The 70,975-nt window shown below is 41.7% G+C and overlaps 5 protein-coding genes across 5 annotated transcripts in view; 3 read left to right on the top strand and 2 right to left on the bottom strand.

Annotated features, from left to right (window-relative positions):
• The first annotated feature begins 6,749 nt into the window (after positions 1-6,749).
• LOC311107858 (very long chain fatty acid elongase 5-like) lies at positions 6,750-16,939 on the top strand. Its single transcript, XM_084150427.1, has 8 exons — positions 6,750-6,956; positions 8,124-8,188; positions 8,620-8,807; positions 12,749-12,826; positions 14,204-14,375; positions 15,095-15,219; positions 15,547-15,681; positions 15,895-16,939. The coding sequence occupies exons 2-8, from the start codon at positions 8,131-8,133 to the stop codon at positions 16,024-16,026; spliced, it is 888 nt and encodes a 295-aa protein (XP_084006553.1). The 5' UTR covers positions 6,750-6,956; positions 8,124-8,130; the 3' UTR covers positions 16,027-16,939.
• An 8,941-nt stretch (positions 16,940-25,880) lies between these two features.
• Positions 25,881-33,311, bottom strand: LOC311135680 (F-box only protein 9-like). The gene is made up of 13 exons (XM_084169703.1): positions 33,075-33,311; positions 32,023-32,103; positions 31,263-31,397; positions 29,783-29,840; positions 29,179-29,266; positions 28,934-29,061; positions 28,308-28,422; positions 27,987-28,105; positions 27,673-27,763; positions 27,171-27,266; positions 26,951-27,044; positions 26,533-26,693; positions 25,881-26,378 (listed from the first exon to the last, which is right to left on the bottom strand). Exons 1-13 carry the CDS (start codon positions 33,075-33,077, stop codon positions 26,270-26,272), a joined length of 1,278 nt encoding a protein of 425 aa, XP_084025829.1. The 5' UTR covers positions 33,078-33,311; the 3' UTR covers positions 25,881-26,269.
• Positions 33,312-39,816: 6,505 nt separating this feature from the next.
• Positions 39,817-52,125, top strand: LOC311130854 (serine/threonine-protein kinase ICK-like). Its single transcript, XM_084163660.1, has 14 exons — positions 39,817-39,949; positions 42,401-42,685; positions 44,354-44,408; positions 45,270-45,391; positions 45,524-45,603; positions 45,748-45,880; positions 48,808-48,979; positions 49,223-49,390; positions 49,517-49,879; positions 50,102-50,295; positions 50,375-50,535; positions 50,941-51,057; positions 51,217-51,324; positions 51,418-52,125. Exons 2-14 carry the CDS (start codon positions 42,585-42,587, stop codon positions 51,570-51,572), a joined length of 1,929 nt encoding a protein of 642 aa, XP_084019786.1. The 5' UTR covers positions 39,817-39,949; positions 42,401-42,584; the 3' UTR covers positions 51,573-52,125.
• Positions 52,126-60,012: 7,887 nt separating this feature from the next.
• On the top strand, positions 60,013-63,323 carry LOC311133450 (glutathione S-transferase 3-like). The gene is made up of 7 exons (XM_084166932.1): positions 60,013-60,529; positions 61,098-61,201; positions 61,378-61,429; positions 61,513-61,645; positions 62,029-62,170; positions 62,357-62,482; positions 62,986-63,323. The coding sequence occupies exons 2-7, from the start codon at positions 61,115-61,117 to the stop codon at positions 63,112-63,114; spliced, it is 669 nt and encodes a 222-aa protein (XP_084023058.1). The 5' UTR covers positions 60,013-60,529; positions 61,098-61,114; the 3' UTR covers positions 63,115-63,323.
• The window catches only part of LOC311133536 (transmembrane protein 14A-like), a 12,319-nt gene continuing 3,880 nt past the window's right edge, over positions 62,537-70,975 (bottom strand). The window contains exons 2-5 of the mRNA XM_084167041.1: positions 64,266-64,348; positions 64,068-64,169; positions 63,849-63,936; positions 62,537-63,649 (exon numbers count right to left, since the gene is read on the bottom strand). Coding sequence (XP_084023167.1) covers positions 63,601-63,649; positions 63,849-63,936; positions 64,068-64,169; positions 64,266-64,341 — 315 coding nt within the window. The 5' untranslated portion in view covers positions 64,342-64,348 and the 3' untranslated portion in view covers positions 62,537-63,600. The remainder of the gene's footprint in view (positions 63,650-63,848; positions 63,937-64,067; positions 64,170-64,265; positions 64,349-70,975) is intronic.

Genomic DNA, 70,975 nt, shown 5'->3' with positions numbered 1-70,975 from the left:
ATAGAGAGCAATGGTAATGGCATCTTTTTGTAGGCACTAACTCCTGAGTTCTCTTTAAGGTTTTTGTATAAACACCCAAAATAAGGTCTGTGGTAAACACAGGTTTAGGAGATCTGATATGTTTTGTTCTATGAGATCATCTTCATCAGCTAACGTGTTAATTTTTTTAAAGCATTTACGTAATCAAAAAGCACATAAAGGCTTCATAATTCATAAAGGTCATATTAACTGACTGATATTATCTCATAGAACAAAACGTATATGATCTGCTAAGCCTGTGTTAAACTCAGACCTTATTTTCGGCATTTATCCCAAAACCCTATTCTTTCCCAATAGGAATAGTTAAACAAACCAGAGGTGACTCATTTTATGGGTTTTAGCACTACAAGCTGGCGAGCACTATAGCAGCTGTGACAACATAGTCCATTTTCTTCTTCACGATTGGCTGATCCCTCCTGATGACCCCGTTGGACATGACTCCAACGGGGTCATCAGGAGGGATCAGCCAATGAAGTTGGAAGTCCCACCCAGTTGACTAAATTAAAGTGGTTGAAGCCCTCAATCGCGTAGAGGTCTCTATCGTTCTCTATGGCCAGACCCTATTGCCATACCAGCTGCTACTTAGCTCGGCTCTGCATAGCCATGATGCAGTGATTTGATTGGTTTCCAATGACGAGTTATGAATGGGGTGACATCTCCGCACATGATCAGCCAATGCCTTGGGGCAGAGGCTATTGGGCACATTTTGTCATTACTTTTTATAAATCCAGGATTTTATAAAACCCCACGAGTAACCGTTTCCTGACTATGCACACCCCGGGTAAAAAATGGAATCATAGGACAATTCCCTGGATTCTGCATAATAAAATGTCGTGCAAGCGTCATTGTCAAATAAAGTTACATGTTAAAGTTTCACGTAAAAGAGTGCACAAATATTATTAAACAAACAAATGATCTAAAAGAGAATAGGTCTCTGGCATGTGTAAATGTGCATTTAGGCATTTATATTTGACACGTCTCTCTGTGGGACGCCAACATCAGCAGACGGTCAAATCACCTTCTGGTTAATCTCTCGTGGCCAGATTCTCGTAGACAGATGAAATGGTGAGAATCTGTCGTGGCTAATGTAGAATAATGTGGGATTTTCGTCATTGATTATTTGGAAGAATCAGGATTGGGCGGTGTTTAAACTGGTGCGATGATTTTCAAACCCATGTGCAGATGATAAATGGTTTCCTCTAGATTCCACAGCCACAAAGTCAAAATTGGCTGTATTGTAAAAATTAATTAAAGCAAAAATGTGCTTTTGGGCCCTTATAAACACGGGTGAAATTCGCGGAAGGGGGTGGTTTGGCCGAGAGTTTCTGTTTGTGAGTTTCACTTCCTTATTTTGCACAAATGTAATGGGCTCGTTTGAGTAAGGCGAAAGCAACAGACTGCAGACGAAAATCGAGGATTGAAATCGGGGCAGGTGCATCTGCTACAGCCGAAAGTCGGACACCGATGTGGATTTCCAACAGCAAGGTTCAGTGCATCATGGCAGCAATGTTCCCTCTAAACTGCGCACAGCTCCCACTGGACTATGTGCAGAAGAAATATCAACCCGTGCAGAGAAGCATGAGATTGAACTTCACTCAACTTTCTAGAGTTTTCCCCCTTAGTTAACATTATCAACGTTTCCCTTTACTGTGGGAATTGTGATTGAATCAACGCAATATTAGCCACTTTCAATACAACATACCGAAACAAAATGAACTATGAAAGATTTAGTTTGCAAGACTAACTATGCAAGAGATGTTGTAGGCAGAATGCATCGGAGTAGGACTCTATTGAATAGACGCACACGACTCTACCTAGACAGGTGCGGCATAACCAATCAGAGCTGTAGCAAGCCTGTATGCAAATAGATCATTGCCATAAATCGATCTGTGCCATTCACTTTGAACTGTACTGCCTTTACAGCATGAGCGGTCGTGAGTAGATGGCTTGTTTTGAGATCAAAGTTAGAGCTGCATGTAGCCATGTGTGCACATTTGTTCATATCCTTTGCTAGTTGGTGAGTTATTACTCCAGTTATAGATCATTTGTAGTCAGCAATGGGGTAGTGATTGCTTCCTACAAGAGCGCAAAACGTGTACATTTCTAGACATCTTTGAAAGAGTTGGGTAAATAGCTTTTTTTGTCTTAAAGGGACAGTGTTGTATTTTGAGACAGGCTTGAATAAGCTAAGTAGCCAATTGGCAGAGGGTAGCATAATTTGTCTGATAATAGTATGGCAATAATAATACATTTTATTTTGTAAAGTGGTTTCTTGTATCAAACAACACAACAACATTTTCAGTCACCTCCTTGTCTGGAGGACAAGTGGATAAACAGGTTAATGTTAAGCCCTGCATGTTTTTTTTCCCAAAAGTCTCATGGAATGTAGGCCTACATTGAACACCACACATTGGCTGCTACTGTAGGATGAATGATAGAACAGCTATTTCAATGTTAAAATGTTATGAGATGCATTTTCTCCATAGTTTTTGATGGTAGGCCACTCTGGTAGGTCTACATTATGATCAAATAGCCACAGTAGCCTACTTGACCACTGTTTGAAACTGTACGAAGGCCAACAAAAATGCAGAAATGTCCATCCCCAACTACAACATTTTCCGTCTAGATAGAACTGCCAAAGGGGGCGGAGTTGCAATCTACTGTAGAGATAGCCTGCAGAGCGCTATCATACTATCCAGGTCTGTGCCCAAACAGTTTGAGCTTCTACTTCTAAAAATCCACCTTTCCAGAAATAAGTCTCTCACTGTTGCCGCTTGCTACAGACCCCCCTTAGCCCCCAGCTCTGCCCTGGACACCATATGTGAATTGATTGCCCCCCATCTATCCTCAGAGTTCGTACTGCTTGGTGACCTAAACTGGGATATGCTTAACACCCCGGCTGTCCTACAATCTAAACTAGATGCCCTCAATCTCACACAAATTATCAAGGAACCTAGCAGGTACAACCCTACATCCGTAAACATGGGCACCCTCATAGATATCATCCTGACTAATTTACCCTCTAAATACACCTCCGAGGTCTTCAACCAGGATCTCAGCGATCACTGCCTCATTGCCTGCGTCCGTAATGGGTCCGTGGTCAAACGACCACCCCTCATCACTGTCAAACGCTCCCTAAAACACTTTAGCGAGCAGGCCTTTCTAATTTACTTGGCACGGGTATCCTGGATGGATATTGACCTCATTCCGTCAGTAGAGGATGCCTGGTTGTTCTTTAAATGTGCTTTCCTCTCCATCTTAAATAAGCATGCCCCATTCAAAAAATTCAGAACTAAGAAACGATATAGCCCCTGGTTCACCTCAGACTTGACTGCCCTTGACCAGCACAAAAACATCTTGTGGCGTACTGATTTAGCATCGAATAGCCCCGGCGATATGCTACTTTTCAGGGAAGTCAGGAACCAATGTACACAATCAATTTCAAGCAGAAATTTGCATCCTGTAGCACTAACTCCAAAAAGTTTTGGGACACTGTAAAGTCCATGGAGAATAATAGCACCTCCTCCCAGCTGCCCACTGCACTGAGGCTAAGAAACACTGTCACCACCGATAAATCTACAATAATCGAGAATTTCAACAAGCATTTTGCTACGGCTGGCCATGCTTTCCACCTGGCTACCACTACCTCGGCCACCAGCTCTGCAACTTTCCCATGCCCCCCCCCCCGCTTCTCCTTCACCCAAATTCAGACAGCTGATGTTCTGAAAGAGCTACAAAATCTGGACCCCTACAAATCAGATGGGCTAGACAACCTGGACCTGTTCTTTCTAAAAATTAGCTGCCGAAATTGTCGGAACCCCTATTACTAACCTGTTCAACCTCACTTTCGTTTCGTCTGAGATCCCCAGAGATTGGAAAACTGCCGCGGTCATCCCCTTCTTCAAAGAGGGTGACACTCTAGATCCAAACTGTTACAGACCTATATCCATCCTGCCCTACCTTTCGAAAGTATTTGAAAGCCAAGTTAACAAAAAGATCACAGACCATTTCGAATCCCACCGTACCTTCTCCGCTATGCAATCTGGTTTCCGAGCTGGTCATGGGTGCACCTCAGCCACGCTCAAAGTCCTAAACGATATTATAACCGCGATCGATAAAAGACAGGACTGTGCAGCCGTCTTCATTGACCTGGCCAAGGCTTTTGACTCTGTCAATCACCGCATTCTTATTGGCAGACTAAATAGCCTTGGTTTCTCAAATGACTGTCTCGCCTGTTTCACCAACTACTTCTCAGATAGAGTTCAATGGGTCAATTCGGAGGGCCTGTTGTCTGGACCTCTGGCAGTCTCTATGGGGGTGCCACAGGGTTCAATTCTCGGGCCGACTCTATTCTCTGTGTATATCAATGATGTCGCTCTTGCTGCTGGTGACTCTCAGATCCACCTCTACGCAGACGACACCATTTTGTATACATCTGGCCCTTCATTGGACACTGTGTTAACAAACCTCCAAACGAGCTTCAATGCCATACAACACTCCTTCGGTAACCTCCAACTGCTCTTAAACGCTAGTAAAACTAAATGCATGCTCTTCAATCGAACGCTGCTTGCACCCGCCCGCCCGACTAGAATCACTACTCTCGGCGGGTCTGACTTAGAATATGTGGACAACTACAAATACCTAGGTTTCTGTTTAGACCGTAAACTCTCCTTCCAGACTCACATTAAGCATCTCCAATCCAAAGTTACATCTATAATCTGCTTCCTATTTCACAACAAAGCCTCCTTCACTCATGCTGCTAAACATGCCCTCGTAAAACTGCCTATCCTACCGATCCTTGACTTCGCCGATGTCATTTACAAAATAGCCTCCAACACTCTACTCAGCAAATATGATGTAGTCTATCACAGTGCCATCCGTTTTATCACCAAAGCCCCATATACTACCCACCATTGTGACCTGTACGCTCTCGTTGGCTGGCCCTCACTACATATTCGTCGCCAAACCCACTGGCTCCAGGTCATCTATAAATCACTGCTAGGCAAATCCCCGCCTTATCTTAGCTCATTGGTCACCGTAGCAACACCCACCCGTAGTATGCGCTCCAGCAGGTATATCTCACTGGTCATCCCCAAAGCCAACACCTCCTTTGGCCGCCATTCCTTCCAGTTCTCTGCTGCCAATGACTGGAACGAACTGCAAAAATCTCTGAAGCTGGAGACTCTTATCTCCCTCACTGTCTTTAAGCATCAGTTGTCAGAGCAGCTTACCGATCACTGCACCAGTACACAGCCCATCTGTAATTTGCCCACCCAACTACCTCATCCCCATATTGTTGTTTATTTTGCTCATTTGCACCCCAATATCTCTATTTGCACATAATCTTTTGCACATCTATCACTCCAGTGTTAATACTAAATTGTAATTATTTTGCACTATGGCCAATTGATTTCCTTACCTCCATAACTTACTACATTTGCACACACTGTATATAGATTTTCTATTGTGATTTTCACTGTACGTTTTGTTTATCCCATATGTAACTCTGTGTTGTTGTTGTTTTTATCACACTGCTTTGCTTTATCTTGGCCAGGTCGCATTTGTAAATGAAAACTTGTTCTCAACTGGCTTACCTGGTTAAATAAAGGTGAAATAAAATAAAAACGTGCGCTGGAAGTTGCACAGAATTTTCACAATGTTCACAGCCCGTTCCATCTCATCCCAAAGATGGGTTGAGGTCTGGGGACTGAGCAGGCCACTCAAATTAACTAAATTCGCTGTCATGTTCCAGGCAATGTTTTTACACTCCTCAATTGTCCAGTGTTGGTGATCACGTGCCCACTGGAGCCGCTTCTTCTTGTTTTTAGCTGATAGGAGTAGAACCGGTGTGGTCGTCTGCTGCAATAGCCCATCCGTGACAAGGATCGACGAGTTGTGCGTTCTGAGATGCCGTTCTGCACACCACTGTTATACTGCGCCGTTAATCGTCTGTTTGTGGCCCGCCTGTTAGCTTGCACGATTCTTGTCATTCTCTTTTGACCTCTCTCATCAAAAAGCTGTTTTAGCTCACAGGACAGCCACTGACTGGATGTTTTTTTGTTTGTTGCACCAATCTCGGTAAACCCTTGACACTGTCGTGAAAATCCCAGGAGGGCGGCTGTTTCTGAGATACACGCCTGGCACCGACGATCATACCACGCTCAAAGTTGCTTAGGTCACTAGTTTTGCCCATTTTGACGTTCAATCAAACAGTAACTGAATGCCTTGATGCCTGTCTGCCCGCTTTATATAGCAAGCCATGGCCATGTGACTCACTGTCTGTAGGAGCGATACATTTTCGTGAAATTGGTGGTGTACCTAATAAACTGGTGTGTACATTGTACTATTAATTGGTGAGAGAGAGAGCCTGAGAGTCTGTCTATTTATTTTCCCTTTCGTACTTCAACTATTTGCCAGTAATATAACATTTGAAATGTCTCTATTCTTTTAAAACTTTTGTGAGTGTAATGTTTACTGTTTATTTCAGATTGTTTATTTCACTTTTGTTTATTGTCGATTCCACTTGCTTTGGCAATGTAAACATGTTTCCCATGCCAATAAAGCCCCTGGAATTGAATTGAGCGTCAAATATCACATTCCATTGTACATACCCACTCTATTCATGAATTGCGGCAAAGTTAGTTCCTGTTTCAGTCACGTCTTTGGTCACGTTTGCTTGGATCAAACCAGAATGATTGGTTGACAATAGAGCCTCCCACAATACAGGTGATGGCTGCATGATGAAGTAATATAGTCGCAAATCGGAACATTTTATTCCCATAATGCAACACCGCGGTGACCTGACAAAAGTGATCCACTCGACGCGCCCTATGTATTACCCTCGCTGTTTCCGCTGACTGACGAGACTTCAAATTTGTGCTTTGGGACTGTCATCCAAGGCTACGCATCTTTCAGGGGTACGTTTTATGAGCTGAAATGTGGTTTGAAATAAGATGATCTTTTATTTTTTTTGTGTGGATATGCTAACAGTATTTACAAAATTGATATACTTGATAATAGACTTTAAGCAGTGGTTTCATGTTTCGCTAGTTAGGTCATCAAGCTAGGCTATGTAAAACAATTGATGATGAATCGGTGGCCTCTGATGCGAACGATTGCTATTTGCAATATGTGTCCGGATTTTGGCAGATGATTTAGAAATACAATTGTACTTTTAGTTAAAGACAACATTGTAATAATAATATAGGCGTTTGGCTACAAGACTAAACTTCGACAGTAGTGAGGTTATGGGAAACTACATCCTGATCCAGCACAGCAGCCATAGGCTATCCAACTTTGCTGCTATTATAAGTTGATGCGCTATTTGGCTATGATGCTCTCTTTTTTATTTACTTTTTGTTTTGTTTTTATTAGAGAACTTTAAACAAGATGTTTAGGTGCTGTTTAGATCAAAGGGCAACATTTGGAGACAAGTCAGTTATAACTACAAGTATCACTCATATTAAAGAGAGAAGTCATTAACCTCTATGTTATCTTGCAAGAATAATGTAAATGTTAATGTTTGTATTTGTGTGCGTTTGGGACTGCTTGAACAGCTACTTCAGCACCATAATAATGATGAAAAATATAAGAGTGGTCAAGAAGTAACCAGATTCTATAGCCTTTGATGAACTTGACCTTATATTCATGTGAATGGCAATGCTTTACACTTTTATCACAGTGACTGCCAATTGCATTTGGCCAATAGTCAGAATATCGCTTAAGCCTTAACCTTCTGAAATGGACCTTATAGCTTGCCTAAGAAGAAAGCAGACAGGCATCTTTGCGTTTGCTTTCAGTCTGAAGTTGGTTGTGCCAAATGATCGTTCCTATGCTACAATGAACCAAGCTTTGATTTCCCTTCAGCTGCTATGTGTAATTTAAGAGACAAACATATTTTGTCAACACAGCTAAGCTGACTCACTCAGTCACATTCCAGCAGTGCTTCTTGAATATGGTATTTTCTATACCAAAGTGGTAGTTTACCATACATTTCAGGTCTTTCAGAGTGTATAACTATGGCTCTGTGATGAGCTGTAATGTGTGACTGTAGGTACTCTCTCCTCTTTCATCTGTCTATTTAGGTCAGAAATGGAGGCTTTTAATTATAAACTAAACACATACATAGACTCCTGGATGGGTCCCAGAGGTAAGTGTTATTACTGTTTCATTACTGTATTTTAAATTACAGTATAGGAATTATATGAATAAATGCTTAATTATTAACATACAATTATTTATCACACTATATCTCCTCACAAAATGTTTGCATTGTGTGTTAATACATGCAGTGGATTGCACCAGGTCGTTTTGCACCTCCATGATTCTAGCATAACCTTTCCTGGAGTTAAACAAACATGCTTCGTAGTCACTGCCAATTCTCCCTCCAACTTAATTGTGTCCTTTTACCCTCTCCAACCAATATGCCTGCACTGCAGTGTAACTACCGCTCTCTGTGCTCTGTGCTATCTCACTGGAAAATAAATACAGTAAATATGGGAATAACGTGCAGAAAAGAGAGAGCATCTTACTGTATACTGTCAGGTATATATCAGGTTGTTCTCTGCCCATGTATTTCAGATGAGCGGGTTCAGGGATGGCTGCTTCTGGACAACTACCCTCCAACCTTTGCACTAACAGTCATGTACCTGCTGATCGTATGGATGGGGCCCAAGTACATGAGACACAGACAGCCGGTGTCTTGCCGGGGTCTCCTGTTGGTCTACAATCTGGGCCTCACGATCTTGTCCTTCTATATGTTCTATGAGGTAGGCAGGCTACTCCTGATCTGAACTGATATAGACATCCGAAGGATGTGTTGGTATCATCGCAATGCAACACCGCGGGCGGATGAGGGGAAGTGAGAGGATCGGATGACTGATAGGCATGGCTAAATGATTTTATATGCTAATGTTGTTGAAGGATTCTGTGAGGATTAGGGAAATTGTGATTCTGATTAGACAAAAATGGTGTCTTGCACTGAAGCCACCCCAGAAGACAATGCTGTGGGGGAGTGAGTGGGGCACAGCTGGTCTCTGACGGGATCATTGTTAACACAAACAAATCTCTCACCCAACATCAACACAGCCCTCAATTGTTTTCTGAAAACCTGCTGCTATTATTAGAAAGTTGAAGTCGTGACTTCTAATTCTGAAATGGTTGACATGATATACTGATAAACTGTCTGTATCCTCTGTGGATGTCTATGCTAGTAGTTGATTGCATTATCCCTAATTCTTGTATACGGTAATGAAACAGGAGGGAGAGTGAGCTGTCAATACTTTCTGTAGTGTAATCAGCCTCAAAATGTCATGATATAGTTATACTAATAATGGACAAAGTCTGTTCTCCATGCACCTGTAAGTCTAAAGTCTTTTCCGTTCTTACCACCCTGGCCTAATTGGCTCAATTTGGTCTGCATTGCATAAAAAGATTGGCTGTGCCCATGCTGTGTAAATCATTAAACTTGCTGATGCTGACATTTCCCCTGCTTCAGGGTGAACTTTTAGTCCTCTGAAATCAATGCCACCCGATTTAAATTAAAATACAAAGCAGTTGCTTGTTGTTGTCACCTGTCCAGGGCACTTAGAAATAGCATTTTCACAATGTAATAGGTGTGGTTTGACATGTTTAAAAAACCATACTGAATAGCAAACGACCAAGGGGCTGATTCAGACTTAGGAAATGTACGCCTTTCCTACACATGCCTTTCCTATGCATTTCTCAGTATGTTTGGTATTCAGACTTACCTTATTCAGTCGTGTAACGCATTCTGCAGGTGTGGCTACTTTGCACGCTCTGAATACATTGAATTCAACTGCTGAAAACCCTCCTACTTGCTGGCCGACAGATTTTCTTGTGGAGTTTTCATTCAATAGGGTTTTCAGTACATTTATCTTAAGCCATCCCTTTAAATACGGCTTACCTTTTTAGTTAGAATTTTGTCGACAGACTCACTAGAATATATCGAGATAACGGGTTCAGAATATTAGGGATCAATGAAAGAAAGCCATCTAAATATATGCATATTCGTCTCAGTTTCAGCAACAATTGGTAGATTTAAAAATACTCTGATCTTGTAGATTATTTAGGGTTAGGAAATTATTTATGAATCATAAAGAAATGGTTAGGGAGAGCCTTTACACACGAAAGAAAGAACTGTAATTTGATTCATTCTGAAAATGGCCACAGTCAGTTCTTCAACCCATGGTAATGTTGGAAGATTAGTGTACATTGATCTGGTACTGGTACTTCCTGTATATAGCTCCACAGTGATCTGGTACTCCCTGTATATAGCTCCACATTGATCTGGAACTGGTACTTCCTGTATATAGCTCCACAGTGATCTGGTACTGGTACTCCCTGTATATAGCTCCACATTGATCTGGTACTGGTACTCCCTGTATATAGCTCCATTCTTGTGTATTTTATTCCTCTTGTGTTACTATTTTCAAACTCTGCATTGTTGGGAAAGGCTCGTAAGCAAGCATTTCACTGTAAAGTCTACACCAGTTGTATTCGGCGCATGTGACAAATAACATTTGATTTGACATAGAATTATAATAGGAAGAATAGTGTACAATAGTAGGCTATACCCTCGTCTATTGCCTGTACTAACCATGGAAAAGTGGGATGACACGAACGAGTATTGTGCCATGCGTCGGGTTCAAACTGTTATGGCTTGGTCTGCTCTCTGCTCCATAATGATTTAATTAGCCTACGTTTCATTTATGTTTTATTTTATTTACAATTCCCTTATCGAAACGGATTACTAATTTACCTAGCTCTAATCAAGTTGTAAATTACAGTGCATGGAGAATGGAGTTCTTTCTATCTAAAAAAAATTAAGTACATGCTTTTTCCACTTGGAACCGACAGGTTGCTGTACATTATTCATGGTTTCTTCGCGCATTAAGGTAGTGGAATTATTAGGGAATTAAGTCAAGGTCTGAATACTGCGAATCTGTAAACACACCTCCGCCACACCTTCATTTATTCGATCTCCACCCCAAACGAATAGTGGGTGAATAGAATGCTATTCTCATGCTTAACTTCAAGGTCAGAGTACGCAGAGAGAGAGAAGTGCATAAAAAGGGAATTACGTCACATTTAACTCGGGTCAGAATTCCCCCCCAAGGGAATAGGCCTAACAGGTTAGTAGGTTTGTTTAGTTACTGTGGATACAAGCTGGCCACAATAAAGGTTTAGGTTTAGAAACAGATCCTGCCCTCACTCTGCATTTTAGATAGTCAATATTGATTGGAATGTGGGTCTTCATAAATGTCATGAATCAGCACTGTTCCACCTAAATCTATATGAACATTTACCACATATTTCCTTCGTTTTGAATTACATAGTAAGAATAAAGAAGATTTAGTATTAGTGTAGTAGTAATAAATGATGTATTATAAATAAAGGAAAATAGCCTAGTCTATGTTGTTGTGAATAATCGTTTTGCTAACACAGTCAAAGTGGCCCTGCAGCATTACATTTAAAACAACAACAGGCATAACAATGTCATTGTTGAAGTGAATAGTCACTCTCTGTGTTGAGACTTTTGTGTTGTTATTCGATGTGTCCTCTGCATGTACGAGATTACCCAGTTGAGTAGTGGAGCACAACATCTGCCAATCCCAGGCCTGTCCTTATTCTGCTATCATCCCCATAGGCGCATGCAGGGCAATCACTCTCCTGGTGCCACAATCATCGGATAATCCCACTGTATGCCTCGAAGTCATCAACATAATTAGCTCTCTGCTTTGCCCTGCTTTTTTACCATCCTGTTCTGGAATGGGTCCTGTCTCGAGGCAAATGCACTAAAATCCTGTGGCAAAATGTAATGTTCCTCAGAAAATGTTTTATTCAGTACAACATAAAAAGGGGGGTAATTCTGGCCTTGTGTAGTGCTCTGAGTTTGAGCACATAACACAGCTAGAATAATATACTTTGGGCGGCAGGTAGCTTAGTGGTTAAGAGCGTTGTGCCAGTAACCGAAAGGTTGCTGGTTCTAAACCCTGAGCCGACTAGGTGAAAAATCTGTCGATGTGCCCTTGAGCAAGGCACTTAACCCTAATTGCTCCTGTAAGTCGCTTTGGATAAGAGCGTCTGCTAAATGACTAAAATGTAAATGTAATCTGAATCTGGGCATGTCTTTACACGTGTTACATTTAACCCTTTGTTTTTGTCAGTTATTCAAGGCAGTGGTGGATAAAGGCAGAGCCATTTCCATCCATCCCAAATGAGATGAAATGTGTGAACAAGGGCTCCATTTAGTAACTGGCATCGCTGGTCTGCTCAACAACAATAAACAATGCAGAGTCACAATGTTGCAGTGGCAACAAAAAGGGTACTGATATTCTCTCTGGTAAAGGAGACTAAAATGGAGAGGAGGAGACTCTCAAAATTACTCAGGGATATAATATTACCCACTACTTGCTCTGTCCACGCCTGCAGCAAGTATGTGAAGCTAGCATCCTAAATGCCAATGTAAATTCTAACAGGTTTACAATCAGCTTTTGTATGGGAGAAAGCAAATTGATGTCACAAGTGTTTTTTTATTTGGATCTTATGACACTTGAAATACAATAATGAAATAAATGTGATATTACAATACAAGGGCAGTGAGGTATTAAGGTGATTCAACCTGTGTGAAGATGCCTAAGACATGACAATCTAGGTTTTTCTAAATCACCTTGTTCTCTGTCCCCAGATGGTGTCTGCTGTGTGGCACGGGGATTATAACTTCTACTGCCAAGACACACACAGTGCAGGAGAAACCGATACCAAGGTAAAGCAGTCTTACTCTATATCACCCCTCTGTTCACTTATATAGAATTTAATATAAAACAATCTGTGTTAGATTCAAAATGTGTATAGTATGTGGGGAAATGCATTGTCACCAGACACCAGCTTGACTTCACCCTTTCATTCATTCTCTTTGTGATATTTCCATATCCCTTAGCTCACTGCCAGAGATGCAAATAATAGCTTGACAACTAACTTCAAAGACAAATTAATTACCAGATCAATATGTACTGCGATACTTTGTTCTTTCCAACTACTTTTATTGATATTTTCTTGTCCTGGTGGCTTCCAATTCTACTGGTACAATTTATGTCAGCCAGTACCTGCAAATTCTAACAGATAACCAACTGGGCACAGACATCAGTTCAATGTCTAGTTTTGATTTACATTTGGTTGAGTTGTCAACTAGCATGAATTCAACTTGAAATCAACAACAAATGTAACCATGTCATTGGATTTAGGTTAAAAGTTGGGTGAAAAAAATATCAAATGCCCTTACGTTGATGACTTTTTGCAAATCCAATCAGTTTTCCACATTGATTCAACATCATCACATAGATTTGTTTGGTTGAAATGACATGGAAACAAAGTTGATTCAACCATTTCCCCCCCTGTGGGAAGCCACAGTGTCAGACAGACAGTCTATTTAATCTGTGCTGCTGTCATCAGTAGTGAAATGTGTGATTGGATTGCAGTTCTACATCAGGGTTTCTTAAACTCTGGGTCGGGATCCAAAGTGGGCCCTGGGTTTGTGAGAGGTGGGTCGTGAGTTCTGAGAATACATACAGTATATAATCACACACTATTTCTTCTTAATTTGGGTCGTTGGAGGATGATTTGGGTCACGGGAGGACGGTCAATTTCTCATTTGGGTCTCGAGCTGATAAAGTTTAAGAGCCCCTGTTCTATAGTGATTACAACTTGTAAAAGTGTACCCGCCGTCACAGCAGTGGATGATCATATTTTTATTTGTGTCCTTAATAGAGATTTCAAGAGCATTTCAGTACAGATGACAATTTTTGGTCCCTCAACACAACTTTTTTGGTCAAATGATTTTCACTGGCCATTGCTCATAAGGTGAAATACAAATCTGGCAATGTATGCCTCAGGAGAAACATTGAGTATGTCCTTGCAGGAAAGTGAACTACTAGAAAAAGTATTGTATTATTTTTTAGTCATTTAGCAGACGCTCTTATCCAGAGCGACTTACAGTTAGTGAGTGCATACATTTTCATACTGGCCCCCCGTGGGAAACGAACCCACAACCCTGGCGTTGCAAGCGCCATGCTCTACCAACTGAGCTACAGGGGACTAAATCTGAAAGCTTGACTCTTATACTTAGCTTTTTTTCTCATCTCAGATCATAAATGCGCTGTGGTGGTACTACTTCTCCAAGCTCATAGAGTTCATGGACACCTTCTTCTTCATCCTACGGAAGAACAACCATCAGATCACGTTTCTGCACATCTACCACCATGCTAGCATGCTCAACATCTGGTGGTTTGTCATGAACTGGGTGCCCTGTGGTCACTGTGAGTGTTCTAACACAATATTCCCTTTCTATCCTCAACACTGTGGAATAACCAAGTCAGTTTACACAATGAATAATTCAGAACCACTAAAGTCAAATCCACTGAGCTTTAGGTGAACCTTTCTACGCAATTCCTGAAATAGGCTAGGACAGCCTATATACCTGGTATAGCTGCCTAAATACATGGTATATACTTTTTTAAAGTAGCCATACAGGAGCTTTAGAGTACATGTTTTTCTTGAATTGATTCTGTGACTGAGATACTTTCAAGTGAAGTTGATCCGTTGTTAGAATCAAGTGTGAATTGAACCTACTGTTATTTCAGGACTGCACAGCATGTTTTTTGTTCTGTGAAATACTGTACCCTCACCTCGTAATTGCTTTACCTCTCACTGTGGCACACAGTGTCCTAGAATAGGACACTCTGTCCTGTCTTACAGCTCTCTGTGTTTTACAGAGGACTCTCTGGGAATGAGAATTAACACCTCAGCTGCTTTCTACTGTATACCATTGTCACTACTATTCATGACTGTTTAATTCTCTTTTTTCTCTCATAGTAATGTATTAATCATTACATTTTACATTTACATTTACGTCATTTAGCAGACGCTCAAAGAAAGTTTTAAAACAGACATGAAATGACAATAATTGTAATTTTGTCATTCATTGATGTCTAATGTAGATTAATCATCTACCCCCTATCTTCTGTCTCTGCCTCAGCCTACTTTGGTGCCTCCCTGAACAGCTTCATCCATGTCCTGATGTACTCTTACTATGGGCTCTCTGCTGTCCCGGCCTTGCGGCCCTATCTATGGTGGAAGAAATACATCACACAAGGACAGCTGGTGAGCCTGCATTTCCACATGCATTGTTTAAAACCCTCAGAGATGGACTTTCACGTCCATAGTAATCATCCAGTGTATAGTTCATCCAATCTCAGGGTCTTCGTGAATGTGACAAAGGCCCCATGAACTGTGGGCCATTGGTACAGAGTGAAAGTGGCATGTGTGTTCTAATCCCTCTTGTCTTCTGCACTGTATTGGATGGCAATATTTACCATGGATGGAGCAGTGTTGTAAGTGCACTGAGTTACAGAAATATGTATTTTGGAGATTTGATGTTGACTTAGTTTACAAACAAGTCATTCCAGTTTTGTCTCGTTTACTCTCTAGATTCAGTTCTTTTTGACCATGTCCCAGACGATATGTGCAGTCATTTGGCCATGTGGTTTCCCCAGAGGCTGGCTGTATTTCCAGATATTCTATGTCGTCACGCTTATTGCCCTTTTCTCAAACTTCTACATTCAGGTGAGCAAATATAAAACCCTTGTATGAATTAGACATACTGTATTATTATTTCAATGAATTATGGTGTTGTGAAGTATTTTATATTGCCCTGATGGTGACAGGGTTAAATATAACAGTGCATTGCTGTCAACAGTCATTTTGGGGGGGGGGGGGGGGGGGTTTCTTTGATTTTTAGCACATTCTAATGTGTTGACTCCTTCCCTCTGTTTTTAGACTTACAAGAAACACCGTGTTTCACAAAAGAAGGAGTATCATCAGAATGGCTCTGTTGCTTCATTGAATGGCCATGCGAATGGGGTGACACCCACGGAAACCATTACACACAGGAAAGTGAGAGCGGACTGAAGCTTGAATAATGTTCCAGGCCTAACTGTATGTCATGTCGCTAGAAGAGATGGGATAATACATTTCTTCATGAGGATTACTAATGAAGAAATGTATTAAAGAGTCTAGCTAGTTTATTCACAATAGACAAGACATGTTTATCTGAAAGAGATTCCTAACATTTTGCACACCGCAACCTGTTATTATTCATATTGAATCAAAGTTAATTAGAGTTACTTAACAAGCATAGCAGAGGGAGTACAGTACAGCACAGTAGCCCCAGAGACCCACTTCCTCTTAATGCTGCACAAGATGTTCAACCTTGTCTGTCTTCAGTGTGGTGGGGACAAAGCTTTAATCAACCTTGACCCATACAGAAATAATAACTTATTTCCCATGTTTTAATTCACAACATATTCACTTGTCTACATGCTTGTCCATGAGGGGAAGAAAATCTATTTTTGGGATTCCGTTTTGTAAAAGGTACTTTATCTGTTTTTTTCTGTCAATATATTTGATTTGATCACGAGGTCATACAATCATTGATAAGTATGCAGAAGAGCTGCTTCAAAAAAATACATAAACTGTACAATATCAACATAAATAATTAGATACTAACTGATTTGTGTTCCAAAATGGCTTAGCATACAAGAAAGGAAAGAGAAAAAACAAACGTGTGGCAACATTAGTATCTAAAATACCAGTAATAGTGATCTTTTAATTTTTTACATCATGTGTCCAAATCATTCCCACCCTTCCCAATGTTCCTCAATGATTTGATTTTCTTTGTATCCTCTTATTGAGGTTCCCGTCATGATTATATACACACAAGTACAAATGTAAACTCAGGTACATTATCAATCAGACACCGGTTTCGGTTTCAACAAAAGAAAGAAAAGGTTGCCATGTCTTATAAAATAAAGTTGTGGATCCACTTCGTGTACATTTAATTTTCTCCAAAGTGAGACTTTGCAACATGCTATTAACCCACTGATTGTAAGATGGAGTGGTTGGGTTTTTCCTGTGGGTCAAAATCAGGTTTCTGGCAATCAGACAGGCATATGCCAAGGCATTTGCTTCCACCTTTGCTATTCCAGAGCTAGCATCAGTTGTCCCAGATAGATATTAGTGGGTCAGGACTTATAGATACTTGTGTTATATTGGAAATTGCATTAGAAATAGCATCCCATAGCCTTTGAGTTTTGGACACTCACACAAGCAGAACATATCTGCATGAGTTGCAGTGTTAGAACTTAGCCAGCTTGGCATTTGTGTAGTAACTTCTATGTATCACTTTAAAGTCTGTAACAACATGACTGGTACAAAATAGAAATAGAAGGGCCTTTTTAAAGTATATTTTTTTATCCCAACTGTTAATTGGGGGTTCACATCGAAGCTGTGAAGCCTATTGTTATTCTTTGAATGTTCTTTTTTCTTGACATGGCCAAATAACTCAAGCATAGATTGGGAACTTTTTTTCTAATTTGGCACACAGAAGCTAGAGGCCATCAAATCAAATGTATTTGCCACATGCGCCGAATACAACAAGTGTAGACATTACAGTGAAATGCTTACTTACAAGCCCTTAACCAACAATGCATTTTTTTTAATATTTTTTATTTTATTTTAAGTGTTAAGTAAAAAAAAAAAAAAAAGGAAATAACTAAAGAGCAGCAGTAAAATAAAATAACAGTAGGGAGGCTATATACAGGGGGGTACTGGTGCAGAGTCAATGTGCGGGGGCACCGGCTAGTCGAGGTAATTGAGGTAATATGTACATGTGGGTAGAGTTAAAGTGACTATGCATAAATAATAAACAGAGTAGCAGCAGCGTAAAAGAGGGGGGTGGGGGCAGTGCAAATAGTCCGGGTAGCAATGGTTAGCTGTTCAGGAGTCTTATGGCTTGGGGGTAGAAGATGTTGAGAAGCCTTTTGGACTTAGACTTGGCGCTCCGGTACCGCTTGCCGTGCGGTAACAGAGAGAACAGTCTATGACTAGGGTGGCTGGAGTCTTTGACAATTTTGAGGGCCTTCTTCTGACACCGCCTGGTATAGAGGTCCTGGATGGCAGGAAGCTTGGCCCCAGTGATGTACTGGGCCGTACGCACTACCCTCTGTAGTGCCTTGCGGTCGGAGGCCGAGCAGTTGCCATACCAGGCGGTGATGCAACCAGTCAGGATGCTCTCGATGGTGCAGCTGTATAACTTTTTGAGGATCTGAGGACCCATGCCAAATCTTTTCAGTCTCCTGAGGGGGAATAGGCTTTGTCGTGCCCTCTCCACGTCTGTCTTGGTGTATTTGGACCATGATAGTTTGTTGGTGATGTGCACACCAAGGAACTTGAAGCTCTCAACCTGTTCCACTACAGCCCCGTCGATGAGAATGGGGGCGTGCTCAGTCCTCTTTTTTTCCCCTGTAGTTCACAATCATCTCCTTTGTCTTGATCACGTTGAGGGAGAGGTTGTTATCCTGGCACCACACGGCCAGGTCTCGGACCTCCTCCCTATAGGCTGTCTCGTCGTTGCCGTCAGCAAACTTAATGATGGTGTTGGAGTCGTGCCTGGCCATGCAGTCATGGGTGAACAGGGAGTACAGGAGGGGACTGAGCACGCACCCCTGAGGGGCACCCGTGTTGAGGATCAGCGTGGCAGATGTGTTGTTATCTACCCTTACCACCTGGGGGCAGCCCGTCAGGAAGTCCAGGATCCAGTTGCAGAGGGAGGTGTTTAGTCCCAGGATCCTTAGCTTAGTGATGAGCTTTGTGGGCACTATGGTGTTGAACGCTGAGCTGTAGTCAATGAACAGCATTCTCACGTAGGTGTTCCTCTTGTCCAGGTGGGAAAGGGCAGTGTGGAGTGCAATAGAGATTGCATAATCTGTGGATCTGTTGGGGCGGTATGCAAATTCGAGTGGGTCTAGGGTTTCTGGGATAATGGTGTTGATGTGAGCCATGACCAGCCTTTCAAAGCCCTTCATGGCTACAGACGTGAGTGCTACGGGTCGGTAGTCATTTAGGCAGGTTATCTTAGTGTCCTTGGGCACAGGGACTATGGTGGTCTGCTTGAAACATGTTGGTATTACAGACTCAGTCAGGGACATGTTGAAAATGTCAGTGAAGACACTTGCCAGTTGGTTAGCACATGCTCGGAGTACACATCCTGGTAATCCGTCTGGCCCTGCGGCCCTGTGAATGTTGACCTGCTTAAAAGTCTTACTCACATCGGCTACGGAGAGCGTGATCACATAGTCCATGTGTAACTTGAATGAAAAATAATGGCACCGATTGGCCTATAAGTGGCACTGTTACAAGCAGTCTCACTTAAACCCTCATATCCGCAGCCCCGTTTGACCTGGAGACCTTGTATGTAGGTGTCTTTCCTCATGCTGAACGAATTTGCCTCAAGGACCCATAAGGTCTGTCAGGATAGATTTTCCAAATTTGGCATGTAGGCCCATGGTACATGTCTTAATATAGTTTAAGAAAAGCTAAGGGATTGGTTAAGAGATGGCTGAGTTATTGATACATCTGGAAATCAGATTTGACTTGTCCATTTAAATCCTTTGTAAACCCACTTCACAATGGCCTATCAAATTGAAACTGTTTAGGGTCATCAAATACATTACCATGATGAAGCATGTTAAGTTTGTCATTTAAATATTACAAAAGAAAAACTATTAACAATTCACTTTTTTGACTATGCAACGCTAACGCTTAAAATAATCATTAAAACATCTCATGAACTAAAAGTCAGATTCACTCCAAATTTGGTCTTTGGACTCATCACAATAGTCCCTAAAGAGTTTGAGAAAATAGTGTTGATGCAGTCAAAGATGGCCACACTATACCAGTAGATGCATATTAGCAAATACGCGAATATGCTAAGAAATAAAAAATGACAAGGGTTTGAGTGAGATAACTAACTGGTGTCTCCAAGTGGCCACACACCTGTCCAAAATGTGCACAGTTCTTAAGTAATTTCAATGCACTTTTATGACTCAAAAAAGTCTTCAACTATGAGGTGCTTTTTTAAGCTCCTAACTGTGCCGTTGAGGAACTAGACCAATCACATGTAGTTGTTTTGTTTGGAACGCAACCATGCATCCCCGCCCTCACACAATTACTGTTTTTGTTTACGTAATCCAAGAAATAGTCCATTATAAATCGCAATCTGGGTCAGGTGAGCATCATTTGAAAGCCTGTTCTATTGCCAACATGACTAGCTAAGTTATAAAATACGATATTACAGTGTGAGGCTTTCACAATGCAATTCAGGGAAACATCCATTTTGATGCACATAGAAAGGAGACATGAGTCCATTCAGGTGTGTGCCGTGGTGAATTTTCTTCACAATAGACAAACATAGGGTCATTCTGTTCAGAACAACCAAGGGTATGACGCCATGTCATCTTGTAACTGTACATCAAACATAGTGATCATAAACATTGACACTGTACATGACATGAGTTTTATTATACGGAAATGTGACGTGCACATTTGGACTCACGTGTGTTTCACTTGCTTGTATGACATCAAAGCGGTATTTATTATAATCCTCAATGTCTCGTCTTTCAAAATACAGAGTCCTCTTAATTTACAGCATTTCCCTCACTCAGACAACAAGGAATGTGCAAAAGTTGCCCAATTAGCCGGAGGGATGTGGGCGTCATGGACGTCCCACACTGAATTTGGTGTTGATATCTCAAAAAACAAGGAAACTATTAACAACTCATTCTTTGCATATGTAACGCTAATGCTGAAAATCATCATCTCCTCATCTTCACTCCATATTTTGTATTTAGACTCATGATTGCACATAAAGAGATTGTTCCACACCGATCGAGTGCTTGCTTTGTTATCCAACTGATCTTGTCCTTTCTGTCATCCTGTGAACTCCGTTCACTGCTGCTCACAGCTATATTTGAAATTTTGAATCCTAAATCCTGTTCCCAAGTTTATCTCAATGATTGTAGGCATGGAGTGCCAAAGGTTAATAATTTTGAATACACAGCTGATAGACATCATTTTGCAGTTGGGTAGGTTTTCAATATAACATCCAAAATGGTGTGAGATGGTACCTGTGGGAAATATAAATACAGTGCATTCGGAAAGTATTCAGACCCCTTGACTTTTTCCACATTTTGTTACGTTACAGCCTTTTTCTAAAATTGATTAAATAGTGTTTTTTTCCCTCATCAATCTACACACAATACCCCATGATTACAAAACAAAAAGAGGTTTATAGAAATTTTTGCAAATGTATTAAAAATAAAAAACTGAAATATTACATTTACATAAGTATTCAGACCCTTTACTCAGTACTTTGTTGAAGCACCTTTGGCAGCGATTACAGCCTTGAGTCTTCTTGGGTATGACACTACAAGCTTGGCACACCTCTATTTGGGGAGTTTCTCCTATTCTTCTCTGCAGATCCTCTCAAGCTCTGTCAGGTTGGATGGGGAGCGTTGCTGCACAGCTATTTGCAGGTCTCTCCAGAGTTGATTGGGTTCAAGTCCGGGCTCTGGCTGGGCCACTCAAGGACATTCAGAGACTTGTCCCGAAGCCACTCCTGTGTTGTCTTGGCTGTGTGCTTAGGGTCGCTGTCCTGTTGGAAGGTGAACCTTCACCCCAGTCTGAAGTCCTGAGCGCTCTGGAGCAGGTTTTCATCAAGGATCTCTCTGTACTTTGCTCCGTTCATCTTTCCCTCGATCCTGACTAGTCTCCCAGTCCGTGCCACTGAAAAACATCCCCACAGCATAAAGCTGCAACCACGATGCTTCACCATAGGGATGGTGCCAGGTTTCCTCCAGACGTGACGCTTGGCATTCAGGCCAAAGAGTTCAATCTTGGTTTCTTCAGACCAGAGAATCTTGTTTCTCATGGTCTGAGAGTCTTTAGGTGCCTTTTGGCAAACTCCAAGCGGGCTGTCATGTGCCTTTTACTGAGGAGTGGCTTCCGTCTGGCCGCTCTACCATAAGGGCCTGATTGGTGGAGTGCTGCACAGATGGTTGTCCTTCTGAAAGTTCTCCCATCTCCACAGAGGAAATCTGGAGCTCTGTTCGAGTGACCATCGGGTTCTTGGTAACCTCCCTGACCAAGGCCCTTCTCCCCCGATTGCTCCGTTTGGCCAGGCAGCCAGCTCTAGGAAGAGTCTTGGTGGTTCCAAACTTCTTCCATTTAAGAATGATGGAGGTCGCTGTGTTCTTGGGAACCTGCAGATTTTTTTGGTACGCTTCCCCAGATCTGTGCCTTGACACAATCCTGTCTCGGAGCTCTACAGACATTTCCTTCGACTTCATGGCTTGGGTTTTGCTCTGACATGCACTGTCAACTGTGGGACCTTACATAGACAGGTGTGTGCCTTTCCAAATCATGTCCAATCAATTGAATTTACCACAGGTGGACTCCAATCAAGTTGTAGAAACATCTCAAGGATGATCAATGGAAACAGGATGCACCTGAGCTCAATTTCGAGTCTCATAGCAAAGGGTCTCAATACTTATGTAAATAAGGTATTTCTGTTTTTATTTTTAATAGATTTGCAAGAACTTCTAAAAACCTGTTTTCACTTTGTCATTATGGGGTATTGTGTGTAGATTGATGAGGAAAAACATTAATTTAATCAATTTTAGAATAAGGCTGTAACGTAACAAAATGTGGGGTCTGAATTCTTTCCGAATGCACTACCGTTCAAAAGTTTGGGGTCACTTAGAAATTTCATTGTTTTGGAAAGAAAAGCAATTTTTTTGTCCATTAAAATAACATAAAATTGATCAGAAATACAGTGTAGACATTGTTAATGTTGTAAATGGCTATTGTAGCTGGAAACAGCTGATCTTTAATGGAATATCGACATTGGCGTACAGAGGCCCATTATCAGCAACCATCAGTCCTGTGTTCCAATGGCACATTGTGTTTGCTAATCCAAGTTGATCATTTTAAAAGGCTAATTGATCATTAGAAAACCCTTTTGCAATTATGTTAGCACAGCTGAAAACTGTTGTGCTGATTAAAGAAGCAATAAAACTGGCCTTCTTGAGACTAGTTGAGTATCTGGAGCATCAGCTATTGTGGGTTTGATTACAGGCTCAAAATGTCACACCATTTTGTCTCCAAATATCAAAAGCTTTCTCTGCAAGGGATGGTGGAAATAGCCTACAAACTAAAGAGGAGTTGGTAAGAATATCTCTAATATCTAGGTTCAGCCTTAGGTTATTCCATATATTGAGAGTTTGTCTAACTAGGTCATTCTTACTGAAGGTAGCAAATGGAGCTGGTACAGGAGCGCATACGATAGCTCTTAATGATGTGGCCATACAGGATTTGGATTGTATGATTGCCCCTGGAGTTGAATCCAAAACATGATATTACGAGTGTTTGCAGCCCAATAATATTTTTGAAAGTGAGGGAGCCCCAAACCCCCTAGTTCTTTTAGATTTTGCAGTATGGCTTTACGGATATGTGGCTTTTTATTATTCCATAAAAAGTCTGACATCATTGTGTCCAGCACCTTAAAAGTTTTAGGTACAGCAATTGGTATACACCGGTAAAGGAGGTACTTTCTATCTCAAATCACCCCTGGAATGTTACTACGGTCAGGTTCCTCTGCATGTCTGTGATAAGTTTAATTACTCCTATTTAACATGAGCTATGTATTCGTCGTCTGGAGCCAAGTAACTACCATGTGCACAGTGTCAAATGTATCCAGTAAGTAACTTTATCCAGTGAGTATGGCAACTCTCCTTAGAGAGGTTCACTTTCATTGTATGCATTGTATATTCATGACTCAGGAGAGCTATAGCTCAAAACCAGTTGCAATAATAGCTTTGTCTGTTGTCCATCAGTTGTTCAGGTTTGAAAGTATTTGCCATCAAATGGCACTGATCAGAACAACGAGTTCTGTGAATGAGAAATATTAGAAATTGTAATTTATATTTTAGGTCTTGCTTTAGATATTGCCGTTGTTGTAGCAATAGTTTACGTACGAGGACATTTTATGAGAGCCCTAATCTCTCATGAACAGATGCAATATTTTAGTTATGGGTGTCTGAGATTGAGAGCCCTACCTACTGCACAATACTATTCCTCTACAGTAGCAATTTAGTTTCCATCTAATGTTTCCCAATTTGTATATTTATGACCTACTTTATTGCAACATATTATGCAGCAAAAATTACACTGATAATGTCATGGATTGTGTTAAAGAATATATGAAGTAGATAAGTGTGTCCACTCAACCCTCAAAATTCAGCCTCTGATATGACATACATTCTCAGTATCTCTCTTTACCCAAAGTCACCCTAGTATTACTGGTATTATCTGTACGCTTTGAATTTCAACCTCAACTCCATGGAACGCAGAAAATAATAAAAACATGTAGATGTATAAACTAAACTTACAATTCTGTATCATATTTAATATTGTTTGTATATATATGCATGGTTCATGCTGTGTTTTAAACCCACACTTCTCTCTTACGCTCAAGTGTTTGCCTCCTTGTTTTCACTCGTTAGATTGAGTCAGGCTACAAGTTACATCAAGCCATGACGTTTGAATGTGACTTGTGTTTTCTCCAAAGCGTTGCCTTAATAGATGTTGCTACTTATGTTTGTACATGTTTAACTTGTTCCCTTAATTATGTTGTATTGTAGCACACATATGCCTTAATTATAAAATTCAGGGGCCAAATCACCAACTTATGTTGTAGAGATGTCTCGCTTTGAAAGCCATTTACAGCCACTTACCACTGAAAAGTGGAAACGCTTCTCTATGTTAGCTGTTTGAATTATGTAATCAAATGTTGAAATGTTCTCAGATGACAAGTTGAGAAAGAAACAACAGCATGACAACATTCTCATGTCCTCCCAATCTGTGAATGGACTGCAAGATCAGATTTGTATCTACAGTAGTCTAGTCTGTAGAAATATTATCAGCTTTCTAACAGTGCAAGTAAAGCCAGCCTCGAAGCTGTTGCATTTGTAATGTCACAGATTGGAATGAATAAAATCATGAATGTTTCGTCTGTATCTCCTGTGGTGTATTTCAGGCATCGTTCTAAAGCACTCTAATCAAGCCAGTACTGTTTCCTCAATAGCACCAGGATCTTATCACCCTCAGGGCACATTCCAATTATCACTTACAATGATATTTCCTATCTAGGTCTTTCACTCCTTGCTATTATTAAGCCAGTTATCATACAGTAAGCCTATTATTTAAATATATATACATATCACCCCATAAGTAATCATAATTTGAAGTTTATGGGGGTTGTCATGTCACAAATCCTAGATTATTTATTCCGCTGTTCTTGGATGCTAATCTTTCCTGGTATGTGAACAAACTATCACGTAGGGGAATACTCTCTTTTCAATCAATGGGTTATAAAAATGATGGCTCTGAAGAGGATGAAAAAAATCAACAGGATTGGAAAACATGCCAGTGTTATGACGCACATTTATGAGGACACACCAGAACGACACCTGGACAACCATCAAAGGTCATGTGAAAATATGATTTTACTATTAAATTCACCATTATCATTTTAAGCTGTTATGCATTCCACCATCAAGTCCATTTAGATAAATATCATTAAAGAGAGCCTTTACTACGATTTTTGTATTTTACATATTTTGTAATCAGATTTTTTCTTTTCTTCATCTAAATCCATTTCAGACCTGGGTTCCTAGAGTATGTAATAGGTGGATTATGTGTGCTCTGGTCAAGAAAAGTGACTTAGAATTATGAAATAATTGAGTTTGGGATGGGAAAGTGTTGTATTATGATTGGGGTTGTGTAAGAGAAAATCCATCAGTGTTCTGCTTTTGTTGTTGGTGTGCAAGCACACTTTACGCCTTATAGTGATAAGAAAAACATCTACACATAGTTCCCACATTTGTTTATTCCAGTTGAGTTAACAGATGAGAAAACAGCTTACTAGAGAATTAACAAAAACAGTCAAAATATTCATTGTTGGAAAAGGGTGAAAAATCTCCTATTATTGACATTTTATGTCATCATACTGGACATCTATCCAGTCTTTAAAAGAAGAATCAGTATAATTATTTTTTGTTTGCTGTGACAGCCATAGACATAATGGCTATGTGGCACACACTACGTTTAGAATCAGATGCAGGTTGATTGGTATACATTCATTCAAAATCATAGTTCAGCCCAAAACCAACAGGCAAAGAAATATGCATTTAGTGTTGTGTAAACTTTTGGGTGGTTTCTACTTCAGTAGTGACGTATCTCTTCTCTCTAGGCTGCCCTAGAGTGGGCGTTCAGAAAATGCTGTATAGCTTTTCACACGTGCAAAGAAGAAAGATGCGTACATCTGGTCCAAGTCGAAGGCAGTGACAACCGTTTCTCCCGTGGATCTAAAAAAACATTCAAATCACATTTATGCTGCTTTAGGAGATGGATACCTGAGAGCTCAATGAAAAGTTACATTCCCAATCACTTTTCTCTCTTGCAATGACATTCATTGAATGAATGCTGTCAAATCAAAACCCTAACTACCCAGTGTATTACCTGTAGTTGATGTGGCAGGAATGGTGAATCCAATTCAGCTTGTTGAAGCTCTGGCGCCCGCCAGACGACAGCTGCAGTCCCACATGAAAGCTGTGCTCTGTCTCGAGTGCCGCTGGGTTCCGCCGGCAAAACCGAGAGTTTCTCTGGTACTCTGCCACCTTCTGTCAAGAGAGAACACGCACACAGGGATCCGCAGTCAGAACTGAATAGCCAAAGCACTCTTCAATCATCTGTGGACAATGACGTACAGTATTTTATTTTCTCCTATTCTGTGTCCAGCACTGCACCAGTTGCACCAGTTAATGGGTGAGGAAACTGCCTATTTCGTTGGGTTTAAGGTATAACAGGAATGGAAAATATGCAAATACCTTCCCACATCAATTCATCCATGTCCAATGCTGTAACTTCTCTCACTCACCTCTTCTTTTCTCTTAGAGACGACAACAAATACTTTGGTTTGATTGTCTGTGTCCTGCGACAGACGGTAATGACCACACATAATGGACTCCACCCTGTGTAAAGGGAAAAGGAAAGCCATGAATGTTACAAATCCAACCGTTGTGACCTTCTAAAACAAATTTTTCCCTCAAATGTGTTACTCCAGACTTGGATGCCAGTGTATGTTGCATTCTAAATACCTGGTGTTCCTGCTACGCAGACGAGGAACAGTGACCATTGGGTCCTCAGGTGTGGTCAGCATCATGACTTGGCCATCAGGGAAGAAACGCAGATATCTGGGGATACAAACAGTATAGCTAGTCTTGTCCGACTGTACGGTCATTAGCATGTCATAACATTTTACATTTAGTCATTTAGCAGACGCTCTTATCCAGAGCGACTTACAGTTAGTGCATACATTATTTTTTTATCGAACCCACAACCCTGGCGTTGCAAACGCCATGCTCTACCAACTGAGCTACATCCCCTGCCGGCCATTCCCTCCCCTACCCTGGACGACGCTGGGCCAATTGTGCGCGCCGCCCCATGGGTCTCCCGGTCGCGGCCGGCTACGACAGAGCCTGGATTCGAACCAGGATCTCTAGTGGCACAGCTAGCACTGCGATGCAGTGCCTTAGACCACTGCGCCACTCGGGAGTACATAACATAACAAGGACACCAGTGACTGACTGAAGCACCGACCTGTAATACTCCACCTGGTGCCAAGCCCTGTAGAATCCATCAAGGGACTCCTCTCCCTGACGGATGTATGCCGTTTTGCTGATGTAAACACCTGCAAAATCAACATTGAATACCATATATTGAATTTCCCAAACATAACGAGCATCTGATAAAATCGGACCAATCTAGTTTTAGCTATGCAACTTTTGCTAAACGTGCCAATTGTGCATTGATATTGAGAAAATAGAGAAGTATATGAAACAAATCCACTCTCTTATGTTAAGAGTTTTTCTTTCTCTAAGGATGATAAATAAGTGATGTTCCTTAGTGTTTACCATCAAAGCGCACACGTGGCCTCTCAAGAAACATTTCCCTCCAGGAGTTGAAGGGCACCAGTTTGGTACAGCTCCGGCCCCACACTCTTAGACAGGCCAAACGCCAAATCTCTGGGTCCCTGAGGAGAAATCAACACCAAGGGCATAACAATCTAGGTTTCATTTGAAAAAAACAATACATTATTCAGGAGCCTGCTTTAATGCAGTGTATGGACCAGTGTTTCACAGCACTAAAAAGTTCAGCATGAATTTAAATGAATCAAAACCATGTTTGTGGAAAGTATATTTAAAATATGTTGGATTTGTAATGACTGGTCTGACCTAGCACAAATATAGAAGCCTCTACAGACTAGGGAGAGCTGCTCGAGGGCACGCAGGTCCAGATCACTGGACACAACCCAACGGAAGATGTATATCAAGACCTCTGGGGGCAGGGCTGTGGACAGAAACCCAAAGGAACAGACTGACAGTGAGACAGCTTATGTACTGTATAGAAGTCCTTCAAAGTTTGTGTAAAGGCAAACCAGACAAAGTCCAGTATACTAATCGAGTACTGCAAAGCCAATATTCTCCCAGACAGTGGTTCATTGAGTGGTTTATTGAAATGTTTCAATCCTGACCAAGATTTTTTTTTACATTTTTAGTCATTTAGCAGACGCTCTTATCCAGAGCGACTTACAGGAGCAATTAGGGTTAAGTGCCTTGCTTAAGGGCACGTCGACAGATTTTTCACTTAGTCGGCTCGGGGATTAGAACCAGCGACCTTTCGGTTACTGGCACAACACTCTTACCCACTAAGCTACCTGCCGCCCTTATCCCAGTGGGATTGAAACATTGTATGTGGGTGCGTCTTAATAAACCACTGTGGGAGCATGAGAGTAGCCAACATAACTTTTTTTAACGTGCTTGGGTGTGTGGATTTTTCCTAACTATTGCATAAGCTCTACCTGAGATGTGCATCTGAGTCATCTCCACCTCAGGAACACATATCTTCAGAGAGTTGTCTTGCAGAGTGAGCTGCTGATGGAAGTAGGCCAGTAGATCCTCTATTTCACCATCCATGTCATTCTCATTGCTAGGAAACAGATATGCAGTATCATTCACATGATATGACTTGTATGGAAAAGAGGTGTGACTTTCAGTATGAAGTCTTCATTGTAGTGTTACTGTATACCACCATATAAAGACTTACCCACCATCTGGATCAGGAGAACGACTGTAGTTGATTTTAAACTCAATGTCAGGCACAATCTGCATTGCCCTGCGATAGTACTTAATTGCTGCAAATTAGGGAGGGAAAAAAAGTTTAGCTATGCTTTTGTGTAAAACCATTATTCCCAATCCCAACTACAGCCACACAAGAATTCCATTCAAGTCATGGTACCAATATTAACATTTCAAATCATACTTTGCTTTTAAAATCATACTTACGGATGATTTAAACATGATGTGTAAAAAATGCTAAATGGTACCATGACTTGAATGAGATTTATGCCACAAATGCTAAAATGTTAGCATTTGGAAACGGTGCCAGGGAAATAAAACCAAAGCATTGATTGCTGTCATACCTTGTCCATAGACTACTTACTAGGTAAGGAAACCAATGTGTCATTTTGTAATTTGGGTGAACTATCCATTTAAAAGGTCAATCACATCATACTCAGACAAAATAGAAATTACATTTTACACATTTAGCAGACGCTCTTATCCAGAGCCAGTTAGTGAGTGCATAAATTTTTTTTTTTCTTCCATACTGGCCCGCCTTGGGCTTAGCCTATCTTGTCTCACAGACATACCTTCATAAACAGCTCCATTCTCTTCTTCCTCAACAGCTTTTAGGAACAACTCTCTGGCCTAAGACAAAGAAACAAAAGTTGGGAACGATAGTGAAGATGATGCTGATGGCAGGTAGTAATATCTGGTGTAAAAATATAAAAAATTAAAACTCAACATGCAACAATTTCAAAGATTTTACTGCGTTACAGTTCATATAAGGAAATCAGTCATTTGAAATAAATTCATTAGGCCCTAATCTATAGATTTCACATGACTGGGAATACAGATATAATCTTCTTTTTTTTTTTTAAGTAGGGGTGTGGATCAGAAAACCAGTCAGTATCTGGTGTGCCTCATGCAGCGCGACATCTCCTTCGCATAGAGTTGATCAGGCTGTTGACTGTGGCCTGTGGAATGTTGTCCCACTCCTCTTCAATGGCTGTGCGAAGTTGCTGGATATTGGCGGGATCTGGAACACGCTGTTGTACACATTGATCCAGAGCATCCCAAACATGCTCAATGGGTGACATGTCTGGTGAGTATGCAGGCCATGAAAGAACTGGGACATTTTCAGCTTCCAAACATTGTGTTCAGATCCTTGCGACATGGGGCTGTGCATTATCATGCTGAAACATGGTGATGGCGGCGGATGAATGGCACAACAATGGGCCTCAGGATCGCATCACGGTATCTCTGTACACTCAAATTTCCATCGAAAAAATGTAATTGTGTTCGTTGTCCGTAGCTTATGCCTGCCCATACCATAACCCCACTGCCACCATGGGACACACTGTTCACAACGTTGACATCAGCAAACCACTTCGCCCACATGCTGTCTGACATCTGCCCGATACAGTTGAAACCGTGACTCATCTGTAAAAAGCACACTTCTCCAGCATGCCAGCGGCCATTGAAGGTGAGCATTTGCCCACTGAAGTTGGTTACGACGGCGAACTGCTGTCAGATCAAGACCCTGGTGAGGACGACGAGCATGCAGATGAGCTTTCTGGAGACGGTTTCTGACAGTTTGTGCAGAAATTCTTCAGTTTTGCAAACCCACAGTTTCATCAGCTGTCCGGGTGGCTGGTCTCAGACGATCCCGCAGGTGAAGAAGCCGGATATGGAGGTCCTGGGGTGGCGTGGTTACACGTGGTCTGCGGTTGTGAGGCTGGTTGGACATACTGCCAAATTCTCAAAAACTACGCTGGAGGTGGCTTATGGTAGAGAAATTAACATTCAATTCTCTGGGAACAGCTCGTGGACATTCCTGCAGTCAGCATGCCACACCTGTCAGGTGGATGGATTATCTTGGCAAAGGAGAAATGCTCACTAACAGGGTTGTAAACAAATGTGTGCGCCAAATTTGAGGGAAATACGCTTTTTGTGCATATGGAAAATTTCTGGGATCTTTTATTTCAGCTCATGAAACATTGGACCAACACTTTGCATGTTGCGTTTATATTTTTGTTCAGTGTAAATGGCTCTAACAAAACAGCTTACTTTTTCCTCCCGGGCCAGTTCCTGTTTTCTTCTCAGGTCTGCAGCTCTTGACGACAGTCCTCTGTTCCCCCCATTGGACCCAGAGTTGGGCTTCAGTTCAGACATCCATTGGGCCCTGAACACGGTGAGCTCCACCTTGTCACATGAACAATGGTGTACGAGTGATTGACATTAGGGGTTTCTCTATTGCCTGGAGCAAGTGACCTGAGCAGTCTCGCAAGTTTAACCTGCTCTGAGGTTGCCCCTTTGGGCAGGTGATTTGTAAAAATATATATATAGAATACTGCAAAGAATTCCAGTAGCCTAAAACAGATCTTTCTGGTTCCTCCCCATTGTTTAAGTGGAAGACAGATCATTTATGGCAGTCTGGCAAGTTGAGCCTGCTCTGAGAATGTTTTTACTGATAACAACTCAATTAAAAATAATTCCAGTAATGATAATTCTGATTCCTCCCCTATTTGCAGGTAATATAATATGGCAATTCTGTGTGTAAATAGGTAATTAATCATAATCTGGCAACCAAAAAAAATACTCCTGACAAGTGCCTTTCGAACTTTAATGTCAATCCCTGTGTACACACACACAATAGCAAAGCGTAAGCAACAACCCTCAATCTCGCAAACTTTGTTCATAACAGTGTATAGGTATGCTATCATGGCAACAACAAAAAAAATGCCAATATGGATTTCTGTTAAACTCTTTATCACAGAGCAATTCTGAGACATAATAGTTGTTTAGACCTTTGTATAGGCCATCTTACTTGGAGGTTTGAGTCATCAGTATTTTCATTCTCTCCATCTTGATCTTCTACAATGCCACGAGAATTGATAATGCTTTCAGCCTGCAGAAAAAATAAAAGTATTGTTAAAATAACTAGGCCTAAACATGGCAGCGAATCACAAACATGGACTGTCTGGCTCTCTTAACAAATAGGGTTTCATTCATTAGCAAATATTGATACAAGTAATTTACCCAAATACAAGCTGTGTTTATGGAAGTGAAGTGGTAGGACAAGAAAGACAAACCACACCCAACCAATATTCAAAGCGTGATCTGGGTTTAAGTTACTTTGAGGTGTGAGCATGCCAAAAAAAAAATTGCACAAGTTAGCTAGAACACATAAGCTAGCTCCTAGTATTCAAACACATTTGGCACCACAATAGCTTGCTAACTGGCAAACGAACAATCAGCCTCTTTCTTGGCTTTGCCTATGCCCAGGAAGGAACTAGCTACTTGACGTTACCTAAACAATAGCCAACTAAACAACGATTTACGATGGAGTTGAGCAGCGACTAGTGTGGTGGACTGGAGTTGAGCAGCGACTAGTGTGGCGGACTGGAGTTTCGATGTCACATAAAAGCGATCAAAAACTACGTATTTTCAGAGGACAATGTCAATGTCATGTGTATTGTTCGTTTGCTGAAATCCGTTTTTTTATTTTTTTTTATAAAAACGTATGTGACGTCGGAGCTCCAGTCTGCCCAGACTAGTTGCCACACAACTCCATCGTAAATCGTGGAGTTGAGTCGGCTACTAAAACAAGCAAGCAGGGCTTAGCATGTCATTTCCATGATTTATTTGCCAAACAGTTTTCATATTAATCTGTTGACACCTGGACATTTTAATTTATCAATACATTAACTACCGGTAGCTAACTAGCTAGTTAGTATCATTCGTGTTTACGAGACCCGTCATGCAACCACCAGCAGTAGGCGTGAGTGACCATACTTCCTGGCTAACTACGTTAGCCTAGCTAGCTAGATAACTGCCTCGGTGTAGGGTTTAGCCTCATAACAAACGACATTGAGCTACCATTATGGTCTTCTGTTGTCCGTTAACGTTTTCAGATGAGGGTCTACAGATCACGGTCAGAAAAACGGACAACACATCGGGGAAATTTGAGAGATCGCAGAAATGCAGACATTTCAATGACTTGCCTCGAACTGCTGAGTACTTTTACTGCGTTCAAAACGACTGGGAACTCGGAAATCTCCGACTTCACTGCGTTCAATACAACTGGGAACTCGGGGAAAAAAACAGGCTCCGACTGGGAATAATAGTTTTGAACGGTCACCCAACTCGGAATTCCAAGTACAAAACTCGGACATCTTTCTATAGCTCCGAGCTGAAGGTCACTGACGTCATGATTTGACATCGTTCTTTTCTATAATTTTGTTATAGGCTAGTACATGGTCCACACAAAAGTGCCATCCTTCATTAATGAGCATTTTTTCGAAAATCATTCCAACGTAGAGGGATCCTAATGCCTGACTGTACAATGTAAGGGGTGTTTTTATGAAAGAGAAAGTTGAGGTACACCTCTAGTCTGAAGTTGCTTCTTCTTGTTTCCTTTCCTTCATCTTCACCTCTTGGAAAAACCAAGACAGGACAGGTAAATGCAATATGATGGATCCAAAACCAAACCAATTTGCATTCACTTGTCCAACTCCTTTCCCATCAGTGCAGATGAAGGAAAGGAGATGAAGAAGCCACTTTATACTATTGAGATACACCCTTGGTAATAATAATAATAATGTTGTTAAACTTCTATAACGCTGTTCATAACTGAAAAAAATGTGGTACCCACACCTTTGTCCCAGCTTAAAAGCAGCCATTCATTATCACAGACTCCCATTATACATTTTCATAAAAAATAAATGGGTAGGCTCAATTTAGTTCGCCAGAGCAGTATTCAGATACCTTGGGCCAATTCGACCGCTACTCCTCCATACTCATTACTCAGGCAACCAAGCTCCCTAACCCTCCCTAGCAGATCTGTAAGGTGGAAGTATGGTGGAAGCTCCTCCACTACACTGGTTACACTTATCCAGACCCCTCAGATCTGCAAACATTGAATGGTTAGGGCCAAGGGGAGTGTTAGGGAGGGAACTTGTTATACCACCTATTTCGAAAGCTTCACAGAAGCGCATTCCCACTTCTGACACCAGTACAGCAATCGGGGGGAGGGGTGGAAAGGTCACCTGGACCCATGCAGGGAGGGTTGGTGGGCGGCTACGAAAGATATGACATGGCAATATGTGGTGATGATGGACACCAACCAGAGAATGATAGAGGACTCTTCTTTGTAAATGTCACAATATGGCGCCTGTGAGCGCACAGGCAGCGCCATTGAGGCATCTCCATTTTGAAGTAGTCCATTTTATTGTACTACTTCTATGAGTTGGTAAACAAACTGAAAGGGTGCATACTGCCACCTGGAGGAGTGTGTTGTTTGAACCGGTATAAAGCTTAGGTTAACGATTTACTGCCACCTGCAGTTATGGAGTATAATTCATTGGCTCAACCCTCCTGATGACCTGGATTGAATTATATGATCCTTCCTTAATCGAAGCAAACTTGTGATGATTTTCTGTGTTTCTTCGAAAAGACCTGCTCTCCGGAGTAGGGCGCCTTTGAAAGGAGTGATTACTGGGGTGGAGTTAAGTGTTGAGGTGGAGCAACTGAAATGGAAGATTCCCGGTGTCTGTCACGCCCGCCGTTTGGTACGACGCAGAACCGGTGGCGAGCGTGGTAAAACTGAGAAGACACTGTCCTTTTGAGTTTTGAAGTAGTCTTTGCCAGACAAAGTCATGTTGGATATGTCAGTTATCCCGTGACAGCTTTTGTGCCGAACCCACTAAGGTGTTTTAGATGCCAGCTTATGGTCATGTTGCAGCAGTCTGTAGGAGGGAGATTCTGAGATGTGAGAGATGTGCAGGAGGGCATGGGACAAAGGAATTTGTAGTATCGGTGGAAAAAACTGTGTGTGTCAATTGTGGGGGTGCCCATGTTGCTGGGGATCAGAAGTGCCCGGTGTGAGGCAGGTTGAGGTTGCCAGGGTCAGAGTAGAACAGACGGTGTCGTATGCTGAGGCAGTGAAGAGAGTAGAGGATGATAGGTCAAGGGTGAGTAGTAGGCGTAGGCCAATACAGAGTGATACGAATTTGTGCTTCAGTACGGTTGGCTTCTTAGCATTCATTGCATGGTTATCAACTGTACCGCAGAAATGTTACATCAATCACAGAAAATAGATGTTGTGGTGGCAGCTGCAGAGAAGTACTTGGGTATATGAAGTTTTACTGCAGAAGAGTTACAAGGTGTGTTGAACGAAAGAGTCCCGTCCTCCCAGGCCATCGGCCTGGTGTAGGATCAGTTAGGGTGAGAGTAGTGGAATGGGGTGGTGTTTATTTTTATGAAATAGTGGTATATAGGCGTAGGGTTTGTTGGTGGTGCATTTTTTCCCTTTTGCCCTTCCTTTTTATTTTTGTGTCACAAAGTGTAACGTGATCGACCACACACTACCGCACAGTAGGTTGTGGCATGCACAAACAAAATGTGTGAACGCCATGATACCAAAGAAGAAGAAGATCCTTCCTTATTAACCCATAGGAAGTCCCACCTACTACTTCAACATGTTGCTAAATCGGGCTTTTGGGCACTAGAGTCCTCTATCATTATCTATGGCTCCAACCAGGTGGTGGTGTTGGTGTCAGAATACAGTCAATGGTCAGAACAGAAGAGATGTTACATAGGCTTGGTCATAAGTAGGAAGAACACCAAGAGGGAAAGTCCGAGAGTCAGTTGAACAATCCGTCCCGAGGGAGAGGCTGAAAGCTGTGGCTAGCGATCAATCGTTGATAAACAAACAATCAAACTTTACTCGGTGTGGTGGCGGTTCGGCACGGCTGTGCTGTGACTGGGTCAGAGATGGTAGGAGATCGTGATGGAGAAGAAAGTGAAGCAAGTATGGAGCATAGTGGTACAAATAAAGGGGGGAGTAAGAAAAAGAAAGCGGGAGAGAAAGGGAGTAGGGGTTTGAAGGGGAGTGAGAGGTCTATGGAGGCAGAGAGGAGGCAGAAAAGGAAGTTTGAGGAGAGCAACATAGTTTCCAACTCTAGCGGCAGTTCGGAGGTAGAGAGTGCTGAGGAAGGGCAAGATAAGTCGTGAGGGGATCATGGAGGTGAGGAGGAGCATAAAGTGATTCTGACGTTTAGGGAGGAAGGGGGAGTTGGGGCGATGAGTCTGATAAGGTTGACGGCTGAGATAAAATAGTTCATTGGGGAAGTTGTCAATGCACATTTGTTAAGAGATGGGAGCTTGTTGGTATTCTGTAAGGACATGGCGCAGAGGGAAAAAGCTTTCAGAGTGAAGCAAATAGGGAAGTGTAAGGTGGTGTCGAGCAGCTGGACTGATCAAGAAGGGAAGCAGTGGTTTAATGGGGTGATAACAGGAGTGCCTGTGAGTGTTAGCACTGAAGAGGTAAGCGACAACTTGAGAGGAGGCATTCTAGTGAATGTTCAAAGATTGCAAGCGACAAAGGGTGGAGTTAAGGTAGTTAGCCTGTCTATTCTGTTACACTTCAAGGACCAGGTGCTGCCAAATAAAGTAACCATAGGATATATGAGTTATTATGTGAGGGCTTATGTACCGAAGCCTTTAAGATGTTATAAATGCCAGAACAGATGGATGAAAATGGCCAAGTGATGGAAAATCTGATAGAAATTAAAGATCTGGTGTGCCTGAATGATGGCCGAGGGACCAGGATTGATGTAGCCACAGGGAAATTGTCTGCCTTGGACCTCACTCTGGTATCTAGTGCAATGGCAGGAATCTGTGAGTGGGAGGTATGGGAGGAGTCGACAGTAGGGAGTGATCATTATCCCATAGTATGCACAGTAGGCCGGAGGGAGGAGGAGGTGTCAGTGTATGGAGTAGGCAGGTGGGTGTTTGGAAGGGCAAAGTGGGATCAGTTTCAGAAGCTGAGTGAGCAGGTGATGGCTCGGGTGGACATGAGAGGGGATGTGGATAGTATGAATAACTGGGTGAGAACAGCGTTAGTGGGGGCAGCTACTGAGTCTATATCTAAGAGTTCAGGGAGGAGGAGGAGAAGGAAAGCAGTCCCATGGTGGACGGAGGAGTGTGTGGCAATGGTGAGGAGTAGGAACAGGGCATTTAGAGTACTGAAAAGGACGCATAACTTCCAACATCTGATTCAGTATAAGCAGGCCCTGGTGAGGAGAACTATCCGTCAGGCAAAGAGGTCATGTTGGCGTCGGTTCTGTGACACTATTGAAAGGGCGACACCTGTGGGAGAAGTGTGGGGGATGATTAAGAGGATGAGTGGGGTCAGAAGGGAGTGGGATTACCCAGTGTTGACAAGTGGGAAGGATGTGGCAGTAACAGATGAGGAGAAGGCAGAGATGATGGTCAAAGCGTTTGCCCAAGTGCATAGCTCGGCAAATTTGGCAGAGGGGGAGAGAGAGAACGAGAGAGGAGCATCCTAGAGTGCTGGATAGGAGGGAGGATGAAAATGATGCATTGAATGCACCATTTACCATGGCAGAGGTGAAAAGGGCAATAGGTAAGGCTGGGTTGACTTCACCTGGGAAAGATGAGGTGTGCTATGTTATGTTGGCCCATCTTAGTGATGAAGCACTGGATAAGGTATTGGTGTTTTACAAGAGAGTGTGGGAGGAGGGGAAACTCAACAAGGACCCAACAAGACCAAAAAGCTATCGGCCAATAGCTTTAACATCACATGTAGGTAAGATTATGGAACGTATGATTACGGAGAGGCAAACTTACTTCCTGGAGAGCAGGGGGCTAGTATCACCACATCAGAGTGGGTTCAGGAAGGGTAGGGGAGCTATGGACCCAGTGCTCTGCTTAGAAGCAGAGGTCAGGAAGGCTCAGGTGAACAAGGAGACTGTAGTAGCTGTCTTTTTTGATGTGGAGAAAGCATATGATATGATGTGGAAGGAGGGGTTGTTAATCAAGCTTGATATTATGGGGTAGGAGGAAGAACGTACAACTGGATAAAGGATTTCCTGTTTGGAAGGTCTTTACAGGTGAGGGTAGGTAAGTCTATCAGGCAGCTACCTGATGGATAATGGTTCACCGCAGGGAAACGTGATTAGTCCTCTTGTTCTCAATCATGATCAATTATGTTTATTCTCAGGTACGGACGGATATTGGGAGGTCGTTATTTGCAGATGATGGGGCCTTATGGAAGAGGGGAAGAAATGTGCCATATACAGTCAGGAAGGTACAGGAAGCAATTGATGAGGTAGAGCGGTGGGCATTAATGTTGGGATTCAGGTTCTCTTTAGAGAAAACTCAGTGTTCTTTACCAGGAGGAAGGTGGTAGATGAGGTATGCTTGAGGTTATATGGGAGAAACTTGGAGACGGTGGGGGCCTTCATGTTCCTTGGGGTATACTTTGACACTAGACTGACCTGGGCAGAACACATTGAGAGAGTGGTGGGAAAGTCTAAAAAGGTGCTAAATGTGATGCGCTGTCTGACGGGGAAGGAGTGGGGGGCTGGGCGTTCCTCATTGAGGACCATGTATGTTGCATTGATCTGATCTGTAATAGACTAATAGACTTGTGGTCCTCTGTAGCTCAGCTGGTAGAGCACGGCGCTTGAAACGCCAAGGTAGTGGGTTCGATCCCCGGGACCACCCATACACAAAAATGTATGCACGCATGACTGTAAGTCACTTTGGATAAAAGCGTCTGCTAAATGGCATATTATTATTATTATTATTATAGACTATGACAGTATAGCGTATGGTTCGGCAGCCCGGACCTCATTGGAAAGGCTAGATGTCATACAGGGGCAAGGACTCAGAATATGTAGTGGGGCGTTTCGGAGGAAGTCAAGCCAGACAGAGTAGTTATTTGATCTGATTCATGTGCAGTGTTGATGAGTCTCCAGTCCTTTAGCTCACGTAGCAGACAAGACCTGCTTTATGAGGTGCTACAAACCCATGGCAGGATTAGACAGATGGGTATACAGATAAGATTTACTTTGGTCCCAGCCCATGTGGGGGTGGAGGGGAACGAGGCAGTTGATGTACTGGCTAAACAAGCACTTAGTAGTGGGGATGTTGATGTTGTAGTTTCAATGAGCAAGGCAGAGGCAAAAAGCCTGATATATACAGTGATGGTGCAGAGATGGCAGAAGAAGAGGAATAGAGATACAAAGGGCAGGCATTTATTTCAAGTACAGAGGAAAGTCGGGGAGGACGGCAGGAAGGGACAGAAGAGAGGAGGCTATTTTTACAAGATGGAGGGTGGGACACAGCCAGTTGAATAAGACCTTAAATGTGATAGGAAAGCATCCAACAGGAAAGTGTGATTATTGACAGGAAACAGAGACTGTGGAGCATGTATTGCTACTGTGTGGGCAGTATCAGCGGGAAAGAGAGAGGGTGAGATCTAGTATGAGGGAGAAGGGGATACAGGAAATTAGTTTGAAGAGTATATTGAATAGAATGTCATTAGATATAGTCTGAAATATTTTGTTATCTTTTTTAAGAGCAACGGGGGTGGCATTTATTTTCTCCCGGTCTCTGGCCCACACTCCAGTATAGTAGGTGGCGGTAATGCACCATAACGTTGGATGCCAACCGCCGATAAACCCCACCAAAGAAGAAGAAGAAGAAGAAGAAGAAGAATAAGAAGAAGGAAAAGGAAAAGGAAAAGGAAAGTCCAGTAGGTGGCGGTAATGTGACATAACATTGATTGCCAACCGCCACTGAAGAAGAATAGCTCGCTTTAGTGGTCGCGCAGCTGTGATTTGTTGTGATGGGCCTATGGATGTAATGTGAGTGAGCGTGGTTGACTCTAAGTAGTTTAGTGATGCTGTGTTCAAATGTCTGTTCATCGAGTTGAAACGGAGTGGGTGAGTGTATTTTTGACTCTCTTACTTAGCTTTTTGTCATTATCAGCAGCAATCAAAGATTGATCGTGTGGCTGTTAGTTAACGTGAGCTAGCTAGCTAACGTCCGCTAACCAACGCGTTAACAGTAGCTCGCTGTAGCATTTTTTGTTTCTCGTTGCAGCAGTAGCTAGGTCCACTGCGACAACCATGGGTCACCCAGCCGCTCAGCCTGTCCGCCAGGGTCTGCCGAGGTACACCATGCACCTTGGTAGATAAGAAAATAAAACTGTTACTAGCAGATAAAATTCACATACACATGGTAATCTCCTAAAAACAAAAGATGCCTAACCTTGGCAGCCTGGCGGATAGCCATCCCTGCCCCGCAGTCCTCCATGGCATGGAACATGTCCAACACACTCCACTGCTTCCTCTTGACTTTCTCCATGTTGTGGTGTTAATACAATGTAGCTAAATAACTTGGCATACTATACACAATTTAGAAAGATAACTCAATCTGAATATGTATAAACGTTTACATTTCAAAGCTAAAGCATTGAAAGGTGATGAAAGTTTTCACAATAACTGAAAGTGGACCCACGTTTTTTGTTTGATGTTATCTATAATAAATTAGTGTCCCAATTAGTTTAATATTGATGCATACATTGTAAAATTTGACTAAATACTGTCTATGTAGCTGTTGTAAGACGAAACATAGCCAACAGTGATAGGTGTCAAAAAATTAATGGTTCAAAGTTCCAAATACATTTTTGCAGATTGTGCAAAACGCCTCTGTCAGAGGACAACATTTTGATACGATAAAGCTTGACAACATTCAGCTGTTTTCGTGATATGTATTATCTAACGCTTACAATTTCTTTCCTTTTTGCTGTCTTAGCAGTTCTATCAACATTTAGCAACTAAGCTAGCATCATTAGAAAATCCGTTAGCTATATTTCAGAGGTAAAAAGTTGGATATTAAATGATGTGTGGTCTGTCGCCCAGTCGAATTTTACAATTATGCAGTGTGTTCCACAAAATGTGTACATAGGTTTTGAGCGTTTTCAAAAAAGTTAACTTAACTTACATAAATTGCACTGAAAATCGGTGGTCAGCTAGCTAGAAGGGTGTTGTTAGTCGCAAAACGTACCGTTATTTTCCAGTCCATTTAAATGTTGAGCTCGAGGTGATTTAGTCCTCCAACCGCTAGTGTCCGAAGTTGGGGGAAAATTAGCTAGCAATATTGCTAACTATGTAAACATAACATGACATTATGGTCAGACATTTTTACACTTAATCTTATGCATGTCTTTTGGTAATGTTAGGTCAGTAGCTAGCTTGTGATGAAATAGCTAGACCAGCTTTATCACAGTTGCAGCCGACAGTATTTTTCAGTTACAACTGGTTTCTGGCGGCCTTCTTCGGTTACACAGGTGTTCTGAACATGCTAGATGGCTAATTACTGTGACACAGGTGGTCTGCCTCTGTCTTCGGTCTGTCTTCCGTAAACATGCGCTGTAACATGGCGATATGGCTGTGTGGTAACACTAACCTAACCCTATAAATGTGTGTAGTAATTTAACATTTTGTTTTTGAAAATTATTTCTCGCTGATATGGAAGATATATTCCTTCTGTTTCCAAAACCGTATCCCTAGCGATGTGTGTTCACGTTTAGAACAAGTGGGCCTCTTCTTATAAGCCTTTTGGCAAATGTTTGAAAATGACGTATTTGCTACTTCATTATACAGGAGTTGCACATTTAAGCGATAAGGCCCGAGGGGGTGTGATATATTGCCAATATACCACGGCTTAGGGCTGTTCTTATCGACGACGCAACGCGGAGTGTATATTGGCCATATATCACAAACAACCGAGGTGCCTTATTGCTATTATAAACTGGTTACCAACATGGTTAGAGCAGTAAAAATAAATGTTTTGTCATACCCGTGGTATATGGTCTGATATACCACAGCTTTCTGCCAATCAGCATTCCGGGCTCGAACCACCCAGTTTATAATCAACAATACGCCATAGCCTTTTGACTGTAAGATGATAGGCTTGCTATTGTTGCATGTTTCCATTAAGCTCTTAATATAAATGGGCCGTTCCTTGTATGCATGCATAGTATTTTCTGTTGGTCACATTATTTTACTGTTTGGGGGAAAATATTAGTTTGACGGTTAAGGTTAATGAGGGTCAGTTAGTCAGCAGCAAAATTGACCGAAATTTGCATCCCTAAATTAGGCGCTAAAGGTAATTAGCATCTATGAATGGGGTTGGCAAAAAGAGTACTACTGTCTGTTGAATATCTAAGAAGATAATCAAATAAATTGTGTAACTTGCATTCAATTACAAACTCTTTGTCTCAGATTCTTTGTATTGTTTAAAACGGATAACCAAGCGTATATTTTCCCTCTGTGATTGAATTGCTGGTCTATGGCTTCCTCTATGCCTTCCGATTCCCTTTTCCTCAGGAGGAGGCAAGAAGCCCATGACAACATGAGTCCTGCAGCTGTGCCTGTGGTCCACTGCTGTTGTCACAGGAAAATCTGGTTACACTCAACAGATGCAGGGGGCTTCCAGCCTGCCACCTCTGTGTTCCTCCAGCCCATAGTGATCTGATCTACCCCTAGGCAATGGCGAGGAGAGGGCAGCGCCATGAATAGATACACCACCCTCAGGCAGCTCGGGGATGGCACCTACGGCTCAGTCATGCTCGGCCGCAGCCTGGAATCAGGGGAACTGGTCGCCATTAAGAAGTGAGTGTAGGGCACATTGTCATTGAATTGTTTTTTTTGTTGAAAAAAATGGCTGATCTCTGTGTGCAAATGCAGTCCATCTTTGCAGGGTTGGTAGCTAGTGTAGGCTACATATTATCCTCTGGTACCTAAATTGAAGGGCTTTAGCCTAAAAGTGGTTGTAGCTGCTAAACCGTGTAGTAAAATGAGCTGCCAGTGCCTGTGGGATTTGCTAGGAATGGCATTAGCAGGTGGCCACTCCCACATCCATGTGTGGTTAAGATGACAGCTGGTTAGAAAGATGTGTAGACAAATAAAAGTGCACGGATGACTGACAAGCCCACCCATTTAGCTGATAAAAAAAAAATAAAGGCATGTCTTGGTGGGTATGGTACCTTTGGGCAGCATCATAAAAGCCTCTGACTTCTATTTCTAGCTTTGACAGGAAGTGTGTGGGGCAGCTGCAGACTAGCAGCATAAATCCTAGCTAATAAATCAATGGCTAGTATGACATTACTATCTGTTCCAGCTGGCGGATAGCTGTTGATACGTAGGTAGTGTTAAGGGTAAGCAGCACATTTTCGACCATTGAGCAAAACATTTAATTTATTTAATAACAGAGCATTTTCTAAATTCCAACGTTCCACCTGCAACTAGCCATGGAAGTTTAGAAGACAGCGGTGGCTTCCAAGTCGGGAATTGAGGAAGTACCCTATTGCCAAGTAAAGGTTGGTCGAAAAGAAATGCGTCTGTACCTGTAGACTTTGTCATTGTTCTAACGCTAGTTAGCATTGGCTCGCGAAACTACTGCTAACTTCCTTCATACTCATACATGCAGAGATATAAAAATGTTATCCACAAGTTCGTCTGACTCTGGGCAAGTAGAACATGCCAGAATCTTGCAGTATCCCTCACTACCTACGTATCAGCGGCTATCTGCCAGCTGGAACAGATCGTAATGTCGGACTAGCCATTATTCGCTGCGTAAATCCATAATGTTGGTGGTGTCGCTGTCTTGAGATTGAAATAGAGAAGGCCTAGGCCAGGGTTCTTCAATTCCGGTCCTGGTGGGCCGAAACGCTTCTGTTTTTTATTTCTACCTGGTAGTTAATTGCACTCACCTGGTGTCCCAGGTCTGAATTAGCCCCTGATTAGAAGGAGAGGATGAAAAACAGGTGTTTCGGCCCTCGAGGACCGAAATTGAAGAACCCTGGCCTAGGCCTACGTGTTATAAACTTGTTTGGTCTTTTCAATCATACATTTTACGCACTACGTATTAATCTCTTTTATGAATCAAACTTCTTATATCAATCAAGAATCCCAATATGTTTTAAAATAAAAAGGATGACCTATGATGTCTGTCCTTTTATTAAAGGGATATTTCAGGATTTTGACAATGAAGCCGTTTATCTACTTCCCTGGAGTAAGATGAACTCGTGGATACCATTTTTATTTCTGAAGGAAGTTGCTAACTAGTGTTAGCGCAATTGCTAGTAAATACATTAGACTTCCAGTCATTGCGCTAACGCTAGTTAGCATTGCCTCGCGAAACTTCCTTCATACTGAATGCCGAGACTTGAAAATGGTATCCATGAGTTCATCTGACTCTGGGGAAGTAGATAAAGGGCCTCATTGCCAAAATATCCCTTTAAGTTAGGCTAATCATGAATGATTGCATATTTGTTTCAGAATGAAGAGAAAGTTCTACTCATGGGAAGAATGCATGAATCTTCGTGAGGTCATAGTAAGTGCTCCTTTCCAGATATTATGCTTGTGTGTAAAATGCTCCACATATTTATTCCAAAACATGGTAACAGCCTGTTTCACCTGTTACTGTTTTTGTATGACTATTTAAATTCCACCTCTGCTCAGAACCACAGAAACCAGCACAAATAATCTAGAAGGTGATTCTTCTGTGTACTGCCCTTGGATTTGAACTCTAGTTCCTGACCCAGACATTCATTCCTTACCTTAGAGCTTGGTACCAAAGGAGCGTAGCTGCATATTAGACGAATCCGGCCACTGAGGGATCTTAGTTGGAATGTCAGCTGTAAATAGCATGTGCCACCACCAAGACCCATAACGACTTTCCCCACTACTAAAAAAATATGGCATGCTGAAAGTTGCCTCCATACTTTCCAGTGCATGGGAAAACTGAGTCCTGCTTCACCTCTGTTTACTATGATCTGCCCTGGTTTGCTTAAAACATTAAAAAGCATAAGCAATCACTAATGGCTGCACTTTTAGAAATACCAGTTGTTCCCCACACTGTACCCAAGATGATATACTGTTTATTATATATATTTTTAATTTAACCTTTTATTTATCCAGGTGAGTCAATTAAGAACAAATTCTTATTTACAATGATGGTCTGGCAAGTGACGATTGGGAAGTGCTTTGATTGTCAAACCATGTTTTGATTTTGAACAAAAGCGTGTTTGTTGGGTTTAAGGGTGAGGCCTTGAATGTGTTACCTTTTATGTGTCGGTCTTACATGATGGAGTATTGCAGAGCTGTTTTTGATGATATACAGATTGAGGTGATTTCCCTCATGCTTGGTCTTGATTGATGAGGTACCATCTAATTTGTTCCCTCCTCCTTTCAGTCTTTAAAGAAACTCAACCATGCGAATGTGGTCAAACTCAAGGAGGTTATACGGGAAAATGACCACTTGTACTTTGTGTTTGAATACATGAAGGAGAACTTGTATCAACTAATGAAAGACAGGTAAATATTATAATTTTTTAAATCACAAAGCCTAAATATAGTCTATTTGAAAGGGGTTCAATGCTTTGGGGATACTTTTTCTCAGTATGTCAAAATCATGGCTCATGTATTGTTATTTGTATCATGTTACAGGTCTCGGCTGTTCCCTGAATCTGCTGTGCGAAATATTATGTTCCAGATACTGCAGGGATTAGCATTTATTCATAAGCATGGTATGATCCACTGTATACTTATCAGAATGATACACTAGCATGGAGATGTTTTTTGGTGGCACATTTTCTAGAAACGAGGTACACTATTTTGAAAAAGCTTTTCACGTGTTACTCTGTATGCTCGCTGTATGATTTCCCCCTCAGGATTTTTTCACAGGGATATGAAACCTGAGAACCTTCTATGCATGGGACCAGAGCTGGTGAAAATAGCTGACTTTGGGCTTGCTCGCGAGATAAGATCTCGGCCACCATACACAGACTATGTTTCAACAAGATGGTTAGTTTTGTTACCTCTATATGGGTTTTATGTGTCTGTGACACCATTTTGTGATTGATCAGTAAGACTGATCAAGTTCTCTGAATTTATTGGTCCCCTTTTCTGTCCGCAATGTGACAACATGATTCCTCTTGTATTTTCTGTCATGTGGAGCATCAACCAGCCTATAAAGCCTTTCTCCCTTCCTTGTGTTGAGACCTTAGAGACTGCTGCCATATGTACAGTCGTGGTCAAAAGTTTTGAGAATGACACAAGTATTGGTCTTCACAAAGTTTGCTGCTTCAGTGTTTTTAGATATTTTTGTCAGATGTTACTATGGTATACTGAAGTATAATTACAAGCATTCCATAAGTGTCAAAGGCTTTTATTGACAATTACATTAAGTTTATGCAAAGAGTCAATTTGCAGTGTTGACCCTTCTTTTTCAAGACCTCTGCAATCCGCCCTGGCATGCTGTCAATTAACTTCTGGGCCACATCCTGACTGATCGCAGCCCATTCTTGCATAATCAGTGCTTGGAGTTTGTTTGAATTTGTGGGTTTCTGTTTGTCCACCCGCCTCTTGAGGATTGACCACAAGTTCTCAATGGGATTAAGGTCTGGGGAGTTTCCTGGCCATGGACCTAAAATGTTGATGTTTTGTTCCCCGAGCCACTTAGTTATCACTTTTGCCTTATGGCAAGGTGCTTCATCATGCTGGAAAAGGCGTTGTTTGTCACCAAACTGTTCTTGGATGGTTAGGAGAAGTTGCTCTCGGAGGATGTGTTGGTACCATTCTTTATTCATGGCTGTGTTCTTAGGCAAAATTGTGAGTGAGCACACTCCCTTGGCTGAGAAGCAAACCCACACATGAATGGTCTCAGGATGCTTTGCTGTTGGCATGACACAGGACTGATTGTAGCATTCACCTTGTCTTCTCCAGACAATATTTTTTCCGGATGCCCCAAACAATCGGAAAGGGGATTCATCAGAGAAAATGACTTTACCCCAGTCCTCAGCAGTCCAATCCCTGTACCTTTTAGCAGAATATCAGTCTGTCCCTGATGTTTTTCCTGGAGAGAAGTGGCTTCCTCGCTGCCCTTCTTGACACCAGGCCATCCTCCAAAAGTTTTGCCTCACTGTGTGTGCAGATGCACTCACACCTGCCTGCTGCCATTCCTGAGTAAGCTCTGCATTGGTGGTGCCCCGATCACGCAGCTGAATTAACTTTAGGAGACGGACCTGGCGCTTGCTGGACTTTCTTGGGCGCCCTGAAGCCTTCTTCACAACAATTGAACCTCTCTCCTTGAAGTTCTTGATGATCCGATAAATGGTTGATTTAGGTGCAATCTTACTAGCAATATCCCTGCCTGTGAAGCCCTTTTTGTGCAAAGCAATGATGATGGCACGTGTTTCCTTGCAGGTAACCATGGTTAACAGAGGAAGAATAATGATTTCAAGCACCACCCTCCTTTTAAAGCTTCCAGTCTGTTATTCTAACTCAATCAGCATGACAGAGTGATCTCCAGCCTTGTCCTCGTCAACACTCTCACCTGTGTTAACGAGAGAATCACTGACATGTCAGCTGGTCCTTTTGTGGCAGGGCTGAAATGCAGTGGAAATGTTTTTTGGGGGATTAAGTTCATTTTCATGGCAAAGAGGGACTTCGCAATTAATTGCAATTCATCTGATCACTCTTCATAACATTCTGGAGTATATGCAAATTGCCATCATAAAAACTGAGGCAGTAGACTTTGTGAAAATTAATGTTTGTCATTATCAAAACTTTTGACCACGACTGTACATAGTCATTGAACACTGTTCACTTTAATGTTTACGTAATGTCTATTGTTTTGAAATCGTTTCTGTAGTTAGACAAAGATAAGATTAACATTATTCTGTTTGAATTTAATTTGATCTGTGACTAATTAAACCAATTGATTACTCACTTTATATGTACTGTGCATTCGGAAAGTATTCAGACCCCTTGACTTTTTCCACATTTTGTTGCGTTACAGCTTTATTCTAAAATTGATTTAATTGATTTTTTTCCCCTCATCAACCTACACACAATAACCCCGAAGAACACAGTGGCCTTCATCATTCTTTAAATGGAAGAAGTTTAGAACCACCAAGACTCTTCCTAGAGCTGGCCGCCTGGCCAAACTGAGCAATCGGGGGAGAAGGGCCTTGGTCAGGGAGGTGACCAAGAACCCGATGGTCACTCTGACAGAGCTCCAGAGTTCCTATGTGGAAATGGGAGAACCTTCCAGAAGGACAACCATATCTGCAGCACTCCACCAATCAGGCTTTTATGACTGTGGCCAGATGGAAGCCACTCCTCAAACAAGATTCTCTGGTCTGATGAAACCAAGATTGAACTCTTTGGCCTGAATGCCAAGCGTCACGTCTGGCGGAAACCTGGCACCATCCCTACGGTGAAGCATGGTGATGGCAGCATCATGCTTTGGGGATGTTTTTCAGCGGTAGGGACTGGGAGACTAGTCAGGATTGCGGGAAAGATGAACGGAGCAAAGTACAGAGAGTACAGAGAGAAAACCTGCTCAGGACCTCAGACTGGGGCGAAGGTTCACCTTCCAACAGGACAACGACCCTAAGTCAACGGGTCTGAATACTTTCCGAATGCACTGTACATACGGTATTGTCGACATAGATCATCCTATATAACTACTGCTGTACATAACCTTTTCCTACATGTCCATACTGTCTATACACTCCGTGTATTTATATCCCGGACTCTGGCATTGCTTGTTCTGATATTTATTGTTTCTTCTTTTTTTGGGGGGGGGGGGATTATTTGTGTATTATTATTGTGCTGTTAAACATTTACTGCACTGCTGGAGTTAGGGAACAAAAGCATTTCCCTGCACCTGCTTTAACATCTGCTCATCTGTGTATGTGACAAATAAACTTTGATTTGATATCCAGGTACAGAGCTCCAGAAGTGCTGCTGAGGTCCACCTCCTACAGCTCTCCTATAGACCAGTGGGCTGTGGGCTGCATCATGGCAGAGCTCTACACCCTCAGGCCTCTGTTCCCGGGCTCCAGTGAAGTGGACACCATTTTCAAAATTTGCCAAGTCTTGGGAACTCCAAAGAAGGTAGCTTTGTTCTCCGGGGCTGTTAGATCCAGTATATCAGCCTGATATAAGCTATACTGTCCTCACATCTTCATGTAGAATGTCTCATGGTGTTGTTAAATTCATAAATCAAACCTCACTGAAGATGTGGTGATTAGTCTTGTGTGATGTGCTTTTGAAATGACAAACTTCTTCCCAGATTATTTTTGTCATAACATTTAAAAAATGTTCTGTTTTATCTCTGTACTAATCCACTTCCTCTAGAATGACTGGCCAGAGGGCTTCCAGTTGTCGGCAGCCATGAATTTCCGCTGGCCCCAGTGTGTCCCCAGTAATCTGAGGAGTCTGATCCCCAACGCCAGTACTGAGGCCATCCACCTCATGAGAGACCTACTCCAGTGGGACCCTAAGAAGAGGCCAGCCTCTGCACAGGTAGCACACCTTGGCTGGAGCTAAACAATTTAGATATTCTAACATTTTAATGTCATTTTAGCTGATTAATATATCCTGCTTAGGGCTCAACGGAAACCAATAAATTATTTTATTCTCCATTTGCAGGCCCTCAGGTATTCATACTTCTACGTGGGTCAGGCGTTGGGCACGCCTCAGCAGATCCTGGAGCAGGGCAGGCCTCAGCCTGGTCCCCTACTTCCACAGCCACCACAACCATCACCTCTGCAGCAGCAACAACCACTGCTGCTCAAACCAGTGCCCCCTCCCCAGCCAGTGCCCCCAAATCCGCATTTCACCTCGTCCAGGCCCCTGCAACAGATCGAGCCAGCCCCCGCCCCGGTTCCATTATACCAGAGGCACACAGAGCTGCTGCGAGAGCAGCCCAACCGCATAGTGAAGCAGGAGGAGACTGAGAGAGTCCCACAGACCCGTTTACCTTACATTGTTGACAAGAGCTTGCAGAGCCAGGTGAGTTTGCAGTCATCAACCAGGGCTACCTGAGCACGACAAGCATTCATCCGCGTAATCATGTCATTAGATGTTAGAATACCTTGTTAAATTAATCCAAAATGCAATGGCTACGAATGCAAAGTTGATGAATTCTTCAGAAATGTAATTGAGCCATTTTGCTTCTTTGTCTCTCTCATAGAGATTGTTAATACACCATTTCCTTTTTTCGAGTTGACCCAGGAGGCTGAAAATGCCAACTTCTTAAGCTATCAGGTGAAACCTAAGGGTGGAGGACGCCGGCGATGGGGCCACGGCACAGGCCTCCTAAAGGGTGACGGCTGGGATGACTTTGAGGACACAGAGCTGACCTCTCTAAGTGTTCTGTGCAAAACAAACTTTCCTACTGAAAAACGAAGAGAGGATACGTTGAGCAGGTGAGACTCTCTGTCCCTATGAGTTATCAGTTTGATCTTTTCAGATAAAGGCTTTATGTATTTCTGCTATGTCTTTCAGGTATGGAAATGTTTTGGATTTTAGCAGCCCCAAAGTTAAGGGGCATGTGACAACAGGTGACGAGGCACCTTTGAATCTGAACAAGGCAATGTCCTACCAGGAGCCTTCGAGAACAGCCTCTGCCAAACAGCATTACTTGAAGCAGTCAAGATATCTACCAGGTAGAAAGACAAAAACATGACCTTCCTTCCAAATTGATATTTTCAGTAAGGAACGTCTAGTTACTGCTAATGTATATCATAAAATGGGGTCACTCATTAATCGGCATTGAGCCTTCTTTATCAGTGAACTTTGAACTCGATTTATCTGCCACTTGTCTACCAAATCAGAGACAAACGCATGTACATGCTCTGATATAGAATGCCAAATTATTTTTAAACCTGGGTGAAACTACATTATTTTCATCACTTGATTTATCAATGATCATCTCAGGAGTGGCTAATGTTGCTGAGTCATGATGATTTAGTCTTGTTGAGCCACAAGGGGCAGCTTGTTGTGATTTAAATTATGTTGCAAACTTTCTCAACTTTACTTCTACTTCCTAATCTCTCCTATCTCACCTGCAGGTTTAAGTACCAAAAAGAATATGGCAATAAATTCCAACAAAGACTACAGTGAAGGCAACCGCTGGGGCAGCAGCAGTATTCCTGTAGGAGGGACACTTCCTAGCAGAAACACTCATGGTAACGATTTGGGTTGGGACCAACATCCTGGATGTTTATCACCTGTCACCTTACTAAACAGAAGGCTGGGTGGTATAAGCTAAGGTTATGTGTCTGTTGTTTGTTTACAGTACAACATTTAACTTGAATGTCCTTTTATCTTTGATGGCCCAATCACAGGTTCAAATACACTTCCAAGTGGATATGTACCATCCTATTACAAAAAAGAGGTTGGCTCTGCCGGCCAAAGAGTGCAACTCGAACCTATAGGGGACTCGACAGCATCAAGTGAGTGATCTTTGTAGTCTCAATGCACAGTTGTCAGTCCAGTCTTAGTGCTGTGTAGTAATGTAATAATGTGGCTTGTCCCTGCTGTCACAGATTATGCAACCTGGAGGTCATCAAGCAGAAGTCAGATGGGTGCCTCATCCTATCTGCCGTCACCCACCAAGACTACACCTGGCCTACGGTCTCGCCCCCCAGTACAGGCCATCCATGGGCGCACAGACTGGTCTGCCAAATATGGACACCGCTAGTGGCCTCTTTGGGGCACTTGTGTTATGGCCTGGAACAGATGTCTGTATTCCTGATTTCTCTTTTCCGTATAAAAGGAAAAACAGATGTTTTCATAATATGAATTATCAAAGTATGTACATGTTATACAGCAATAACCTTGGTTTTGTATTGTTCTGTGTATATATTGTTCAATGTACAACCTTTTCAATGTACAGTGGGGAGAACAAGTATTTGATACACTGACAATTTTACAGGTTTTCCTACTTACAAAGCATGTAGAGGTCTGTAATTTTTATCATAGGTACACTTCAACTGTGAGAGACGGAATCTAAAACAAAAATCCAGAAAATCACATTGTATGATTTTTAAGTAATGAATTTGCATTTTATTGCATGACGTAAGTATTTGATACATCAGAAAAGCAGAACTTAATATTTGGTACAGAAACCTTTGTTTGCAATTACAGAGATCATACGTTTCCTGTAGGTCTTCACCAGGTTTGCACACACTGCAGCAGGGATTTTGGCCCACTCCTCCATACAGACCTTCTCCAGATCCTTCAGCTTTCGGGGCTGTCGCTAGGCAATACAGACTTTCAGCTCCCTCCAAAGATTTTCTATTGGGTTCAGGTCTGGAGATTGGCTAGGCCACTCCAGGACCTTGAGATGCTTCTTACGGAGCCACTCCTTAGTTGCCCTGGCTGTGTGTTTGGGGTCGTTGTCATGCTGGAAGACCCAGCCACGACCCATCTTCAATGCTCTTACTGAGGGAAGGAGGTTGTTGGCCAAGATCTCGCGATACATGGCCCCATCCATCCTCCCCTCAATACGGTGCAGTCATCCTGTCCCCTTTGCAGAAAAGCATCCCCAAAGAATTATGTTTCCACCTCCATGCTTCACGGTTGGGATAGTGTTCTTGGGGTTGTACTCATCCTTCTTCTTCCTCCAAACACGGCGAGTGGAGTTTAGACCAAAAAGCTCTATTTTTGTCTCATCAGACCACATGACCTTCTCCCATTCCTCCTCTGGATCAGATGGTCATTGGCAAACTTCAGACGGGCCTGGACATGCGCTGGTTTGAGCAGGGGGACCTTGCGTGCGCTGCAGGATTTTAATCCATGACGGCGTAGTGTGTTACTAATGGTTTTATTTGAGACTGTGGTCCCAGCTCTCTTCAGGTCATTGACCAGGTCCTGCCGTGTAGTTCTGGGCTGATCCCTCACCTTCCTCATGATCATTAATGCCCCACGAGGTGAGATCTTGCATGGAGCCCCAGACCGAGGGTGATTGACCGTCATCTTGAACTTCTTCCATTTTCTAATAATTGCACCAACAGTTGTTGCCTTCTCACCAAGCTGCTTGCCTATTGTCCTGTAGCCCATCCCAGCCTTGTGCAGGTCTACAATTTTTTCCCTGATGTCCTTACACAGCTCTCTGGTCTTGGCCATTGTGGAGAGGTTGGAGTCTGTTTGAGTGTGTGGACAGGTGTCTTTTATACAGATAACAAGTTCAAACAGGTGCAGTTAATACAGGTAATGAGTGGAGAACAGGAGGGCTTCTTAAAGAAAAACTAACAGGTCTGTGAGAGACGGAATTCTTACTGGTTGGTAGGTGATCAAATACTTACAGTGGGGGAAAAAAAAGTATTTAGTCAGCCACCAATTGTGCAAGTTCTCCCACTTAAAAAGATGAGGGAGGCCTGTAATTTTCATCATAGGTACACGTCAACTATGACAGACAAATTGAGAGAAAAAATCCAGAAAACCACATTGTAGGATTTTTAATGAATTTATTTGCAAATTATGGTGGAAAATAAGTATTTGGTCACCTACAAACAAGCAAGATTTCTGGCTCTCACAGACCTGTAACACGACCTCCACTCGTTACCTGTATTAATGGCACCTGTTTGAACTTGTTATCAGTATAAAAGACACCTGTCCACAACCTCAAACAGTCACACTCCAAACTCCACTATGGCCAAGACCAAAGAGCTGTCAAAGGACACCAGAAACAAAATTGTAGACCTGCACCAGGCTGGGAAGACTGAATCTGCAATAGGTAAGCAGCTTGGTTTGAAGAAATCAACTGTGGGAGCAATTATTAGGAAATGGAAGACATACAAGACCACTGATAATCTCCCTCGATCTGGGGCTCCATGCAAGATCTCGCCCCGTCGGGTCAAAATGATCACAAGAACGGTGAGCAAAAATCCCAGAACCACACGGGGGGACCTAGTGAATGACCTGCAGAGAGCTGGGACCAAAGTAACAAAGCCTACCATCAGTAACACACTACACCGCCAGGGACTCAAATCCTGCAGTGCCAGACGTGTCCCGCTGCTTAAGCCAGTACATGTCCAGGCCCGTCTGAAGTTTGCTAGAGTGCATTTGGATGATCCAGAAGAGGATTGGGAGAATGTCATATGGTCAGATGAAACCAAAATAGAACTTTTTGGTAAAAACTCAACACGTCGTGTTTGGAGGACAAAGAATGCTGAGTTGCATCCAAAGAACACCATACCTACTGTGAAGCATGGGGGTGGAAACATCATGCTTTGGGGCTGTTTTTCTGCAAAGGGACCAGGACGACTGATCCGTGTAAAGGAAAGAATGAATGGGGCCATGTATCGTGAGATTTTGAGTGAAAACCTCTTTCAGCATGACAATTATCCCAAACACACCGCCCGGGCAACGAAGGAGTGGCTTCGTAAGAAGCATTTCAAGGTCCTGGAGTAGCCTAGCCAGTCTCCAGATCTCAACCCCATAGAAAATCTTTTGAGGGAGTCGAATGTCCGTGTTGCCCAGCGACAGCCCCAAAACATCACTGCTCTAGAGGAGAACTGCATGGAGGAATGGGCCAAAATACCAGCAAAAGTGTGTGAAAACCTTGTGAAGACTTACAGAAAACGTTTGACCTGTGTCATTGCCAACAAAGGGTATATAACAAAGTATTGAGAAACTTTTGTTATTGACCAAATACTTATTTTCCACCATAATTTGCAAATAAATTCATTAAAAATCCTACAATGTGATTTTCTGGATTTTTTTTCTCATTTTGTCTGTCATAGTTGACGCGTACCTATGATGAACATTACAGGCCTCTCATCTTTTTAAGTGGGAGAACTTGCACAATTGGTGGCTGACTAAATACTTTTTTCCCCCACTGTATGTCATGCAATAAAATGCAAATTAATTACTTAAAAATCATACAATGTGATTTTCTGGATTTTTGTTTTAGATTCCATCTCTCACAGTTGAAGTGTACCTATGATAAAAATTACAGACCTCTACATGCTTTGTAAGTAGGAAAACCTGCAAAATCGGCAGTGTATCAAATACTTGTTCTCCCCACTGTATGTATTATATGGCTAAATGCACTCAGCAAACAGTTTGTGTTATCACATGCAATAGATTATATTTCCATTTTGTTCGGTGACAAATTCCATACCAGTTTTGTTTGTTTATTGCATTGCATAGTTTTCTCACCCCCTTCGTTGTCTTCATAGAATGTTTGTTCCATAGATTTTGTCAAACGCCTCCATGATGTTTAAATTACCTATCCAGTCTTTATGCATTTTACATTGCAAATATCACTGTGATATTTTGGCCGAACCCTCTTTTTATGTTGACAATTTTTCTTGTTTTTTTTCTTGTTTTAACATATTTTTCTTGGTGTTTTCTTTCATGACATTCTGGAATCATGCAATACAGGAAAAACACTTGTATCTTATGCATTCTTTTAGATTTTATTCATTTTTTCTTTTCTTTTTTTCTCTAAAACAACTGAGCTTATTTCAAGCAGAATTGCTAACTCTATTGGCATTAATATTATCTTTGTATTGAATTACATGGCTCTGTTTTTTGAGAGATATAGGCCCACTGTTGACTTGGTTTATCTGCTGGGCCAAATTGTACAAACATGTATAACTGCCAGTTACCAAATGCCATTGCAAAATTGTTAGTTATGTGGTATTGTAATGACAATTATTTTTCTTGACAACTGTTTTTGGACAAGCTGTAAGGTCATGTCTTTGACATCAATTCTGTTTTGGTTTTATATTCAATAAATTAATTGGTGGATAGATTTTGTTAATTGCTTTAATTTGATAATCAAACAATATAAGTGATTATAGTTTAGTAGCCTGCAGTGGCCTGGGATTATCCAGGAGAACCCTTCTCAAATCGAGCCGTAATCTGTGCTGCACGGTCATGTTGTCAACAAGGCAGCATAGTGCATTTTCCAGAAACATCTCTTTCCCATAAAATATGTTTGAATTTTCAAACTAGTTTTCATTGGGAAGGCAGAAAGCGTTTTATCCAAATAAATCACTTTTTGCATTTAAAAACACAGAATCGTACTCATTACTCCACATGCTTAATCTAGCCTAAACTCACTTGTTCTCACATCAATAGGATATAGCTAGCCCATCGGTTTATATATCCTGAGAAAGACCCAAACAAATTGTAGTTACGGTTTTGAAATGTTTGTGTTCATATTTTAAAATGTAATGTGTTATGACATCTGAGGAAATGTAGGTGCGAAATTGTCAGAATGACCTTTTACATCATCACATCCGAGTGTACATTAAATGTCCCTTGCCCAAGCGAGGGAGAGTGGTGATCGGAAAGGCAACGTCCTTGGTGGAAATCTTGAAGTTGACCTTAAAAACAACCAACCTAAAGCTATTAATGTACATAGCTAGCACTCCTGTCAGGTAGCTAGATACAGTTACCCATAGCTGGCTAGCTAGTTTTATAGTTTGGTCATTGATTCCAATACATTTCAGAATTCCAGAAAAACATTTTTTTTGAAGCTAGCTATGTTTTATAGTCTCCTCACTACGAGACTAAGCCAATTTGCCAACGCTAAAATCAATGTCATATTTATATTTCTTTTTTTAGCAAGCAAGTGTCATAATTTTGTCTGACATGCAAAAATGCAGCCATGTTGATTAAATGTGACACTTCGCTGCCACCGAAGTATGACACGTGACTACAGTTTGCATGGAATTGTGGGTCATATCAACCCCACAAGTGATCAAAGTTCTTAACTCGTTCCCTCGAGGGCTAAGGGGGTCAAAATAAAGTGTTTGGACTGCAGCCCAAGTTTCTAAACCCAGAGGCGCAATTTCACCAGACCTTCGAGAAGTCTTGCGAAACAGACCAAGCAGACCAGGCCGAGGTTTGGGTTTTGAGAAGTCAATGAGAGAAGTGAAAAATTATTCCTTAGTTGTTAATTTTTTCTAAATCTAAAGGCACAACCTAGATTCGAGCCAATGTCTTAAGTAGTTGAACATGTTATTACTACAACCTTGTGAAAGTTGTGGGAAATTATTATCTTATATTTTAGATGTGCTGTTAGCTTAATAAGAAAGCATTAATGATTAAACATAATAGGTTTGTGCTGTACTGACATAGATTGTTTAACATAACAAGCTGTGATTGATGTGGGGAACTGTTAGGGAGTAGGATGAGATAAGACTTGTGTCTCACATACACAAACACTGCCTCTTTGTTAGACCGCTCAAGGACATGTGTACTGCAAAAGTGCTGACTCTCTGGACAAGTTGCAAAACAACTAAACACCTGGCAACAGTGAAGCGCCAAGGGGCTGGGACCAGCCTGTGCGCCAACGATAGGCTGAGTAAGTCTAAACCACGCTCTACTCTGATAGGCCAGCAGGGAGCGGGAACTATCTCTGTCAGAGTATTTAAAGAAGAACTTATAACAATGGACCAGTTCTCTGACTGCCCTGCGTGGTTTTTCAGTGGACCCGTATATACGAACATCATATTTACCATTGAAGTGTTTTGCATTAATTAATATACTAGTCTATTTTAGAAGACGTGTATTGACCTCTTTTTGTTCCAATACCAGATTTGAATTGACGCAACTTAACAAAGTGAAAAACTGACTAGTTTTCATTTTTGTCAAAAACAACTTTACATCGAAGGGGTGCAGTTCGGCGCGAGATGACAGACACAATTAATTGTTTCTACGAATTAGTTTAGCTAGCCAACATCACCATGACATTGGATTTGTTTGAGTGGTAAGGTTGAAGCAACCTACTGCAGAGGAAAGTCGAAGAGCGAAGTCGGGGGAGGTGCATCTGTGACAGTTGCAAGTCAGACATTGATATGGTTTTCCAAAGGCTCAGTGCAATATGGCGGTGTTTCCATTGTTTATTCAAGGTTTTCTTTGTAATGGCGAAATAAACTTTCCAACCCCCATATCACACACTCTAGGGTGTTCACCCATAAAATGATTAATTCATTCAAGGTTTATACAAATGTCCATTCAATAGAGAATTCCGTCAGAAAAACAATAGTTCAAACCCCATGTTTCTATATGGTTAAAAAGTTACAGACTATTTACTCTGAGAATTTAGCATGTTTAGCGTGAATGGAACGTCATCATAGGCATGATCAAAAAGTCACTGCTCACTTCTCCGCAACAGAACGGCGCTAACTTCGAACGTCAACTGACAAGCTAACTAGTGGCTGCAGGTTCGTGAGTGAAAACATGGGCTTTTTCTATATGAAATCCGCTGAATACAAAACTAAATAGGGACTAAATATCTATTTATATACAAAGCTAAGAGACTGAATTTCAATATCCACCCTCCAGGAAGACAATCTGTTTTCATTGTGCATTTCTGAGTCTTTCCCTTTAAATCGCCATAGAAACGGCCCCTCTCAATGTAGATTGATTGCCAATATAGGCAATGAAAGCCAAGGATCTGGAGGTGTAAATGAGAAAGGTATCAAGTTAATTTTGATTGGTCTAACTAGCAGAAACACCTCCAAATGGTACCACCTCACAACACCAAATATGGAAGAGATACAACAAGAGCGGCGCAACCTAAACTATCAATGGTCACAGCAAATTAACATTCTTATTTCATCAATACTGTCAAGTACAAGTATATTAAGGTTATCATATTGTAGAGAACAATCTAATTATTAATTATATGTAATTGATAATGACATAGAGCAAATAAAACTATGTTTTGACATTATTTCGTAGCACCCTCTTGAATTTCCCTGTTTTTCTCCACATTGTACAACGCCCGACAAACTCACAAACTAAAATCATATTTGTGTACATTGTACAATCATTAGCTCAGCTGGTAGAGCACGGCGCTTGTAACGCCAAGGTAGTGGGTTCGATCCCCGGGACCACCCATACACAAAAATGTATGCACGCATGACTGTAAGTCGCTTTGGATGAAAGTGTCTGCTAAATGGCTTATTATTATTGTTATAGCCTATATATCCACTGTATACAGTACAAATCAAAATATATTTTATATTTGAGTTTCTTCAAATAGCCACCCTTTGCCTTGATGACAGCTTTGCACACTCTTGGCATTCTCTCAACCAGCTTCATGTAGTCACCTGGCTATTTGAAGAATCTCAAATATATTTTGATTTGTTTAACACTTTTTTGGTTACTACATGATGTCTTCACTATTATTCTACAATGTAAAAAATAGTAAAAATAAAGAAAAACCCTTGAATGAGTAGGTGTGTCCAAACTTTTGACTGGTAGTGTACATGAATTGCTGCAAAGTTGGTTCCTGTTTCAGTCATGTCTGCATGTTTACCCGAGGAGCTACAGACGGCTATATAGGTCTCTAATACAGGACTAGTAAAGGCCCAGTGCACTACTTTTAAAATAAAAAAAACAATTCCATTTTTTATGATTAATATTTATTTTTCTAATGTTTTTTTAGGGGGTGCTGCAGCACCCTCAGCACCCCTACTTCCCGCGGCTATGCTGCAGAATGAAGTTGGTGAAGAGCAACTGCAGAAACTTGCAGTCAAACCTTCATGACATTTGATCACACGATTTTGAAAACTTCATGCAGTAGACGTGTAGGCGCAATTCGGACAATTTCTATACACAGAACACAACACATTTTGAAAGGTGGTGAGCAACGATGGACTTGACTCGAACGCGCCCAAAGCCTGCAAGTGTGATCAGGGATTTCTATTGGAGATGCATTTCTGCCTACTTCATACTGTACCACAGACAGAAGACATGTCACAAGGGCTATAAAGCTGAAGCATCCGTTTAGAACGTTCTCACCACCAAATGTAGTGAGAGGAAGGCCAGTGATAGAGGGTGGAACTAAACTGATCCGAAATTCTGCACATTTTGTCATCGATGAAACATCTTATCTTAATACATTTTTCTGTTCCCAAAACTAGAATCTGTTACGAACACAGTGCACTAAGTTTTATAAGCGACGCTTTGCCAAACTTTTAAAAAATTGCGTTGTTTAGAAAGACTGCAAGGTCGAATGGAGCTTGTCCATACGCGCACTTTGGCGTTCCCTAACGGAATATGCAAATACATCCTACAAGGTGCCAATAGGATCTCGCTAGCTCGTGCTTGGCTTTGCCCAGCTCCTTGCCTGTTCTGCACACTATGCTTCATTTGCTCCCACTGTAAACGACACAGATGAACTTTCTTAAATTAAGGTTAGGGTTAGGTATAAGCTTAGCAGTGTGGTTAAGGTTAGGTTTAAAACCAGGTTTTAAGAAGGTACATTGTAGAAATGGGCGGGGTTTATGACTTTGTGGCTTTGGAAACTAGTGACGACCGTTAAGAAGGCGACACGCCATCTTAACTCCTCCTCAACATTTACTGGATTGGTTGAACAGTGCAGAAGATACCCCCCGCCCCTTACGCCTGACGATGTCAAAGTTCATAAAATAACAGTAAAAATTGAAAAATAGTTTTTTAAAAACAAAGCAAATATACAGTATATAACCATATCATAAAATAACAAAGTGTAGGCGGAAAGGTAGGCCAGCCTATAACATTCGTCTTAAGGCCTGCTTTAAAAGCTCCACCAGTCTGAACAGCCCTGAGTTTGTCCGGAAGAGAGTTCCAAAGGTGTGGTGTTACATAATTTTGCAAGTAAACTTTTTTGGTGTTCACACAGGTTCACACTTCTCTCCGACATACAAGGTCAGTATTTCTTAGACTTATCTTGAAATTATAGGTCGATAATTTAACAGACAACCGTATGTTTTGTAGGCTTTTATTTTCATGTATGGTTCTAGTTTCATAGTACATTTTAGTCATTTAGCAGACGCTCTTATCCAGAGCGACTTACAGTTAGTGAATACATATTATTATTCATACTGGCCCCCCCGTGGGAATCGAACCCACAACCCTGGCGTTGCAAACGCCATGCTCTATCAACTGAGCTACATCCCTGCCGGCCATTCCCTCCCCTACCCTGGACGACGCTGGGCCAATTGTGCGCCGCCCATGAGTCTCCCGGTCGCGGCCGGCTGCGACAGAGCCAGGATTCGAACCAGGATCTCTAGTGGCACACAATTAGACCACTGCGCCACTCAGGAGACATAGTAGTCTGATTAAATGCACAGTACTTTATTTGACACGGTCATTACTTTTAGCATACATACAAGGATTTGCCTGCATGCACTAAATCTAATGCAATGCATCAAACACAACATTGCTGAATTTGCAAATGAAAGCGTAATGGAATGTGGTTGTTTCCTTCCTACAGTAAACTTCAAAATCACCATGTCTGGAAAAGTGGTGCTGACTTATTTCAATGGGAGGGGTAAAATGGAGTCAATTCGATGGCTTTTAGCAGTTGCTGGAGTTGAGGTAAGTAGGTTGAACAAATCAAAAAGTGTGGCTGTAGTCTGTTTACAGGACTTGCTTTTTCAAGTAGTCCATTCAAGTAGACCTACCCTAAGTGAAATAGTGGATAGGCCTACAGGTGATGCGCACAGATGGATCACTAAACTGTAATTCTGAAAATATACATTTTATGTCCACAGTTTGAAGAAGTGAATATGACAAAGCACGAGGAATATGTAAAGCTGTTGAGTGGTAAGTTTGGTCACAGTGTTAATAACTCCAATAACATGCTCATTGTTTTGAAGGGTGTTTAATTGTTGGACCTTTTTTTTCAGATGGAGCACTCATGTTTGAGCAGGTTCCATTGGTGGAAATTGATGGAATGAAGCTGGTTCAAACCAAGGCTATCCTAAACTACATAGCTGGGAAATACAATCTTTATGGGAAAGACCTAAAAGAACGAGTCATGTATGTATGTATGAATTTTAATTATGTAATTATAACTTATTTACACTTACATTTACATTTTAGTCATTTAGCAGACGCTCTTATCCAGAGCGACTTACAGTTAGTGAATACATTTTTTTTTTTTTTTTTTATACTGGCCCCCCGTGGGAATCGAACCCACAACCCTGGCGTTGCAAACGCCATGCTCTATCAACTGAGCTACATCCCTGCCGGCCATTCCCTCCCCTACCCTGGACGACGCTGGGCCAATTGTGCGCCGCCCATGAGTCTCCCGGTCGCGGCCGGCTGCGACTTGTTTGGCTGTATTACAGAGGCATAAGGGGAGCTGTTTGTACAAAAAAGGGGGGAAATCTGCTAAGGGTTTGGTTTTAATTTACCTTTAGGATTGACATGTATGCTGAAGGTGTGAGGGACTTGATGGAAATGATAATGATGTTGCCATTCATTTCACCTGATGCCAAGAAAACTAAACTGGAGGACATCGAGAGGAAAGCTACAAGCCGCTACATCCCAGTGTTCGAGAAGGTACTGTATGCTTTGGGCCTTGGCCGGCTGGGAAGAGTAGAGCTTACTAAAGTAACCTAAATCTAAGCAGTTTTATTAGCATAACAATTGAGAAATACCATGTCTGCTAAGTGAAAAAAGGTTGGCACGTCTGTACAAGTTTATGTATTGACTAATTTGAGGGTGTGCGCTGATTTTACCTCACAGGCTCTTGCTAGCTCCCAGTACCTGGTGGGTAATCAGTTGAGCTGTGCTGATGTCCAGCTACTTGAAACCACCTTGATGTTGGAGGAGAAATTTCCTACAATTCTCTCCAAATTCCCTGTTGTTAAGGTAAAGTTTATTACAAATGTATTTTGTTCTTGACAAAATAAGTCATGAGACAAATCATCTTGTTACATTTAAGTGCATCTCATCAAAACATGTTACAGGTTCACATTACCCAAACAGCATATGAATATTGCACTTGGCACATTTTAATACAGATATCAATATATAAGTCTGGCCATACTGTTTCGAATTTACTGCTACAACACCCTCTGTCTATTTTTAAATGTACTGCTGCAACACCCTGGGTGTGTCCCAATAATCTCTCCTGAAGTGTGCCCTCATTCACTACTTCCCATAAATCTAAAAGCATTGGATTTTGTGGAGGCATATTTATTTGACCAGTCATTTCCTTTCAAATCAGTGAAGGGAAGTGAACCCAGGCATACTTTGGGAGGAAGGAGAGATAATTAGGAGATAGTCAGCAGCAGATTTGAAAGAAAGGTAAAAGGATCCATAGATACTTCATTTGATTAATTCTTGATGGGTGCAAATTGTTTTCTTTTCAGGCTTTTCAAGGGAGGATGAAAAGCCTACCGGCCATTCAGAAGTTCCTGCAGCCAGGCAGCAAGAGAAAGCCTCAACCAGATGATGTATATGTAAAGACTGTGTATGAGGTGTTCAACTTCAAGCACTGATGCTTATCTAAACACCAAGTAAAATGCAGTTTAAAGAGTTGAAGCGAATATAATAATATTCCATATTGTCATAATTACTTGTAACATGTAAGGACCAAATTGTTCAAGTAGCACAAGTATTTTTATGTTTTTCAATAATATACACAAATTAATAACGAAAAAGGCTGTTAAACAAAATGTCAGCTGTAATTAAACACTACATGTCTGTTCTGAGTTATTCCATCATTTATATCAAACATTTAGTTATTAGGTTATTTACAGTCAAGTGGCTAAACATGATTGTCAAACTAAGTAGTCATACCTTCTGCAGTGCAATACAATTAATTCAGATCAAGTAGTAAATGTTACTTTATTTCTGTTCCCATATTCATTGACCAAATCATTACAAAAATAATACATATAGGCAAGCACAAACAATGTGCAAATGGAACTTCATCCCTTGCAGTGACATTTTCAGTCTCACTTTAGTCAGTTGTGTTGTTCAAATCACATTACAATCACGCTCATGAAGAGAAGTCGCAGGACCATCAGCAAACTGAATAGAGAAACCAGATATGATAACTTCATATTGATTGTGCACGTTAATGTTTCAAATTAAATCATTTCAACACAGGGTCAATTGTAAGAAACATCAAAATACAATGAAAAGCAGCAAGGAGTTAAATGTAACGTTAACCTCCATATATATCAAACCCACGCAATACAGACTATAGTGCACGATTGATGATTCTCACCTTAGTCCTGCCATGATGCCAGCTGGCATTATTTTCCCAGATTTCTTGAATCTCATTCCCATCACTAGTGTCAGCGCTCCTGAGGCAACTGAGAAAAGAAAGAAGATTTATACATTTATTTAAATGCTATTTCAAGACATGTCAAGGCCTAAAATAATAAATTATATTTCATTGAGGTTTCTGGTGACCAACACATCCCAGCAAAGCAGGCATACATACCGAGGGAGTAGAAAGTCTTGGTTGGGTCATTTGAAATCATTAAGGCCCCATAGGCGGCTATGCTGCCAAACAATAGCCCAGCTATCAGTGACATGACACTACCTGTAGTCAAAAATAGATATTACTTGCCATCGTCTTGTTAACAGGGTCAATGAAATTGCTTTGTGCATTTTGAACTGCTTGACTGGAAACGCTTACCTTTTTTCTTGTATCCCATGAACCCCCCCAGGGCTATGGCTGCAGCATAGCCAAATCCAAGCCAGTCAATTGCCATTGCAGTGCTGTGGAACAGGAGTATTGGGACACATCAATTAATCTTCTTAAGGCTTCCACATATTTCGGTTCGGCTGGCTTTGGCTAGGCGAACCGAAAGAGTGTGCTCGCACAGTTTACTGTTTTTCCATCTTGAGACACCATAGCGTTGGTGCAGTATTTCAAGAGAGGAAGAGTCGAAGCGAGAGGGATAACTGGGCCCAAAATCTGGTTGTTCATCTGCCCTCTCATTGGCTAGAATAGTCCCACCTGATCTTGCCTCCTCCCAACTGCCTTCCATTTTTGAAGACATATCTTTTCATTTTTATAAGGGCCACTAGAGTATCTGGTCAATATAATGGATCATCTGTAGTATTTCTCAAGTGAAAAATTGTGCATGAAAATGAGTCGTCTCTCGTTGAATGACAACAAACATTTGAAGAATGCCTTCTGTTGACCAATCACCAACGAAAGGGTGTAGACTTCGGCTACCGAACTTTGGCTTGCCTCGAGAAAAAAATGTGTGCACGGACAGCCGAAAAAACCCTTGCTGAAGACCAAAACTAACAAAAATGACACAAAATGTCATCATAATATAGGCACGAACTTCCCATCTGAATTATTTCGGAAGGGAAGCACGCAGACACTTTTAGCCTACATAGCTAGTAGCCCTTGATCATGACTCTTAGCTCCATTACATTACACATAAGAGTCATTGTAAAAAGGGGATCTTCTCTATGGGGGAGTTTTGTTATGAACCCAGACACTCACCAGGGCATAACATTTACTTTTTGTTCCACCAGCCATTGTGACAGGTAGATAAAAAAAATCTACCAGCCACTCAGATTTTTTACCAGGCTAAATATTTTTGGCCTGCTTACATTACACCAACAAAACACCCCAAAAAATGTATGCATGTTTCTAAAACAATAAATGTATTACTAATGTGGTATATTGAATAATTACATTTTTGTGACCCGAGTCTTTTAACCAAAATATCACAGATGAGACAAAAAAATTTCACCTGCCCCTTTAAGGGTGGGAGGTTACCGCGGTAGCGAGACTCCAGTCATGTTTGTGCCTGTGAGATTGAGTCTGACTAGTAGAGTGTTTTCTTATGGAGCCAGATACCCGCCAAACGGTTGAACGTACACTACTGTTCAAAAGTTCGGGGTCACTTAGACATTTCCTTGTTTTCGACAGAAAAGCAATTTTTTTTGTCCATTACAATAACATCAAATTGATCAGAAACACAGTGTAGACATTGTTAATGTTGTAAATGGCTATTGTAGCTGGAAACGGCTGATTTTTAATGGAATATCTACATAGGCGTACAGAGGCCCATTATCAGCAACCATCAGTCCTGTGTTCCAATGGCACATTGTGTTTGCTAATCCAAGTTTATCATTTTAAAAGGCTAATTGATAATTAGAAAACCCTTTTGCAATTATGTTAGCACAGCTGAAAACCGTTGTGCTGATTAAAGAAGCAATAAAACTGGCCTTCTTGAGACTAGTTGAGTATATGGAGCATCAGCAATTGTGGGTTCGATTACAGGCTCAAAATGGCCAGAAACAAATAACTTTCTTCTGAAACTCGTCAGTCTATTCTTGTTCTGAGAAATGAAGGCTATTCCATGCGAGAATGTAAACGTGAAATTTAATCTGTGAACATACAAACACCATGTTACGATTACAGACGAACAAATCTTGTGTTGCAATTCTGACATACAATAATACCTTTCAGAGTTTTGGCAGTTTCCTCTCACCAACAAAAAAAACATACACCAAACGGTCTGTGAGTAGTGCTACTCGAACAAGCATAACGCAGTATTAAAAAAAACGGAAGTCAGGGAAACCAGAAAGAGGTATCCTGCACGTTTTCAAGTTAAAAGTCTCCATTCCTCCTGTTGAGTTTACTTCACATTTAGGTAGCTCATGTAATGGATTTGTTAGCCAGCGCAAGTCTAGATAGTATTAGCTGTATTATGCCTACCACAGTTAAGTTTCAGTCCGCTAGGTGTATCTCTCCAGCAAGTGGACATCCCCATGCATGCACCTTATCAAAATATGACTAATTCAATATTGCACCATCCCATTCTCTGTGCGCTGTCTGCAATCATAACCAGTAGTACAGTGAGGGAAAAAAGTATTTGATCCCCTGCTGATTGTGTACGTTTGCCCACTGACAAAGAAATGATCAGTCTATAATTTTAATGGTAGGTTTATTTGAACAGTGAGAGACAGAATAACAACAAAAAAATCCAGAAAAACGCATGTCAAAAATGTTATAAATTGATTTGCATTTTAATGAGGGAAATAAGTATTTGACCCCCTCTCAATCAGAAAGATTTCTGGCTCCCAGGTGTCTTTTATACAGGTAACGAGCTGAGATTAGGAGCACACTCTTAAAGGGAGTGCTCCTAATCTCAGCTTGTTACCTGTATAAAAGACACCTGTCCACAGAAGCAATCAATCAATCAGATTCCAAACTCTCCACCATAGCCAAGACCAAAGAGCTCTCCAAGGATGTCAGGGACAAGATTGTAGACCTACACAAGGCTGGAATGGGCTACAAGACCATCGCCAAGCAGCTTGGTGAGAAGGTGACAACAGTTGGTGCGATTATTCACAAATGGAAGAAACACAAAAGAACTGTCAATCTCCCTCGGCCTGGAGCTCCATGCAAGATCTCACCTCGTGGAGTTGCAATGATCATGAGAACGGTGAGGAATCAGCCCAGAACTACACGGGAGGATCTTGTCAATGATCTCAAGGCAGCTGGGACCATAGTCACCAAGAAAACAAATTGGTAACACACTACGACGTGAAGGAGTGAAATCATGCAGCGCCCGCAAGGTCCCCCTGCTCAAGAAAGCACATATACAGGCCCGTCTGAAGTTTGCCAATGAACATCTGAATGATTCAGAGGAGAACTGGGTGAAAGTGTTGTGGTCAGATGAGACCAAAATGGAGCTCTTTGGCATCAACTCAACTCGCTGTGTTTGGAGGAGGAGGAATGCTGCCTATGACCCCAAGAATACCATCCCCACCGTCAAACATGGAGGTGGAAACATTGTGCTTTGGGGGTGTTTTTCTGCTAAGGGGACAGGACAACTTCACTGCATCAAATGGACGATGGACGGGGCCATGTACGTCAAATCTTGGGTGAGAACCTCCTTCCCTCAGCCAGGGCATTGAAAATGGGTCGTGGAAGGGTATTCCAGCATGACAATGACCCAAAACACACAGCCAAGGCAACAAAGGAGTGGCTCAAGAAGAAGCACATTAAGGTCCTGGAGTGGCCTAGCCAGTCTCCAGACCTTAATCCCATAGAAAATCTGTGGAGGGAGCTGAAGGTTTGAGTTGCCAAACGTCAGCCTCGAAACCTTAATGACTTGGAGAAGATCTGCAAAGAGGAGTGGAACAAAATCCCTCCTGAGATGTGTGCAAACCTGGTGGCCAACTACAAGAAACTTCTGACCTCTGTGATTGCCAACAAGAGTTTTGCCACCAAGTACTAAGTCATGTTTTGCAGAGGAGTCAAATACTTATTTCCCTCATTAAAATGCAAATCAATTTAACATTTTTTACATGCCTTTTTCTGGATTTTTTTGTTGTTATTCTGTCTCTCACTGTTCAAATAAACCTACCATTAAAATTATAGACTGATCATGTCTTTGTCAGTGGGCAAACATACAAAATCAGCAGGGGATCAAATACTTTTTTCCCTCACTGTATATTCCAGGTATAACGAAACATGGAATAATAATAGATGTTTGGTGAATCTATAAATGCATTAATAAAACAGTCAAAATGCGTAATATAAAGGCCTACAGTACAAATACTGGAAAAAGTGTGATTCATTAGGTTACATGACCACCACAATAGCCCCACACGGCTATAAAAATAAATTATGCAATGATATGGCCATTAAATAACACACAACAGCATGGCACATTTAGATAGTGATATAGGCCTAGCCTAAATCATATTTACTTTCTATTTTGCAGCTCAGGTGGTTATTCTAGACAAGGCTCTTCTGTGTCTTTACCATTCTCACACAAGTCATTTGCTGAAGGCCCAGGTCTATACTAAGGCATCTACTGGTATAACGTCGTTATTGAATGCAGTTCTAAAACAAACTCTAGACTTTTATTTTGGAAATTAAACCGGAAGCTGCAAAGCAAATCTAACGTCTGGGCTAGAGTTGCTTGATTGACTAGCTAACTTCGACTGGCTACGTTCGGTTCATGTCCTTTACAGATGCCACATTACAACAAAAGTTTGCACGCATAAAAAAGATCTGTAACCAAGTAAAGGGAGACGTAAAGTAAGAATTGAATGTGTAAATATTAATTAATAGTCGTAACATAAGTTTTGTACATTTACAGATCTATTTTAACGTTTACATTTCATGTTTCAAACATGGCTTTTCTTACGATCCTAACAATTTACGTATGGATTGTCTTACGATCCTAACGATACGTACGTTCAACCTTTTGGCAGGTATTTGGCTCCATATTATCTTCTCTTCCCTAGCAGTTGAAACTCAAACATAGAAAAACAACCTAGTTTGTGAACAAAAAGTAAATAGCCAAGAAACACAAGGACAAAGTCTCACTTCAGTAGACTTTAGTTTCAAGTAAATTAGACCAACTTTTATGCCTGTGCGCAGAGCTTCTAAAAAGGTATCTTTCACTCAGCTCTTCGCATGCGCACAGCCCCCAGCCAGGCAGTGTTGCAGCGCGAGGTGGAATAGGCTATAGGATTTGTTGTTCTTTGACTTTGTGCTATTATTTTACCAGCTATAAAACAAAACAGCGATAATACTTTGAAAACAGCTACTGCTGCATTTATTTTACTATAAATGTGATCATACTTGACTATTTTTATTCACAGGTGAGTAATGGCGCCGGAGGGGATGGCTGCCGTTTTATTGACTCCTAACCAACCGTGCTATTTTGTGTGTTTTTTCGCATTGTTTTTAATTTATTTTGTACATCATGTTGCTGCTACTGTCTCTTATGACTGAAAAGAGCTTCTGGACATCAGAACAGCGATTACTCACCTTGAACTGGACCAATAATTTTTATTTTATGAGTCGGACGAGAGGGAGTTGCTCCAGACACCCGACAGGGCCCTCATCTCCGTCATTCGCAGTAGAAAGAAAAGGAGATATCGCGGAAGGAGATCGGGGTGCCTGGTAAGGAGCCAGCGACGAGTGGCTAATCTGCCTTTGCCATCGATGCTATTGGCCAATTTACAATCGCTTGATAATAAAATGGACGAATTACAGGCAGGAATATCCTACCAACGGGACATTAAAAACTGTAATATCTTATGTTTCACCGAGTCGTGGCTGAACGATGACATGAAAAACATACAGCTGGCGGGTTATACACTGTATCGGCAGGATAGAACAGAAGCCTATGGTAAGACAAGGGGTGGCGGTCTATGTATATTTATAAACAACAGCTGGTGCACAATATGTAAGGAAGTCTCGAGGTTTGCTCGACTGAGTTAGAGTATCTCATGATAAGCTGTAGAACACACTATCTACCAAGAGAGTTTTCATCTATATTTTTCGTAGCTGTCTATTTACCACCACAAACCGATGCTGGCACTAAGACCGCACTCAATGAACTGTATACAGCTATAAGTGAACAGGAAAACGCTCATCCAGAGGCGGCGCTCCTAGTGGCCGGGGACTTTAATGAAAAGAAACTTAAATCCGTTTTACCTAATTTCTACCAGCATGTTAAATGTGCAACCAGAGGGGAAAAAAACTGTAGACCACCTTTACTCCACACACAGATGCATACAAAGCTCTCACTCGCCCTCCATTTGGAAAATCTGACCATAATTCTATCGTCCTGATTCTTGCTTACAAGCAAAATCTAAAGCAGGAAGCACCAGTGACTCGGTCAATAAAAAAGTGGTCAGATGACGCAAATGCTAAACTACAGGACTGTTTTGCTAGCACAGACTGGATTATGTTCCGGGATTGTTCTGATGGCATTGAGGAGTACACCACATCAGTCACTGGCTTCATCAATAAGTGCATCGATGACGTCGTCCCCACAGTGACTGTACGTACATACCCCAACCAGAAGCCATGGATTACAGGCAACATCCACACTGAGCTAAAGGGTAGAGCTGCCGCTCTCAAGGAGCGGGACTCTAACCCGGAAGTTTATAAGAAATCCTGCTATGCCCTCCGACGAACCAACAAACAGGCAAAGCGTTAATAATAATAATAAATACAGGACTAAGATCGAATCGTACTACACCGGCTCCGACGCTTGTCGGATGTGGCAGGGCTTGCAAACTATTACAGACTACAAAGGGAAGCACAGCCGCGAGCTGCCCAGTGACATGAGCCTACCAGACGAAATACATTACTTTTATGCTCGCTTCGAGGCAAGTAACACTGAAACATGCATCAGAGCATCAGCTGTTCCAGACGTAGCCGATGTGAGTAAGACCTTTAAACAGGTCAACATTCACAAGGCCGCAGGGCCAGACGGATTCCCAGGACGTGTACTCCGAGCATGCGCTGACCAACTGGCAAGTGTCTTCACTGACATCTTCAACCTCTCCCTGCCTGAGTCTGTAATACCAACATGTTTCAAGCAGACCACCATAGTCCATGTG

This window comes from Coregonus lavaretus, assembly GCF_964263955.1.
Source record: "Coregonus lavaretus genome assembly, chromosome: 1".
NCBI lineage: Eukaryota > Metazoa > Chordata > Actinopteri > Salmoniformes > Salmonidae > Coregonus > Coregonus lavaretus.
The sequence above is the reverse complement of the archived record's forward strand: the minus strand, read 5'-3'. Positions and strand labels throughout refer to the sequence as shown.

Excerpts from the sequence above, each read along its gene's own strand:
- LOC311107858 (XM_084150427.1), top strand. The coding sequence starts at position 8,131 with ATGGAGGCTTTTAATTATAAACTAAACACATACATAGACTCCTGGATG. Across the intron at positions 12,827-14,203 it reads CAGGAGAAACCGATACCAAG|ATCATAAATGCGCTGTGGTG; the intron begins GTAAAGCAGTCT and ends TTCTCATCTCAG. Across the intron at positions 15,220-15,546 it reads ACATCACACAAGGACAGCTG|ATTCAGTTCTTTTTGACCAT; the intron begins GTGAGCCTGCAT and ends TTTACTCTCTAG.
- LOC311135680 (XM_084169703.1), bottom strand. Across the intron at positions 27,764-27,986 it reads GCCACGTGTGCGCTTTGATG|GTGTTTACATCAGCAAAACG; the intron begins GTAAACACTAAG and ends TTGATTTTGCAG. Across the intron at positions 26,379-26,532 it reads TCCTGCCACATCAACTACAG|ATCCACGGGAGAAACGGTTG; the intron begins GTAATACACTGG and ends ATGTTTTTTTAG.
- LOC311130854 (XM_084163660.1), top strand. The coding sequence starts at position 42,585 with ATGAATAGATACACCACCCTCAGGCAGCTCGGGGATGGCACCTACGGC. Across the intron at positions 49,391-49,516 it reads AGAGGCCAGCCTCTGCACAG|GCCCTCAGGTATTCATACTT; the intron begins GTAGCACACCTT and ends CTCCATTTGCAG. Across the intron at positions 49,880-50,101 it reads ACAAGAGCTTGCAGAGCCAG|GAGGCTGAAAATGCCAACTT; the intron begins GTGAGTTTGCAG and ends GAGTTGACCCAG.
- LOC311133450 (XM_084166932.1), top strand. The coding sequence starts at position 61,115 with ATGTCTGGAAAAGTGGTGCTGACTTATTTCAATGGGAGGGGTAAAATG. Across the intron at positions 61,202-61,377 it reads TAGCAGTTGCTGGAGTTGAG|TTTGAAGAAGTGAATATGAC; the intron begins GTAAGTAGGTTG and ends TTATGTCCACAG. Across the intron at positions 62,171-62,356 it reads ACATCCCAGTGTTCGAGAAG|GCTCTTGCTAGCTCCCAGTA; the intron begins GTACTGTATGCT and ends TTTACCTCACAG.